This window comes from Amphiprion ocellaris, chromosome 15, assembly GCF_022539595.1.
Source record: "Amphiprion ocellaris isolate individual 3 ecotype Okinawa chromosome 15, ASM2253959v1, whole genome shotgun sequence".
In the NCBI taxonomy this organism is placed as follows: Eukaryota; Metazoa; Chordata; class Actinopteri; family Pomacentridae; genus Amphiprion; species Amphiprion ocellaris.
In genome coordinates this window covers 10,953,343-11,025,015 of record NC_072780.1, presented here as the reverse complement: position 1 = coordinate 11,025,015, position 71,673 = coordinate 10,953,343, and the positions used below count along the sequence as shown (strand labels likewise).

Here is a 71,673-nt window from a genome sequence, read left to right as displayed (position 1 = left end):
TGATTTGATTGATATAATTAGATATTTGTATTTAATGATGTTGTTTTTGCACTGACTTTTAAAAAAAGTTAAGATATAAGAAAAGAGAAGAAAATATCAGACATGAGCACATTTTTTTAGACTTGCGGATCGCTTTTCGGATTATTGTTGTGACCTCTGGCTCCACCTCCAGTACTGATGGGCCATCATGTTATGAAAAGGTGCTCATTAACCTGCAGTGCACACCCTCTGATGTCCCATTGTTCCATCAGGACTTATATGCAGAGCACTGACCACTTCAGGTCCACTTCAGCTCTCACTGAGGTTGTGATTGTGTTACTTCGTGTTGGACTTTGGATAACAAGATGCACAACAGGACAGAGAACTTTGGAGCTCCTCTGATCTCCTTTGACCAGCCTCAGAGAACTTTCTTCAACAAGAGCACCACCTACCTGGCTAAGATCGCTGTTATTCTCCAGGATGCTCCATGCAAGATGCTCACTTTTGCTCAGGTACAAAACAACCCAGGCACTGACTATAATTAACCTTTTATATGCAACATAAATTGTTGCATATAAAATAAAATTAAAACCTCTTCAACTTGATGTTTTGCAGTTGATGGACAAGATGGCGCCACTAATTTGTGAAGACAGACAATCTGTGGAGAACAACATCAGAGTCTGTTTATCAACCAACAAATGCTTTGTCAAGGTGAGCATTTATTCCAAAGGTTTCAATAAACAAATAGAGCAAATAATGTATTGTCAATTGAATCTTAACTTTAATATGTTCATTTTCTAGATTCCAGTGGTCCCAGGTGCACAAGACAGTAAGAGAAACTACTGGAAACTGGACTACAGTCAGATCACAGGCAAGATGGTGCGTCGTCACTTCAAAGGAATCATGCATCTCTTCCCTGAGTTGGCCTCCAAAGTGGAAACAGAGAAGCTGAACAGACAGCCAGAACACCAACCTGCAGCCTGCAGGGCCGTCCAGGTCAGAAGTGAGGTGAAGTTCTCCAGTCCTTTCTCCATCGAATCCCTCCTGAAGAGAGACAGTCCCTCTGCTCAGGCCTCCACAGCTTCTCCTCCATCCAGTGTGACCCTCAGAGCAGAGCAGCAGCAGCTCCGGTCTGCTGGGATCAAGAGGAGCTTCAGCTGGGACTCTGAGGAGCGTCTCCTCCTTCAACCTCCATCTGGAAGTTCCTCCATCTGCTCAGCAGGAGGCAGCACATACCATGGAGCCACTGCTGCTGGAGCTGCTGAGTCCATCAGGAGGATGTCTGAGTGCAGTGAGGCCTCATTCCCCGTCTACACCAGAGCCAGAGCTGCTCCTTATTTCAGCAGCCAGCACAGCAGTTACATCACTTACTCTGTACCAGCATTTACCCATGATGCTCTCCAGTTCTGGCTGTAAAATGTTTGGCATATTTGCACCTTGCACTTTTACATGTTTTATGATTTTGAGAAAAGCATACACTTCACAGAGATTTTCCTTTCAGACCAGACACACACTACACAATCCTCATGTGTATCCAACACCGTCTGGTCTTTCATTTTATTTGTGGCTTCATTTTGTGGCAGTTTATACAAGATGTTAATGTCTCCAGATGGACGTACCTTGGTAGGCTTGTGGGTTGGTTTTTTTTGGCGTGTTCTATACATTTTGTATATATATTTTTATGTTGTACTTAAGGTCAGAGTGGTCTGACCACAAGAGGGCAGTAAAGTACTACAAACTTGAAACTGTCAACATTTGTGTCAAACATGGCAGCACAAATAAAACTGTTTTTTTCCTACATAATCTTCTTATCTGTCTTTGTTTTATTGAGATATACTATATCATTTTGTTCCTATTATTATTGTTGTTATTATTGTGACATCTTGTCTATTTTAGTACCTTCCATATGCTAATGAACAATGAGGTCACAGCGGGACAGAGACACTAATCTCACCTGAAAATGTAGGTCATGCCATGTAAAGGTGTGTAAAGACTCTTATGTTCCATAAAGTTCTCATCTAGAAACATGCAAACATGTGAACTGGTTGCCCTTGTTGAAGGGGCTCAAAATGTACCTTTTGAGCTTTAAACCTTGTTCCCTGAGGCCCCAGTCACCCATGTAGTAGGTGACATAATACTAAGTTGACTGACCACAGTGGCGAGGCTGAGCTGAACAAACATGCCGCTGTTTGCTTTTCTATTTGCAGCATATCTGACTACCTTGTCTGAGGTACACTGACAGCTGATAGTCTACTAATAGCAGGAAACAGACCTTTTGAAGCATGAAAAACAGGTCAGTAAGCTCAAAAAGCACAGAATGAAAGGATGTATTTCTGAACCGCAACACTACATTTGTGCACCTTTCAAACAGGACTATATAGGATGGAGTTGCATTAGTTTAACCGTTCACGTGTCAGACTTAGGCTCCAAAGGCCAAGAGTCAGGGATTATGCAAAAAAAGCACATTATCTTGTGCTTGCACAGTGGACGCTTGAACGTTGTTCTCAAACAGTTTCACATCGAGCAAACACTTAACTGCATACAATTCATGTGAAAGAGGCTGAGCATAAAGAGTGTCCCTCTCTCTCTATCACCACATCCTGCTGTTAGGTCACTGAGAAGTCATAAACACAGACAGGACAGGTGGTAATTTATGACCCGCTCAGTCAACACTAGACAAATGGTGGGAAGTGGTGAGGAGAGACTGAATTGTGTGGAAAATACCAGAGATTATGTAAAAAAAAAAAACAGATTTTAAACCCTAAAAACTCCTCTCTGTGTATTGGAATTATGTATTTAGATGATTTGTTTTCCCCCATTAAACTCATCTTTTCCTGCCTTTAAGTGGCTCATTTGCAACTTTGCCATTAGAAAGTATGGATCTAAAAATTCTTCACCTCTTTCTTCATCGATCCACCCCCATTTGCTGCAGCTGAAGCACACCAGCTTCCCTACAAATCTGCTACAACACTGTACTCTATGCTACACTCTGGCAAATTGTAATATTGTAGTTATTCAGCCATACATGTTCAAACCAGAGACCAATTCTGAAGAAAAATAATGACGCATAAAGCTTCACCCTGCAAATTAACAGGACTGGTTCTTTAGATTTTTTGCATAAAAAACCCCTGAAATTAGTATTTTTTCGTCTGTCTAGAGTGTGGAAATTCACACACAATATGTCTTCTAACATATAGCTATGTTAAATGCCTATAATATGATTAAAAGTTGTATGTTTTACATCTAGCTTCATGTATTTGTTGGAAAAAAAGACATCAAACCACAAGATCAAATCAAAATTTGTCCAAATCCCACTCACATTTGAACCCATCAGCTCAAAAAATGTTGTGAGATTCAGCCTAGAGGCAATAAATTGGATCCATATTTTCCAATTTCCAACCCACATCATGGGGAAAATATATGACTTCGGCTTTGTTTCAGTGGCTTTGCAGCACTTTTTGAGTTACAAAGTGATCAAAATTTAAAAGACGGAGAGATTGGTTGATTAAGAGTTCAAGTCTACATTCTTATACCTCCTACTTAATAGCACTTATCAAAGTCAGGAATGTCTCGCAGATAACATCAGAGCATGTGAGCTGAGGGCAAACTGAGGGAGGTTTGTCATGAGGCAAGAATTTAGCAGATAGAAGGCAAAGGAAGAGGAGTTGGGTGAGCTCAGCATTTGGCACTGCGCACCCACAACATACTTCCACCATGTGGGATTACTGGTGGACGACCTAGATTGCGACACATCCCTCCTGTCCTCCATGTTTTTTTTCCCCCTCCCTCCCTCCCTCTGTTGACTGGGCTACAGAGATTACACTCAGAGAGAGAGAGAGAGAGGCTGGCAGTCAGACTGAGCTGCTGAGCATGTGACTCAGGAGACAAAAAAACATCTCTTTTTCATTTTCTTCACTGCCTCTCAGTTTCTTTCTTCTCCCACTCAATCCTCAGTTTGTGCAATTTACACATTTTGTAAGGCCTGGGACACAATTTGTCTTAGCCAAGGACACAAACAACTTTCTTTTGATTGTTTACAAAAACCCACATTCTACTGCGAGAGGCAAAAACTTTCACACAGGAGTTGAAAAATGATCCCAGGAGATTAGAGTGACAAGATTTCCTTTAATTGCACAATCAGAGGAAACTAAGCTTGTCTGTCTGTGTACTGTTTAGGATTAACTTGCTGGTTTGTATTTACTGATTAAGTAAACTGGTTCAAGCATTAATCCCCTGAACGCTGCATTGTGCTCTAGTATTTGCTGTAAAGGTCTGCACATTGCCATTAGTGTCACAGATTTCCTGACCTCATCCCGTCCACGAGCATTTCTGTACGTATGTGTGTGTGTGTGTTTTTTCCATATCAGTCTACAGTATTTGCACATAAGCCCAGCAAATGCACACTCACCATTAAATATTCTGATTTGTTTTGATGATTTGTTACAGTTGCAGCAGAGTGGCCTTTGCCTCTCAGCGTGACCCGACGTCTGTGGGTGTTTGCGTGCGATTCAAGCTAATCTCTAGACAAGACAGTCATTCTGCAGCTTGTTTACATGTAGGCCAGGAGACAACAGCCTGCTGCACTGGGGACAAACGCGCTAATATTAGCCCCGAAACACCCATTTCCTCCCCCCGGACAGTGAAGTCTCTGGAGCGCAGCACAAATATCCTACTGTCATTGTGAATTAATGTCTCACTTTGTCATCCTTTGCATTGCTATAGCGAATAATAGTAGATGTGCAAGTTAAAATAGATGAGGTTTATCAGCAAAATGCACCATGCAAAAGTTGTTTTTTATAGCTCATCATGCACCCCAGTGACCCTTGTTGCATTGTTTTTTGTTAAATAATGGTTCCTTTTGCAATTTTAATGCATCAGATACCAGCACAATAGAGTTAAATCTGTAAACTGGTTATATGGGTTGTCCATAACGAACAATGCAGCATAAATTTGCACTCTTAAATAAACGCTTCAGCTGCACTGTAACATTTACTTTGCATTTGATCGTACTTTGATCATCTCTGTTTACCTCTTTTTAATGTCTATTTTAAACACTGTTTTACACTTTGTCTTGATACCTTTTTATGTTCTTCTGCAAAGCACTTTGAATTGCCTTGTTCAGTTCTATTCAAAAAAACTTTATTTGTCCCCTGGGATCAATTCAAAAGGCCAGTAGAGCAGCAGTAGCAACAATATAAGAATAGTAGCAGCAGGCATGTTGTAGTTAAAATAGGATCAAATATAATTAAAAATAGAATATCCTGAGATACAGAAAAACAAATAAAAATACTGGACTGACATTAAGAGAGGTGTTGTATATGAATGTAGCAGCATGGTTGAATAAAAGAACAGAATACAGCTGTGAAAATCTGCTTCATAAATAAGTCGATGGGTATAATTAATTAGAAATACTTCAAACTATAGGAAACGTACGCTCTGATTGGAATATTACAGGCCTACAGGTGTGCCCTACAACAGGTAGCGTTAATTCTTCTTAAACGTACAGCGCATTCTAATTAGTCCACCTGAAACCGAGCTCTGACATAAGAGGATTCACTGAACATGCACCACGCAGACATCCGCTCACAACAAACAACAATCGGGCCAGTCACGTCCCACTCGTCTTGCTCGTCCCGGGTCCCGCCCTGCGCCGCCCACAGCTGCTGTCAGCTCAAACTCCTGTGTCATCATTACAGACGTTCATTCAGCCTGGCGAGCGGTGATGCGTTCAGGAGCTGCACGGAAAAGAAACAACTGCTGCACTTTAATATCTGCTGTCTGTAATTCTAGCGAAAGAAATCACGATACGGTGATAACTTATTTAACTACAACCGCGTGGGAATAAATTTCTGACTTTAGTGCACAGATCAGACTTTTACTATCATCAAAATCATCTGTCGACATTTTTAATGAACTGCATCATATTATTTTCAAGGGCTCTAACATATGATTGGAGTGACAGACAAATACTTCCAGTCTCATTGAATTTATGTCTACACGTACAAGCAATATTTCCAACAGCCTCTGAAGGTAGCATTACACAGAATGAATGAATAAGCTGAAACTTTTGGAAGCTCAACTGTAATGCTGAACTTGCTTTTGTTGTAGCTGTTTAAAATGAAAGTTAAAAGAATAGATGATATATATATATATATACTTTGAAATTTCCTTATTTTTGATAGAAAAGGAGTCTTTTTTCCAATGAAGATGACTTTAAATTAATCAGAAATCCAATCTAGACATTGTTAATTCGGTAAATGACTATTCTAGCTGGAAACGGCTGATTTTTAATGGAATATCTCCATAGAGGTACAGAGGAACATTTCCAGCAACCATTACTCCTGTGTTCTAATGCTACATTGTGTTAGCTAATGATGCTGAAAGGCTAATTGATGATTAGAAAACCCTTTGTGCAGTTATGTTAGCACATGAATAAAAGTGTGAGTTTTCATGGAAAACATGAAGTTGCCTGGGTGACCCCAAACTTTTGAACGGTAGTGTACATGGTGTATATATATAAAGTACTTTTACTTTGGTATAGCACATGAGAAGTAATATGTGGTACTTTTCTATTCATTTCACTTTCCATTTTCCTTAACCATTTACCTTTATTGAACTCTGCAGAACATAATAAATTGCAAGAATTGGGGGTATTTATGAGTGGATTTAATTTCAGAGAGAAGCATTATTAGGATTTTGACACACTGGAGGCTTAGTCCAATCCAACAGTCTCTGAGATTAAACTGATTATTGCATAATTCTCAAGGTATTTCAGAGTGAAATGAATATAAAATGTGAACCACTGTGCTCTAGGCAAAATAACGTCATCCTGTTTTCACATTGTGAGCAGGATAGTTAAAACTGTGTGCCTTAATCTTATTTATGATGATTTACACAGCTGGAATCACAATCACAAAATCGCATAACATAAAACTCTAAATATAACTAATAACAGTAATCAGAGCAAATCTGCTGCCTGTATTTCTAGCAAAAGAAATCATGATAGAATGCTAGTTTATTTAACTACAACCATGTGATCCATACAAAAAATAATCAGTAAAATCATTTGCCAACATTTTTTGATCAACTGTATAATATTATTTTCAAGTGCTCTAACGCATGATTGAAGTGACAGATAAATACTTCCAGCCTCACTGAAGTTTCTGTGTCTAAACATAGAAACACTATTTGCAACAGCATTACACAGAATGAATAAACCTGTGTTCTTGCTTGGAAAAAAGTGAGTTGAGCTGAAACTATCTGAAGATATTTTTTCATACATAAACAGGGATTATGACAAAAAGGAAAGCATAGCTGTTAAATAACTGATTTCACACCAGTTTTTAACTTTGATTTATCGTTTTAAGGGCCGCAAAGGATGGGAAATTACAAGGGGCATTCTACACTGTAAAAAATCTTCATAAATCTTACTGTCATACCATGACGGTAAAAGTCTGTAAACTTTAAAACTGTTTGTTCATATGACACTAAATCACCGTAAATAAGGCAATCAGGAGAAAGCTGTATTTTTCACATTTTTTTCTCTTGGAAAAAATACATTTTCCTACTGTTGCCATAGTATGTAAAACATCAAAACTGTAATTTTTGCATTTATTTCTTGAAAAGAAAACTAGTTTTAACAGTTGTACTGATGATGGAAACATGTAATATTTTTCACAAGTAACACAGTGATTTTTGCATTTATTTCATGTAAAAAAAATACAGTTTTTACAAATTAATGTACTTTTGGACATATGCTTTAATATTTATGACAGCTATAACTGCAATTTTTGCATATATATCATGCTAAAGATGCACATATTAAATGTTAAATACACCAACTGTTGTGCTGATCATGGAGCAATGCTGTAACATTTATAAAAGGTCACACAAACTTTATTTTACTTGGCATTTTCATGTAAATTTTCAAGTAAAACTAAAATTTCTAAAGCTTAAAACTTTTTTTTTTACAGTAAAATATGGAATGAAGCACATTTTCAACCATAAAATCAACAGCATCAATACATTTCTTTACCATAAATGAAGAAAATGTTTTACTGTGATTTTACGGTAGTGTTCTATCAATCACAGCCAGAATTTTACCATTTTTGCAGTGTAGTAGGAGAAACTTTAGCCCCTTTTTTGAGAAGGGCTTCCATTCATCATCATACCATCTTTTAAATACATGTTATCATTGGTAGTGAGAAAGGGTTGGTCCTTAGGCAGTGTAGAAGTGACCTTTGGTTTATAGCAATGATAGTGAGATTTTATTACCTGCTTTGGTGGGGTGATGTTTGTTTATCCTCGCCATAAGGTTAATGAGGAATCATTAACAGCTCGGCTATTTGGGTCAGCCGCTCATTCTTAACTATTAACAAAAACTCAGACAGCAGGTAATGATACGGTGCTCCAATTTTGTGTTTATTCTCAAAACAAATTGTCAATCATTGATTTGAAATGATGGTAGAATATCGCTGCTTCTTGCACTGCTGTTTGGTTACTCAGTCCTAAATCTTCTGTGGTCGTGACGGAATTTGTAACTTTGTGGTCCGTCAAAACATCCCTCACACACAGTTTCTTTCATCACCATTTGTCTGTCCTCTGTATCACCTCTCAGATGTCTTTCAAAGTGGGTTGGCATTTTGGGAAATGCATGGATTTGCTCAAATACCAAGCTGTTAGAAGGTAAAAACCAAAAAATCAACCAAGCAGAAAATAAAATTGTAGGTGCCAACCTTAAATACTTAAACAGTACATTTTTGTAATAAATAACATTGTAGGATCTTAAACTTTACATTTAAATATATCAGGTAAAATTATAGAATGAACATTATTGGCTCTTATCTATAATATTTAAACTTGTTTGGTTAATTTTTGACACTAATCTTGTTTCTCTTTTTAAAAGGACCTTGGACGTTGTTTCATATGAGCTACAAAAATAACAATGTTTTGATTTATTTGTTTATTCCTTACAAGAACTATAAAAACACCAGGTTGTAATTTTGCAGTTTATGTGCCAGACTGTTTTCTTAAGTTTCCGTTTGCTGCCCTACAAGACTAGATTACTGAGCCATAAAGGCGCCAGTGGGTGGATTTAGTTACCTTTGAACAGTTTCACCACTTTCACACTCTTTGTGTTGAGCTAATGCTAGCGGTAGGTTCGTACTGATTGAGTTGCATCCATATTTTTATCTCGTTCTTGGAGAGAAAGTGAAAAAAAATAGTTTCTTGTGGCTCAAAGGAGATTTCCAATGTCTGTCTGAGTCTGTGTTTTCCACTTATTCCCATTGTGTTACACTTTGCCTACTGATTTCTGCTCTCACCAACTGCATACACTGCTTCGTCTGACACCCCCTTAACCACAGCTCAGTAATCCAAACAGCTGTGTCCCCTGTTTAAAGTCAGCTAATTTTCCTGCAGAGAGGCCGAGTAAAAACAGAATCCCACCTGTGACTCAGCAGGGGCTGTTATCACAGTCTTCCCTCGGTATGTCACAGGACACACACCACCCCCTTAATGGGTGTTTTTGTCCTGCCATCAGGCTCCGCAGAGGGAAGGAACTGAGTGTGGTGCTGTGGAATGGTCATTACTCCACATCCATGAATCTAACGGGGTGCAGTGTGACCCGCCAGCTAACGTCCTGTCATCCTGACCTCACATTATTTCACTCCGGAATCAAAACAGAGGCTGGTTAGGTGCAGTTTCCACTTTCCTACTTTATCTGACCTGCTGTTGCTGGAATGTGTTCCTGCTGCCAGGCCCGAACGAAGGAAAAACAGCTTTGAAATTAGGTGGGATTTCCACATTCACGAAAGGTACCAAATGTGGAAGGGCAGCGAGGTAACAGACTGGAAGAGTCTCAGAGGGATTATTTGGTCGCACCAGTCCTAAGCTTGTGCTGCTGTGATTCACGTGCACGGTGTACAAACTCGCTGGGAGTGCTACTATGTCTTTGTTTAGCTGTGTCATCGGTACCCACTGTGCCTTGGCATGTTCATACTGTCTAAGCTTCGTGCTGGTGATAAAGATATTAGAGCCGTGATGGGGAACAAGACGAACGGTGGCTGTGGCTCTGAGAGGATTAAAGATTCCCTGAAGTCCACTCAATGTTTGTTTCTTACAATGTGCTCAGCTCAGCTATTTCCTTTTTTTTCTTCCCCTTAATGATTGACTGAAGTTAGGATTGCCCTTAAGAGACCCACATGTAGGATGTAGTGGCATCTCTCAGTGAAGTTCCAGCTATCCCTTTAGCGTTAGGACCCTTTGTTGTACCATTTGAATCCACTGTTTACTTTTCAGAGTCATTTTTAAACTTGCAGGTTATTCTGACAGACCTACAAACATCTGTGAACATCAGAAAACCAGGAGTCCATAGTCTAACGTCGTCTGCTGGTGTCACTCCTTTTAAGGCAGCAAGAAGTTCACCTTGTGACACGGTTTCAGTTATGAAAGAGTGTATTTTAACCCAAACTGTGATCCTTCCTAAGTATTTATGGTGCCTAAACTTAACCAAACACAGAGTGAAAATAAGAATAGCAGTATGACACAGAACACAAACCTCAGTCTCATTGGTGAATGTCCTGTCCTGAACTCACCCCTCCAACTTGCTCTTGAGTCTGTGTTAAACTGGTAAAACATCTATGCATCAGTTGGCATTGAATATTGACATAGCATTGATGCCAAAGGACACCTTGTGAGAGCGGCGTTGGCAATATGGCAGCATGTGATGAGAACGGGTTTCCAAACGAGTGGCAAAAATAACAGAAGCTCTGACTTTATATCAGATCAAATGTATTTATATAGCATGTTTAAAATGGCCTGAGTTGCTTTGGGTCAACTGCTGTGCATCTTACCAGATAGGTAGCCACAAAATGATGTGCAAAACATCAAAACAGGTTAAAGTAAAATTTAAATTTAAAACAAAAGTAAAATAGAATGAAATTAAACATAGCCAAAACTCATCAGAAACATGTACATCTTTGGGTTTTTCTTGAAAATGTCAGTGGAGGAGGAACATTTGATACAAAGAGGAAGGCTCTGATGTAACAGCACCAAAGGGACTCTGTAGGAACATGGTGGGGCTCCATGTGGGACCACCTCCCTATTTAGACAGGAACTGCTCATTCTAAGCTAACAAAAACCCCCCAACAATTTGTAGTTACATATAATTATACAAAAAAGAAAACACAGTAATGAATACCATTTCTGCTAATGAACCCACTTAAATCCTAAACACTGGTTCTTCAAAGAGCACTGTACATAATTTCTACTTAATCAGTCAGGAAGCATGTTACGCAAAGGAGCAAACTTTAATTTGCTACTAGTCTTGTGCTTTTGCCTTTAATAGAAACCGCCACAGGTTGCTGATTCCCTGTTAAGATACAGTCTTTAATAATTACACAGACTTGTTTGTGTAACCCCTTTGAGGACGTGTCAGCTGACTGTCAGTGTGGTTAACATTTCTAGTACATGACTCTGAACTGCATTTATTAAGAAAATGTCAACCGTAGTAACAAGAAAGTCGATTTTGTCATGCACATGCAGAGTTTTTATCTTCTACATCTTCTACAGACATGTAGTGATTAGTAAAAGCTCTTGTAGGTGCCCAGTTAGTTGGATCTTTGGCCCCCAGAGGCTCACAGACCTGCAAACAATGTTATTAAGGCTTTTCTGTGATGACTCTTCCATATCAGTAACATTTACCCAGCATGGTTAGTCACTCAGTAACAAGCTTATCAACATCAAGAGAACAGAGAACAGTCTTATCATAGCAGTTGCTGCACCTTATTGAGACAATCGATATTGAATACAGGTCAGGCTGAAGGGAAATTTCTGAACCGAGACCTGAAACCAGCACTGCTGATAAAGTTACGGCCTAATAAAAGTCTATGGTTTGTTTGTTAACAAATAAGAAGCTTGTAATTATGATGCACCAATTCATAAAACACACTGGTGTCAGTCAAAAGATCCCTCTCTAGGATATTTATCTAATAAGAAATAACGTGTTGGTTTGCATGTTTAGGTGTGGATTTTGGAACCTTTGGACAAAACTAGGCCAGTTATTTCCCCATGTTATCCGTCTTTGCACTAAACCAGAAACCTCATATGTGGTGCATTGACGAGATCTTTTCATTTAACTCTCAGCAAGCATATTTAACGCTGGACTATTTCCTCTAATGATTTACCTGGAGATCGCTGGTAACTTCAGAAAGTTAACTTTTCAACTTTTTTTTGTTAATTTTACTGAAAGTTTGTAAAGATTTACCACTGGAGTCCGCAGACCCTCAGAATATCACAACTGAACCGATGTGCTGCTCCTCACCGGAAACATCGTGTAGATATATTCTGCGCTGAACACAAATTTACATCCCATTACAAACCCTTTACTACGTGACCTACAGCCACATTCCCTGTCATGTGTGTCTGAATCACCCATTCCTGTTACAACTCTATTGCATCATTGCGGCTCTCGGTTACGGCCGACACAAAGAACCTGGGAAGGGCGTGTGTTTTGACTAAACCTGAGGATGAAACGTGTCAGGAAACACACTGCAGTCATGTTATTTTTAATAATGATGTCAGGATGAGCTTTGACTTTCAGCGCGACATATTCTCTCTTCGCTGTTTTGTTTTCGGCTCTGTTTGACCTGCTGACCCCTTATGATACAACAGATAGAAGATCCAGAGGGCATGAGACGACTTTATCTTGTCGTGCTACTGGTTGTATATTATTGGCCTCCTGCATTATACAAGGAGAACTAACAAGAGGAAAGAAGGGAATGAGAAATAAGGATATAATGTGCTCTGTGTTCCTAGAAAATGTCAATGTCACATGCAAGATATGCCTGTTTTAGCCACTCTATTTATGCCTTACATGCTGTGTCCTTATACTGTATTTATTCCTCTTTGCTTAACACGCTACACTGTAAATCATGTTGAGCTCAAGCATAAGTTCCCTCGCTGCCACAACCATCTGATTAACTGCACTTTAGTTGAATTATTAGTGTAAGTTCATCTAATGAGCTGTAAAAGTGTAAAACTGACCGAGTTGGATCAAGTAGTCACATCGTCAGACAAACTTGTTTGGTGAAACTTAAATGTTTTAGGTTCAATTGACTAGAAGTGAGCAAAAGTCACATATTTATTTATAAGAAACCTAGAAAAGATAAGTTGATTTGACACAATTCCTTTATATTTTACAGAATACAAAATGAAACCCGCACACTAAGACTGACAAAATAATAGCATACAATCAGATTAATACATAATCAGTGTTCGATTAAGATGGTGAGAGGAGCGAAAATACAACTATAACAAGTATTTCTTTCATATTCTTCTTATAAACCCCCAGTTTATGACAAGTCTAAAGCCTGCAGATATATGAGACGCTGCAGCCGACACCTGAGAAGCTCTACTCCTGTTTTACATGCTTTGTAGAGGCTGCCAGCTGCCCCCACTGACACCGTGAACGGCCAGGTGAAAGTCCACTGGTGTTATCAAGTATTGAGACACTCCACGACCCACATATGCTGCACTAAATCTCTTGCAACTGGCAGACTTGCGAATGTTGCCATTGTTTCGTAGAGATAGTTGGACATGAAGTAAAAAAGAAAGCCACGCACGCACAAATAGAAAGAGAGATGCTCACCATATATACAGAAATAATGTAATGCATATTTTGTTTGACTTGTGTCCACCCGTATTGCTCACATCTTTGCAATCTAAGTAACTGACCTGAAATTAGCATAGTGGTTATATTTTTCCCTTCCAATGCGGCTATTGTCTGTGGGTTCTTATTGAGGGCCTCACATTACAAGACCACAGTGCAGCTATTGTATCCTGACAAGGACCTTTCACACACTCATTGCCAATACTAGCACTTATTGGCAGATTCACAGTGTAACAGTCACACTCTTGCAGGTGTGGAAAATTTCCATGAGGACCCCTGCACTGTAGGGACAGGCTTAAGAAGAGTTTGCTCATTTACACAAGCACTGACGGCATGCAATATTTGCTGGTAAAAAGGAGTTCAACCAACAGAACCACCCAGGAGAGCACTCAGCACGTACTTCAGATTAGACATTGGTTTGAAGTTTCTGTCAGATAAGAGGCCTTTCATGCTTCCCCTTCAAGAACATCTGTACAGCTGCTCCCACAGAAACAAACTGCCTCTCCTGTGGTATTGATTACTGCCTCTGCGGGACCAGCTAGCTTTGATTAGACAATAGAATTGTGCTATCAAGGAAAGGCGGCCAGTGTGATCCAAGGAGAGGGAAGGGCTTCCCTTTGTACAGACTTATCTCCTCTTGGCCTCAAATCAAGGTTGGAGGCCTGGCCGCATTCCTAGTCCTCAGCCTCGTACAGCCACAGTTTAAACACATCTTCAAACTGTAAGCTGATATCAAGATTGTGCAAATGCTCGATGTTATAGTCCACAGAGTGGAGTGGCGTGTAAAAGACAACAGCATGCCAGGATCCTTGTCCACACCCTGTTTGACAAACATGAAAGTGTCTAATGTGACTCCAGAAAGTGTAATGATGACACTGTGACCATGCACACAAAGGGAAGTTACAGAAAAATTAAATCTAATAGGCTATACATTCAGTTAAGTAGTTTTTTCAGTGCCCTTTTGGCAAAACAACTCCATATTTTAAAAAATCAGAAATGCAAAAATGTATGTTACCAGAGATAAAAAAAATTGGGAGTTGAGTTTTAGAGATTTTTAGCCACGAGAGTCAGCTTCCTCATCATGCAACCGCTGGAAAGAGTAAAGGAGGGGAAAAAAGCTGCGTTATCAAGCCCACAGCTGCTGTTGCCCAATCGAGACAAAGTGGGCTGGGCTGCGCGCCCCCAGGCTTTATAAAGTTCCCTCATACATCCGCCTTTGCGCTACACGTTATAAACAAAGCAACGCCGCAGCAACAGTTTGCGCAGTTTGAAAGAAAAAGAAGTTTTGTGGACTTGTTTTTGGGAAGTGTTCGTCTCGGGACAATCAGCAGTTAAACCAACAGGTAGGTTTCTGCTCCATATAGCAAACTTTCCCCCAAAATTTTAATTATTTTATAGGGAACTGCGCGCTTACTTCCTAGTCAGTTTCTCAGCAGGTGTGAATACGTTATTCTTGCTGTTTGGCACTGAAAACGGCTCAGTGTTGACAGAAATGTTACTCCACTGCAACATTAAGAAGTGCATTGCTTTTACGCTTTGCGCGTTTAGGAAGCAGATGCAGACTGTGCGTAATTTCGTGCGTAAAATGCGTTTTGGAGACTCCTTTTCTCACACTTTGAACCATATTTCTGGAAATCTGCGTGCATTTGATAGCAAGGAGTGGCACTTATCTGTGCAGGAAGCAGGCAGACAGGTAGCTGGAGCTTCTCGGTCGTAGATCGACATGCTTTTCACACGTGACACCGAAAGCACGCACACACGCAGAAAACATGGAGCTTTAATGTCTAAATGTCGCAAATATTATTAGGGAAGTAGTTGCATAACAAATCCTCTTTGCTTTCTAGCCCTAATATTAAGAAAACAAACACAAACATGAGGGGTGGGAGGAGGGGAGTGGGGTGGTGCTTCAACAGGACGAATCAAAATATGGAAAAATGTTGCTTTAACAAAAAAACAACAATGTTTTAATGGAAGCCTGCCAAAATATAAATCACATCCAGCCATCAAAACAAAACTCCACACTGACCTGCGTTGTCTTTGTTTAGATTCCCAGCTAATTCAAATATTAACAGATATAGTCAAATCCAGTCTTGTGTAAGGATTATCTCAGTAGATGTGTTACTTTGTGGTGTTAGACTAGGACACATCTCGCACTAAACCGCAGCAGCTGCTTGAACCAGATCTTGTGGTGTTTTTCCTTGCCGGTGATCCCTTCAGACCCCCATCATGACCTCCCCTCACCAGCTGACGGTAGCCACGAAGAAACCCACATTTTGATATCTCTTTCAGTCTGAAAATGTAGGTCTGGAAGAGCTTAAGTCCAGCAGGCCTGCTGCCGCTGATGCTGCTGTGCTGATATTTCAGAACCAGGGATTTGACAGATTAAGCGAGTTCCCAAAGATTAGGGAAGCAATCATTGTTTCTGCAGATGGATGCATCAGGCTCGTGGATTTAAAAACTATATGGAGGCAATGGTGGAAGGATGGCCTGGCCTTGATTCTGACTCTTTAAAATTGAGACTTAATGTCCAATTCTAATCAGTACATATGCTTCCCTCTCACCTCTCTCTCAACAATGAGAAAGTTTGAACTCATGCTGTTTTGTAACTTGGATGTTCTGGCTTAATGCAGTGTGTCGTATCTCTGGATTTACTGTGGTAAACAAGCACTAATATGTTCTGTAGTCCTGCACCAGCACTGTTGTTGTTGTTTTCCTCTGAAGTTCAAACCACATTATCTTGCTGTTAAGTGAAACTTTTTTCCCCCAAAAACCTGCTTTTCAGGAATCCGTACATAATCAGGAGAAGTGTGCTTTTTGTAAAAGCTTTAAAAAGCGACACATCTAGTCAAGTAGAGGCCTTAAATACAGTGTTTGTTTACTCCCAAATCTGGATTTAGTGACAATGAAGCCTAGCAGCCACATTTCACAGAGCAAGTATAGAGTTAGTGTTCTTTGGTATGCGTCTGATTTCGGCCTGCATATTTTGGATCATCCCGAACGTATATCCTCCCACAGTTTCCTGTCCACGGTTGCATAACGCAGTCTCGCTTCTGCCAGGCCGAAGCTGTTTCACTGAATAGTTTTGTTTTTCTTTTCCTGCAGCTCGACATCTTTCAAAAAAAAAAAGTTTGAATAGAGAAACTGCATGCAAGAACTGGCTCGACTTGGTTATAAAGACAATGTGTGGCTGTTGCCAATGACACCAGTGTGCAGACCCCCCCCCCCCCCCCCCCCCCGCTACAGCAGTGACACAAAATCCCTGTGAGAAAAAACACACCTTTTTAGTGTGTTTGTTCATGCATTTGGAAGCGAACTAAACTTTCAGATATTTCTTTTATGCTTTTGGCTTTCATTGTATTTATCTAGATTTCTCTAATTTTCCATGATGGTCTGTTGACATCTGTGAAATCATTACGTAAGAAACGTCATGGCAGCAGCACTCCTATCTTGTTGCTTGGGATTTGGACCTGTGGGGCTGAACTAAAACATCTCCCTCTGTGTGCTGCCCTCGGTCAAGTGAAACATTACCTCCTTGATGCGAACAGTCTGCCACGCACCACAGGTATAAACAGCTGGTGATCTAGTTGTCTCAGCCTTCTGCCCAGACGGACTCTCTGCTGCCAACATGCTAACAGGTGTTGATGGTAGTCGAGCACAGAGGTATTTAGTTAGTTTAGTTACTGAACTCTGGTCTGGTTTTAGTTCAAATAGGCCTAGAGGATTGCCTCATGTTGACATGTGGACTTATTTTTCAGATTTTATGAGCTAAAATGGCCTTCTTTCAGTGCTGTGATGATCACAAACATGCCTTCTCTCACATGGCTGTGGAATCTCAGCGGGGGCTGACCTCTTGCCCTCCTCAACAAAGATCCTGCAGTGCACTGGTGGCCATGTTTCAGAAGGCCGCAGCAGACAAATGAATCTGTTGTTTGATACTCCTCTTCCTCTGCACTATTGTGAGATCTGGCTGGCACTGGTCTCCCAGTCAGAAGAGCGTGTTTGTGCGGGAGTGTGTGTGTGTCTAGGGTGTATTCTGCTGGGCAGCCATATTTGAAACAGAATGAATCACTGTCTCTACATTACCACCCAGCTCTGACCGCCTCTGAAGGTTGATTAATTTTCTGTATACAAAGACAAACAGGAAAGACAGGGAGCACAAAACACATTGTGGGAGCCTGGAAAAGAGCAAACATAGCGACTGCATCCAAGCAGAAATCAAGACAAACTGAGAGAAGTGGCAGAATGCACAGAGCTAGGAAGCCAGCGGGGAGCTGAAAAGAAGCTGGGATGTTTTGATGGGAACCAGGGTGTCAGTTGCTTCCTGTATGTGGATGCGTGTCTTGGTCGGTCGTGCCCCCCTTCAGCTGTGGGAGAGAAGAGGGCAAACCCCTGACACTCAGGAGCCACCAGGCCATTTGGACAAAGAGGCCTCTTTAACTGGCTAATTTCATTTGCATGCAGAGTCGCAGCCTGCCTGCTCCACTCCAACACAGCATCATGATCCACACAGCTTGGCCTCTCTTCACCCTCCCTCTTCTTCCCCTTTTCCCTCTGCCTTTCCAGTCTCTTTGTCTGTACATCTCTTCTGCTTTCTGTTCTGTCTGAACAGGACTTTAGTGTTCCTTTTTTGAAATGCGTACCCATTCTTGAGACTAATATCAGGGAGGGACTGCTTCAGCTTTGTTAATAATCCGCTCCCTTCAAAGTAAATGTGGAGCTGATGTATTAGTATTTTTCTGCATGTTTCAGCAGCACGCAAATTACTCAGAAATCATGATTCCTCTTTTTCTCTCTGTCAGACCTCCCTTTTGTGCGTTAGCTGCCTGCATACCCTGTTTGTCAAGTTGTGTGTCCTTGTCAGACAGCGTATTGGTCTCCGATATGGGCTGTTCTCGGGTGTGGCCTTATATGTGATGCGCATGTTGGTGCAAATCACAGCTGCAAGCCTATTCATGTACACCTTTGTGTGTGTGCCGGGATATAGTAATCCACATAAAATAATAGTCTCCTTGACTTTGTGCCGATAAGAAACACACCCACCAAGCAGTCTATCATTTTATGGTCTCAGCGTCTCAAAGTCTGCCAATTTATAAAGAGGTGTGGGACCAGTGAGAAAGTAAATGTAACGAACACACTCACTGCTTTACTGCAGTTTGACAAGCCAAGTGTTCACCCAGACCTTCTTTTCAAGACATTATCTTAACAGGCCTTTACTTACTTTTGCACGCTCATCATGCAATTGAAAAGCTTTGAACATCCCAGTCTTGTGTTTAAACAGCTGCTCACTAATTATTCTGATCTCTCTTTGATACTCAGCCTCTGCACCTCTTTGAAATGGACGACATCCAGGTTGTTGAGTCCAAGCCCCTGCTGGTTGACAGGGAACTGCCGGTATGTATGCTGACACGCCCCAAGTCAAATAGTGTTTCCAAATAATTGTCCAAAATTGTGTTTTGACTTGTTCAAGTGCCAGTACTATTTTGTCATTTGTGCCTGTGGTTTACTTTAGATTGTTGCTAATCAGAATCGGTGCAGATTCCAGCATTACCCATTCAGTATTAATTCTGCTCATTTCTTATAAATCTGTGTCCAAAAACTTCAGGGTTTCAAGTGCAATCAAAGTGACATTTTCTGATGAAAATACAAAGTACAGTTAAATCAATCTGAGTAACAATATCATTTTAGGAATCATAAGTCTTTTAAGCTAGAAGGCACACAGTAAGCTGTTTCTGAATCAGAATCATCAAAATAGACAGTTATGTGAATTAAGTACCTTAAATAATTCACTAACACAGCGCTTCTAAAATTCTGTAGCTACTACAAAGAATATTCTTCAATTATTGATTCTTTGTCTACAGTTATGGAGTTGTGTAGCTGAAATTGTGCTCATGTTGATGCAAAAAAGAAGCATTCTACAGGATGATGGTGCCCTCAGGATATTTGATTATGGCGTCTTGCACTGTAACTGCATTAGTTTTATGTTTTCATTGCTCTGTTCTCTCCTTTCAGGGCTTGCGAGAGGCTGTACAGCAGCTTGTAATCAAGGTATGTTTGCAGACACAAGATCTACATCCTGCCTTTTTTTTATTCCCGTCATGTTGTAAACTCTGCATAATCACCTGGCGTTAACAAATGATTCCAAATATTGACTGTATCCACACACACTTTTACAGTGTTTGCTATTATTTGGCCTTGTCTACTACCATCTAGTGGCCGACAAAGAGATGTACTCAGGCACTGGCCAACAGAGCTGCTGCAGCGTCTCATGCATCTTGGTGATGATCTTTCATCTGCTGTGATTTTATTAGGACAAAAATCTAATCAGGGCTCCGCTAATTCAGTCAGGTACTCACAGTGATGAAACACATGTTGGACTGGGTTTGTAAGATAACACAGTATCAGCAGTTTCACTTTTACTCTGTAGAACATGCACACAAAAGGTGTAGTTTATTAGTACCCACTGATTCACATCGGTTTTACTTTACTACAACATAAATTCTACTAAGTAATCTTAAGGCACTTCACGTAGTAAAGGTGTAGACCGTACAACATAACAGTATGACAGGAAAATATCCATCGAGCAAGCTCTTTAATGACATTTGGATGAAAAAACTTCTCTTTAGAGATCCCGCCAGCAGAACCAGGCTCAGGTAGAGCAGTCATTGGGTTGAGGCCATTAAGAAGTACATGTTCTTTGGCTCATAAAAATGTAATGAATCTAGCGTGTGAGGGCACAGGTGTTCTGCTCTGGCAATTACTGGGAAGGGATGTTTTATCAAGGTGTTCGTATCCATCAAAGAGCTTTTTTTGTGGTGAGACACTGGCCTGAGGTACACAAGTCAAGCGTTCAGTAGCTGTGTAGCAGCTAAGCCTTCAAAAACTGATGACAACAGATTAGTCTAGGGTGACAATAGCGAGGTTTTATGGTTAAACACTGGCACGCAGATGCCGTGTTTTCCTCCAGTGAGTTTCACGGATGCATACAAATGGAAGTGCACTTACACACACACACACACACACACGTGCTACGCTGTAGGATTATCCTGCCTGTGTAGCCTACGTGCCCCACGGTGCCCTGCAACAGTGGAGGGAGGGAGGGAGGGAGGGAGGGAGGGAGGGAGGGAGGAGTGACGTGTAGTGAGTCCCGTACAGTTCGCCAAGTAAACAGGTTGGATGCCTCCTTGGATGTTCCTCCAAAGTAGATCCCATGCAGTCAGAACTGGTTTGGCAACCGAACCACCTAATAGGTCAGTTTGTACTCTGCACCTCCAGGTCAGGTCACCGTCGGGCAGCTTCTGTTTTTTTAGTAAAATCTTCACAAAAAAAATATATTTTGATGAAAATATAGACATTTCTGACTGTGTTAATGCATTTTCTTCCATAACAATACCGCTGACATAATATTTAGGGGCAACATTTTTAGCTGGGAAATTGCATTCTAGGGCAAAAAGATTAATTGAACTTTTTTCAATTTTGGGCAAAATTGTAACTGCAGACATATTTTTAAAATCTTGAACATCAAGAATTTAAAGTGTTGAAGCTCATATACTGTAACGCAGCTCTTTTGTTGCCTCAATTTACAAAGCCTATTAAATCCTTCAATGACTACATAGGGACTGTTCTGTCAAACACAATTTTTTTCGTGATTTCCAGCCTGGAGAGACATTGTATATTTCTTATTTCATCAAATGTTTTCTCCAAATATTGCTAAATAATGGCTGCCATCTTGCCCTCACTCATTCATTCAGCATGTTTTCCTGCTGATCGCACATGCCTACTTTACTCATCACGTCAATTCAGTAGCTCATGCCCCTGTATCTGACACTGGCTGATCCAATTTAGGGATATCCTTATCTAGAATTAGCTTGTTTTGACCAGCCTGCAAGGCACCATGGGAGCCTGGCAGCTTAGGCCAAGTGGTAAGCAGCGGGGGTATAAATGAAGCTTGCGGTGCAGGGCTCAGCAACTTCAGAGGCTTGCCAGCCGTTGGATCTATAGCTCATAGAGCCACCACTGACTGCAGTTTTCGGCAGCAAACGACATTCAACACGTCTTCTGCAAACATGGTTTTGGAGGATCCTGATGTGGAAATGATTGTGGATGAGATTGAAGTCTCTGTGAGTTGACTGGAAGCTTTATTGAAATGTTTCTGCTGAGTAGTTTCCAGTGGATTTGCAGGGTTTTGCTGCCTGCTGGACGGCAGTTTCTGCGGCTTGTTGCTTCTGCTGGTGGAGTTGTTGAATAGGTGCAACAATGGAGAGAGAGAGAGAGAGGGAGAGTTTAATGTTGTTTATGTTTTGTGGCTCATTGGGGAGAAGGGATTAGATTTTAATGAGGGGGCAATCTTCGAAATGCAGCTTTAAAGTTGGTTTAAAAATTAAGCCAACCGGCTTAGAATTTTGATGACAAAAAGAAAATGTCAACTGGACGAGGCAATGATGAAGCATCGTGTGAAGGAGTTGTTGCTGAGTGCATGAAAGAAGATGCTCTAATTTTGTAATTTTATACAATTTGTGTTTAGTTGTGATGATAAATGTATTATTTTTGATGTCTGCAGTATAGGGTGCACCATAAGTCATCTTTTAGAAATTAAAAAATGTGTTCCTCAATGTATTTTAACAGCCTTTTCACATCGCTTCGATCCATATATTTCTTTTATAAGCTTGGACATTGTTTTGCATCTATAGGAGCACGATGTGGAGACTCCTCATGGAAGACTTCACTGTACGATGAAGGGGGTTCCCAAGGGTGACAGGCCAGTCATCCTCACCTTCCATGACATTGGACTGAACCGTAAGCTCGGCTCCTTGTTCAGCTCAATCAGGGCGAAACATCTGTTGTTGTTGTGCTTCAAGCCTGGGGTGTTTTGAATTACCGTACAACATGGGATCAGATTAAGTTCATCAAGCTAACTTTATACTGTTAAGTCCCTTACATTACACTATCTAAACTCCTCAGCCACTCAAAAGCAGATTTTTATGAGGGAGATGAACCTTTCATAGGGAGGGAACAGCTGCATTTTCTAGAAAAACAAACCCTCCAAGTCTTGTGCATATTTTCAGGTTTTTCAGGTTATCTTTTCTTCCCCTCATTCGACTATCACTCATCCACCTCCTCCTCCTTCTTTTTTCCCCCATTTTTCTTCTCCTTCCTGTTATCCAGACAAAACCTGCTGGGACACGCTCTTCAACCATGAGGACATGTCAGAAATCATGCACCACTTTGCTGTGTGTCATGTCGACGCCCTGGGACAGCATGAGGGAGCTAACACTTTTTCCACTGGGTGAGCCAAGCCCACTGTCCCAAACGCACATTAGACACCTAATGTATGTCAAGTAGTCTGCAACCTTTGACTTAACAGGTAGATCACTGTGCATGTACTTAAGGCGACCTAATTTGAAGAGTGTGTAGTGAGGACAAGTGTTTATCTTGTTCCCTAATCTCTGCTTTGATGGTGGGACTTTGCCTTACTTCAGCGCTACCTGAACACAGTGTGAAAACTATTAGATGCTGATGGCAATAAGGAGCAATGTCAATGTGATTAGATAGCGGATTTTATTGAGTTGGTTTGTAACGATAGGTTGTTTGTTTCCCAGGTATGAGTACCCATCTATGGACCAGCTGGCTGAGACTCTTCCACTGGTGCTGAAGCACTTTGGGTAAATTGAGCTGCAGTTTTCACCCCAACAGTTCACTTTCACATTTAAGACCTTTTCTCACCGGTTGTTCTAACAGTATTCTTGTATCTTCGTGCACACCAGCCTGAAGAGCGTTATCGGAATGGGCATCGGAGCCGGGGCCTACGTTCTGACCAGGTTTGCTGTAAGTTCACCCCCTTGCCTCATAATCACACCTCGTAATTTGAGTTTTAATCAATCTGGGATTAGCAGAGCCGGCTAATGTGTTGCTGCTTATTTCGCTGATTTTGGCAATATAGCACTATTATTGCTTGAGCCTGCTGAGCCATAAAAGCCTCAGGAATGTACTAGATCAGCTCAGCACTAACACTGTGCTCAATAGGAAGTCTCACTGTGTTGACACAAGGCTGACAGAGACACAAATTTTAACTCCTTGCAGCAGCCTTCTCTGCAGCTAAGACTACATTATTGTACATTGTGGCACAGTACATTTTATTTAACATTCATTTAACAGGGAATACCTCTTTCAAGTTGAGGATATTTAGATTTAACATCTATCCTGACCAAGAATTGCACCAAATGCAAGTATAAAATCCATCAGTCACAAGCAAACAGACAACGTCATGTGCCAAATTTCATCCAGCAACATAAATGTCACCTTGAAATGATCTGAGACCAGTGAAGACTCCAAAATACCCAAAACAGTGATGATCACAATTAAGAGCACCTATTTTTTGACATTAATTTACCCATTTGCAGCATTTTATAGTGTTTTACAGTAAGAAACAATAAAACAACAAAAATAATTGCCATGTTTCGTGTGTTTTAGCTGGACTATCCAAACATGATGGAGGGCCTGTTGCTCATCAACATCAACCCATGTGCTGAGGGATGGATGGACTGGGCAGCGCACAAGGTAACAAGTCCACATTCACAGCTCATAAATGCACGTGTGTGCATATATGCATGCCTGCTACTGGCTAAAACGTCCCCAGAAGCCTAACTAATAACTTTGTATGCTGCATTAAAGTTTCAATCAGATTTTTTTTTGTCTAATTTTAGATCAGTGGCTTGACCCACGCCATGCCTGACATGATCATCACCCACCTCTTTGGAAAGGTACAGATTTAAATCTAAACTTATTAACTGTAAATTGGAGCTAAGTTTCTAGTATTTTTCAGGTCCTGTTGAGCTAAAGACATTTTTTGTTTTGGTCACTGCAGGAGGAGATCCATCACAACCAGGACTTAATTGCAACGTATCGCCACCATATCATCAATGACATGAACCAGTTTAACCTGCATCTCTTTGTCAAGTCCTATGAAAGGTAACCACAACAAAGGCTAATATACTTATAAAGTAAAAGTGATATTTATTTCAGATTTCTGACGCGCTAACAGTAGTGTCTCTTTACAGTCGAAGGGATTTGGAAATTGAGAGACCGGTCCCTGGAAGCAACGTCAGAACCCTCAAGTAAGTTGTGATCGAGGCGCATCACTTTTATTCAAATGATAATATAATTTCTAATACTTGATAAACATTGAATGTATGCCTTTCTTTTCTCCAGGTGCCCTTCTCTGCTGGTGGTTGGTGACAGTTCTCCTGCTGTGGAGGCTGTGGTGAGTTGAGCCTTTAAAATGAGTCTCTAATGCTAATGAATAGACTTCCCACCGCCGTTAACACAGTTAACTTGCCCCGGACGTGTTTTCCATTCGCTTCAGTCGTCTGTTTAAGCCCAAGAGATATGCAAGATTAAACCCACAAGGACAACATGTCTTATGCAAGGACAGTGTTGGGAACAAAAATCTAGTAATGCAGAGGGGTTTTAATCTGTTAAAGTTGAGAGATTTGAGTGACTGTTGACCCAAATCTCCCAAAGAGCTTTACTGGTTTGTATTTATTACCCTTTCAGTTGAATGCCTTATGATCACACATCATAAAAGGTTTTACTTAATAGATCTCTTTGATTTGTACCTACAGGTTGAGTGCAACACCAAGCTGGACCCAACAAAGACTACACTGCTCAAGGTAAGCGAACTGTTTCTGCCCCTGTCCCATATTCTCATTCAGATTGTAATAGCCTTGATGGAAACGCGTCAGTTGATAAGATTCCAGTGGCTCAGCATTTACCTGGTGACTTATTAACTGGCTGTATGACAGCTGAATGCGTCCTCACAGGCGACCTGCTGCGACTGACCTACTTACGTTGGCCTATGGCAACCTTTTATGATCCACAACCGAAAACAAATGGCCGTTGAACTCAAAATGGGTGCCATTTATTGGGGTTAAGTGTTCGGGGTCTAGAGGAACACTGACTGGAGGCAGCAGGGACAAGGTGTTCACTGTGATCAAATGGGGCATGCTGAACATAATAGGGGGGCAATGGCTTGTGTCCGCTGCTGTGCAAATGTACAACATGCTAAACTCTAATGGCTTCTTTTGTGTTTTCCCTCCTCTCTCCAGATGGCTGACTGCGGTGGCATGCCCCAGGTTGACCAGGTGTGTATATCTGTTTGTGTGTAAGAGAAGTGGGGAAAGAAAAGCTCTGGGAGGCATTAATGTAATAGAGCAGGCTGGACAGGGCTGGATAATCTGCACAGAGGATCAGGTGGAGGGGTAGATAGCGTAAGAAGGTGGCACATAAGAGCATTAACAAGTACCAGACATGGACCACACTTGTCAGGTTGTAATCCTCTGTGTTGCACAGCACCTGCTCGTAGCAGCTGTCATATCTCAGATCCAGGGCAGAGAGCTGCTGGATGAGAGAGAGGCCGAGTTTCTCAGTGTTATGTAAACAAGTGTGATAATTAATGATAAGAGGACTGATTATCTGTATCTTTGTGTTGTTTCTCTGCAGCCTGCCAAACTGACGGAAGCGTTCAAGTACTTCATTCAGGGCATGGGATACAGTAAGCATTCAAGACGCTCAGTTTCATTGCTTTGTGTGCAGCACTGTGCTTGAATATGTTAAGGTTAAATTTTCCTCTGACAACTGATAATTTTCTTTTAAAAAACTAACCTTGCACTGCAGAAATGCATGGTACTGTAAGCGCTTTTGGACTTCACACCGTTAGAGATGAGTTTTCTGCCACCTTGTGGTGAGATGAGGGTTTTGAGTTGGCGTTAGAAGATGCAGAAAATGGCTCATGTATTGATTTTTCATGCAACTTGTACTCAGTCTAGTGATGGTTTAAATGTTTAATGTTATACAGAGTGCACATAGAATGTTATAGGAAGAAGTATTTTGATTCTTTACTGATAATTATTACTGATGCATTCATATATAAATTTTAATACTTTGGCCCTCATAATGGGTTTTATAAAACATTTATCAACACAGTGACTAATAACTAAAGCTATTGGATTATTATAGTGACTGACAGTGCAACATTCCCTTCTTTAAAATTGCAATTTAAAGGAAATGAATAGAGTTGCGTGAAATGAAAATACTCAGAACTGTTCTTCCTCCTCTTCCCTCAGTGCCCTCTGCCAGCATGACCCGTCTGGTCCGCTCCCGCACTGCCTCCGGCTCCAGCGTCACCTCCTTCGACGGCAACCGCTCGCGCTCCCACACCAGCGAGGGAAACCGCTCCCGCTCGCACACCAACGAGGGCAGCCGCAGCCGCAGTCACACGGCCGACGCCCAGCACGCCCAGCACGCCCAGCACGCCCAGCACGCCCAGCACGCCCAGCACGCCCAGCACGCCCGCTCCCACACGGACGCCTCCACGGACGGCACGGCCAACAACAGCGTGGACCAAGCTGTTCCCAAGTCCACCGAAGTGTCCTGCTAAGTGACCCTCCGTTTGCCAGACACCTCCCCCAGCCCCTCAAAAAACCACTCAAAGTCCCTTCGGTTTGTGCTGCGCTGTCTCTAATTCATTCATAGAGAAAGATACTAAAGATTGCAGACCTGGAGTTGTAAAAACGCACAATGGACACTCGCCTGCACACTATTCAGTGCAGCTGAGATGCCCCCAGTTTGAAAATATGTCTTACTGAGTAGGAGGTGAAGGTCAACTGTATGTGTGATTTGTCATCTTGAGGGATTCAGACTATATCTGAACTTCCGAACAGAAAATGTTTCAGTTATTCAGGTGAGAGTGTAATTAGAGACAGTGCAGCACTTGGGGACACCGAAGCAGAGAATGTCAGAGAAAGCTGTGGCCACGAGTACACCAGCTTGTAATGTATCTCTTGTAATTTCTCATACATTATAACAAATTAATTTCCACCTCAGCATTCCCTCATCCTGTTTTTGTCCATTTTTACCATATTGACACAGCTTTCTCAAATATACCTGACTGTAAATGTCTGTTTTCTGTTCTTACTGTAATTGTCTGATCATTTATTCTTATTTTTTTTTCTTTCTCCATGTCTGAAGTGTTGTCGTTTGTACGTAGGAGCAGATTTGTAGACGTGGAAAGAGGACCGGGAGGCACTAGGATAAATTTTTAAAAAATGGCTGTTTGCCTCAAATTGCATATGTAACTTTGAAAATTAAGGGACAAACTTCAAGTATATCATATATATACACAGCTGATAATATTGCTTCATCCTGCATCTTGCATCCAATTTCCTCAAGTTTGTCTGTTAGTGAAATGATTTTCGGTATCAGCTCACAGATGAAATCTGATTTTAATATATCATTTCAGGAATAATGTGATCAGTGTTAGCAGATTCCATTGAGATGATGGTTCATCAGTAATCAAGACACTCTGAAATACAAATTTGAAAGCTTTTACGTTATATGCTTTATTAATGGATCATGGCTTCAGACAAAAAAAAGTTTCCTCTTTTTTTATGATGATTTCTATGCAATCAAGCACAAAGGAACAAAGATGTGCCATGGAATTGTTCACTTTATAGAAGCGATGCTCCTATGTGGTTGTGGATTTTTTTTTTTCTGGGTGAGTGAAGAGATAGAGGTCCACATGTTAACATGAGGATAGCCATAGAACTTACCCGACACCGACTACTCCTGTATTTTACTTTGTAGAACACATACACAGCTTTGTAAAGATGCGATGCACAACCGTCTAATGCTGTAGAAAAGCATTAAAATGACATAACAGTTTGTATTTATTAAGAAAAATGACAATAAAAAACTTGTAACAGAGCTTCCCTGATTGTGTCATTGTTGCATATTTGACAATGGAGTCTTAAAAATAAGGTTTCATCTTTGGCATCTCAGTCCATCTCCACTTTAAAAAAAAAATGCATAAGAAAATATTCACAAGTATTATCTAGTTAGACTTGTGAGTTCAAAGACAGGCATCCCAGGAACGACACATTATTACATATGAAAAAAGCCGCATAAATAAATTAAACCTTCAATATTTCACATGCTCTGTTGAATATTTTCATTTACAAGAGTTCTTTTGAAAGTCCCCCATGCTTTATGAATCCATTCTGGAGACACATACATATTTCATATTTACAGATTTTTCCAATAGGAAAAAAGACCGTAAGAGAATCCCTTGATCACACTCATTACAAATACAAAACACTGCGTAAGAAAAAGAAGTCAGGAAAAAGTGAGGTTGCTCCTCCAAGCAGAGAGCAAAACCGACATGTCACTTCTTAGTTCATGACCTCAGGGTAACCATAGTAACTCTCCAACTCGGCAAAGATGTCATTAGGGTTTTTGCAGCTGAGGTTGCAGAAGCAGGCCTGAACCCACATCATCTTCCAGGTGAATCCCGTCCCGTTAGGGCACTCGAACTCCACGTCGATGGTCTTGGACTTGTATGGGATGCAGCAGCGCTCGTCAGTGCAGACTCCACAGTATTTGGGCCTGTACTGCTTCTTGCTGGTGCAGCCAGAGATGGTGAGGTTGGAGGGCTGATCTTCCCTGTAGATGTTCAGACATTTCTTTCCAGGCTGAGGAAGGAAAAGAAGTTTTGAAGTCTGGGAACACTGAGTTATTATCAGTTCTGTTATTGTTTTACTGATCGTTACCTTGATGTGTTTGGTGATGTCGACCTCACACGGCCGCAGGTTGCAGAGACGAGACTCTTTGACCAGCTCACATTGCTCGTTGGCGTTGGAGATCCTCATGGACAGGCCGCGGCCACACGTCTTAGAGCAGGGGCTCCATGAGGTAGTCTGGGTAATGCAGTTTTTGTGCCAGCTCCTGGTCTCAGCTGGGTAGGCTGCATCAGCAGAGACAGAAAAGTGAGATAAATACATCATGTCATGTGTAAAAACACTATTTATGGCTTTTAAAAGCTTGAATCCCTGTTGCTCTCCATTACTGTGCTTTGTCTAGTGAACAAATGTGAACAAGAAATAATGAAATAATGTGTTAAATATAGCTGTCATTACAGTTTTTAATAAGAAACTTCTATTCCAAATAGTTCCTCAGTTAATTTTTTGGTCAAGAGACTAAACTGGAGCCATGTTTTTTGGACCAGGAATGTAAAACCCAAAAACATTTGGAATGTCAGAAGCTGGAACCAGAGAACTGTTTGTGCTTTTGCTGGAAAAATCACATAAACAATTATTAGATTATCACAATACAGCAGATGCACATCAGTTCCCAGTGCTAACAGGTTGCATTCTAAACAAAATGAACATCACTGACAAAGAGAATTCCGTGTACTGTCTCGCTTCCATTTTGATTTAGTTGTTTCCTTATTTGTGATGTTTGAGAACAAGAGATGCAAAGTAACACTGCCTCCCTTTTGCACTGCATCTGTTTTTAATCTAAATTGTTAAACAGTGTCTGCCCAGTCATCTGGATCTAATTTGTTTCCTTATGCAACACAAAGAGATCTTCTTCGTTCACATTCTTGCCTCCGCAGCACTGCTGCACCAAATGACTGGAAACTGAACATGACCCAAAAAACAGTGTGAGGGCTTCCACAGGAAAGGATCAGTCTGTCACTGCGTGCACACACACACACACACACGCACGCACGCACGCACGCACGCACGCACGCACGCACGCACGCACGCACGCACGCACGCACACACACACAGACAACAGCACACCCAAACCTCGTGCTCCTCCTGGACCGCATGTACTCAAATAACCACTTTGTGAGAGCCAGTTTCTAACCCAGCTGCCTCTATTTTACCTCACAAGATCATTTGTTTTTATGTGAAAGATATGTCCATTACTGCTGTACCACTAATCTCTTAGCAGAAACATTCAACATTTTGTGATTATGTGAAGTCAATAAGAGCCTTTGTATGTACGTTTGCATTCCCTGACCCCTTAGAGCCACATTCTTATTTTTACACAGTGCTATCCAGACTATCCTGACTTTCAAGCTCAACTTCATTGAGCTGGAGGGACATTAGGGGGTTTTTCAGTGCAAAAACAAAAACAACCAGATACACTGCATTCCACCACTAGTGCCTGTATCCAAAGTACATCCTACCCTCTACTGCATGTCGCGGCGCTGTCTTGCGCCCTCTCTTGGGTTCGTCACAGATCCACTGCTCGCAGCACATTCCCCGGACTTTCACCCGCCGTGGGGTTTGGCACCACACTCGGGGAGGCTGGGACTCGGTGCACAGCGCCACACAGCCGATGGCACCGTTCACACACACACACTGGTATTTACAGCTGGGCTTGAAGCTCTGCCCGTTACGGTAGATGACACCGTCGTGCTCACAGCCGGTTCCCACCATGTCTGACAGAGAGGGACGACAAGCAGCCACATATTATAAAGACATGGAGGCGAAACTGCAAACACATGGAGGCTTGGAAGTCTGTGGTGCTGTTAGGCTGAGTTGTGTTATACAGGGAGATGTTTCTTAAATTAGGCTTTCCTTGTTGATATATAGAACATGACAAAACAGTAGAAACATCTGTCAATATAATGCAAAGCAGTTCAACAGCAAAACAAACTGGGGCTTCCTAAATGATCATACAGTCAAATCAACACTTTTCTCAAACAGTTCTGATGAAAAGTGTACATTTTGACGTGTGCAGACCATATGCAGCAACGGTCACCATGAATGAACTAAAGAAAAGAATCCACTGCATTTACAAAGTAGGCTTAATGGGTGACAAAATAAATGATCAATAACTAAATCAGAAATATATGAAATTAAAAATGAAACTGGCAACTTCTCAGTTTAAAGATGATGTACCATGATCACATGATTCTTTACATTGCAAGTGTTGGCTTTGTTTTTACAAGTCACTCTTTAGTACTGTGTAGGTCACAGAAGTTTAAAAAGTGAAAGGCGGCACTGGTCTTAATGTTAAGCAGAGATTAGTTGTGAATGTACACAGTCAGCAAAGATGTGGTAAATAGGCCCTTATAATACTAATAAACGTTTGTTTGTTTGTGCTGAGACTCGGATAGAATTTCCATCAGGCAAACACTATCACAACACCTAGAATTCTGGTTTTGGGGGTCAAAAAGTCACTTCTATATGTGGTTTGTAACTTTTGCCATTGTATTTAGAGTAGTATTTATTTATCTGCTTGTTTATTTATTAGATTTAGATTCATCAGGTGTCATGGCAGCATTAATATCCTTATGCAACTACACACTAGCAGCATAGAAGAAATCACAATGATGACGCAAGAGGCTGCATTAAAAAGTAACATTCTGACAAAAATCGCCTGTATCGTTACCATGACAACCCGAGTTTGTATAGCAGCAGACACCTGATCTAGTCCAGTCCAGTGTGGTCACTTGCATTGTGCGCTGAAGTTTGAACAATGAGCCTGACTTGCAACATCACAAACTAAACAGAGATTTTCTTGCTGTGTTTGTTTCTGTGAGTGACACTTACATGCACACACTCCTTTTTCGTACCTAGGCTTGTCCGAGCTGTAGTCGCAGTACAGTCCCTTGTGGTAGTCGCAGGTGTCCGCCTCGTTGCACACCTCGCCCACCTGCCGGGCGCAGGTCTTGCAGCAGTCGCAGCCGTCCATGAGGAGGCTCACACCCGGCGGACACTTGGGTACGACCTCGGGACACTCGCAGGGCCACTTGCAGTACTGCGTGCGGTTGTACGAGTCTGCAGTCGGGGACACGGCGGCGGTGGCGGGCGGCATGGCAGTGGAATTCAGGGAGTAGGCCTGTAGGGACGAAAGTGGACAGAATATAAGCAAAAGAAGCCTTTAATTATCTGAGGTCAACAGGTTGAACACCAGCTTCCTGTAAAACAGACAATATGCAGTTCAGGAAAGATGTGCAGCTCATTTTTTGCGTCACTTTAATATGAAATATAGTCATAAATTGGCTAGTGGCACTATGCATGAATGAATGAGTGAAAATTGTGGCTTCTGTAGCTGGTTCACTGTGTTTGTGCAGAACCAAAATGCCAGTTTTTATGGCATGAAAGGTATTTGAACCCTTGTGGAGAGGCAATAATCCTAATATCCTTAATCCCAAATTCCTTCATATCTAACTCTCTTTGTTAACCCCATCTCAGTAGGAAACTCATCTGACAGGTCTCAGATCCATCATTTATTCACTTCTGCTTTACTGGCTGCTAAAATTCAATTCAGTTACATTTATATAGCTCCAATTCACAGCATTAATCATCCTCACATAATAAGGTCAAGACCTTAGAATATTATAGAGAAACCCAATGATTTCCTTTGAGCAAGCACTTGGCGACAGTAGGGAGAGAAAACTCCCTCGTGGTCATGCTGTGCAATAAATTAAATAAGGCTATAAAAATGAATTAAACACCCAGCAGAGGTAATCTTATTAATCAATGTCGGGGTCCAGCTTTGCATGTACTTAACACTGGTGTTCTATCACCATATTTAAAATTTACAACTGTGCTGAATAGTTGCAAAATCCTGCCAATGAAACTTAATTTCTCCCCCCTCAGTGTGTTTTGACTCCTACAAGCTGCTCTGTGTCGCCAAGATCACACAGTAAAGAGCTTTGCAGCTCTTAAAAGCAGATGTTCTCCCTGCAACAGGCCACATGAGGCACATTAGCAGCCCACTGCCTGGAGATTACAGTTGGACAGTGGAGTCTCAGCTGAAGAAACTTTTTGATTGAAGATGTATCTTTCAGCAACAAGCACTGCACGCAAGAGTCTAAATTAAATTCTTCTTGTTTTGGGAACAGGGTGTGGTGGAGAAAATGCCAAAAAATGATCTCTGGGTTCTCGTTTCGTGAGGGAGACACTGTAGCTTCCTTTTAATGGGAAAAGCCACATTACATTTCTGCTCGCACAAAGCTTTGTATTGTTGAAGTGTGAATTGCATTTTTCATCAACAATCCTCTAAATGTCATCCCATTTTGCAGTAATAAAAAGATCATGAAGCATCTTTATGAATGAGACACATTGAAAGCTGTTGCAAAAACCACGTCCATCACAATTACCACAGAGTGACCAGGTCAAATAAGAAGCGACTGCAGGTCCCCTATTGCCTGCATGCTCATAAATCATAACTAACCCATATTCTGAAAGCAGCAGAGCACTTAAGTGAGGAGCTTGGGATCCATAAAAGACACACATGGATGCACACTTAATCCACAATTAATTGTGAGGCGTACCCTGTATGTCATTTTCCTGAGCTTGTTCTCAGCACTTCAGTGGAATTTATGCTCATATTAATAACTGCTCTGTGTGGTGCTGAAAGCTAATGCAGATAAATGAGCTTTAATCGCCGCTGCGCCACTAAGCCATTCCTCAGAAGAGTTAATCTAGCCTGCAGCCATCGGGTTAATTTGCAGAGGAAAAACAAATATCAAAACAGGCCCAGGGGCTCTAATGTAGATCACAGAGAGGTAGCTGCTTCACAGGGTAATTATGAAAACTTGGGCTTAATGTCATTATGTTCTACAGAATGGGCTGGCTAAGCAACACTAGGCCTAATGCAATCATCAGACTTGAAATCGTCTATCTTTGCAGACTAAATTCTGCATTATTTCATTAAAGAAATATTTAATCACTGTCAGAAAAAAGTGCGCTAATGACTCAGAGAAAGAGATCATTGAAGAAAGAAAGATAGTTTGTTGATCTGTAGATATTTGTGACACAAGGAAGCAATAGCATTCTCTTTTTTTTGGTGTGATCTCAAATAATTGTCCCATTTTGCTGATAGCCGGTTAATAAAGGTGGTGTTTTCTCAGTAGCGAGAGGTGACAAGTACTTTGCTTCCTGTCAGCCTTTGGCCACGTCAGATGATCTGTGGGAGCTTCCACTGATTCACCCGTCCTCAGGGGAGAGGAAAATGTTTGAAAAAGAAGTCTTATCCAAATAATGCAAGGAGAAATGGTCACTCAGGCACTGCTGTTTTAAAGTTCTGACTAAAAGTTACTCAAATGTAAAATGTTTAACTACACGAGTGGAAAAAAACTACATTAACGGCACTCTTTAGGGAAAAATGCATCACAAATATTAAACACCTTTTGGAGAGAAAGTATAATTTGATATTTGTTACAGTTGTTATGCAAGGCTACCACTTGCTAAATATCATTAGAACTGGCAAAATGAATAGCAACATAATGTTTAAAGAAATAATAGAATAATCCTTCATACACATGCTGAAATCACATCACTGCTTTTACTTCTTCTTTTAATCCAACTGGTTTCCAAAAGCTGGCCCACAGACTGATATATACATTTATGAACTGAGAAATAGATGATAGGTCCGAAATAAAAGAAAACAGCTGAAGCCAATGTTGAAGCAGTTCCGCAAATAACCACAAAGTGGCAGTAAAATATAACAAACTGGGGAAAATGAACCCACAGGGTGACAACTGCCAGCATCTCACAGCGCAACTTTTAACTAAAGGATAGACGACAATAATGACTAGTCCCAAAGAATATTAGAGAGATTTATTGGGGATAATCAGATCAGTAAGTACATTCAATTAAATAAAAAAGAAAAAAGAAGGAAAACTTGACTGCTTTTTGGGATAACATCTACAGATGCCATTATGAAGAACAACTGTGGAAGAATGTGTAAAAAGGAGGAAAAATGCAAACACAAGTCAATAAATGTGGATTCATAAATAAAAATGAGATCATGCATCCATACAAGAAAAACTTAAATATGATTATATTGAATTATATTAATTTAACACGTATGTGGATGCTATAAATTCTACATTGAGCACATTCCAATAGGAAAATCTAAACATTCTGTAGTCATTATAGGAAAAAAAAACCCTCACTATAATCTACTGTAAAGCACCACAAACAAACAGACTACAAGTCTCCATAGGAAGTTGGCAGATTTTTTTAAATGATGCTTTATGATTTCTTTTATTGGAGTGCATATTTTCAGACTAATCCACCTGGCTGACCTCCTGCATCCCATACATGAGCCAAATATCGCACCTTAAAAATGAAAAGAACGTGAGAAATGTCTCCTCCATCCCACCTGTTGAATCCCAGCTGCTGTTAGAATCCACAACAGGAGCCAACTCATCACTGGTGAGGAACTGCACATGCATTGAATCCAGAACTGAGCTCGGGTCTTTAAACGCACCACACGCAGCAGTCTGCAGGTGAGCTACATCCTCGTCTCCTCCACGACATCTCGGCGCACCTCGAGTCTGCGTCCGGAGCTGCGCTGACAGCCTGTTAAAGAGTCCGGGCTGACGTAAGGTCTGAAGGGACGCATTCTTCTGACAGGGGACGGTTTCCTCTCCTTCCCTCCGCTCCACTTTCACCCGATCCTCCTCTTCAGAGCATTGGAAGCCTCGGTGCTTTGGGCGTGTCTGGAGGATCCTGTGGAGGGACTCTGTGACTCTCCTCTGCTGCTCCGCTTCAGATTAAAGGACACATCCGTATGTTTTCTACTACTTATACTAAAACGTTCCACTTCTACATATTGGGATCACTTCTAGATTTAATTCTAAGTAGTAGGAGACACAAGCCAAGAACCTCATTCTGTGCAAGAATAGATCAAGCCAGAGGCGAAATGAGATATTCAAAATCCCTCTTCCTTCTCCCTTTATTACCAGTAACAGCACAAATAGACACGTGACTCCTATTTTAGGACACATCTGCACGTTTAATACACCCTCATTTAGATCACATTGTCACAGTGGCTCTCATTGTGCACTGATGGTCTGCACGTTTTGTGTGCCAGAAACTGAGTTTGAATCATATAATTTGAAAGACTCAACTTAAACTATTGTTTATTGTTCTCTTATGTGTTGTTTGTCTGTTTTCTTCTCTCCTCTCTTGTGATTTTTTTTTCTTTCCACTGTTGTCAAGTGTTTTCTTGAAGTAAATCCAAGGGAATCTTTGGATTTGTTGGGTTCCTTGTTAGAATTTTGTAAGGTCTTCACCTGACTGTTTGTAGTGCTCTATATGATGACGTACACTGCGGGTCAAAAGTTTTAGAACACCCTAATTCTTTCAGTTTTTTATTGGAAATTATGCATGTTAATGTCTCATTATACTCTGAAATAAAAGCATAGAACAAATGAACAAATGAAGTTAAAAAAAATCTATGTAGAATCTAAAATGTATTCTAAACTTTTGGTTCATCAAAGTAGCCACCTTTGGCAGATATAACAGCTGAACACACTCGTGGCATTCTTTAAACAGTGGAAATCAAACAGTCTTCGGAAAGTTCTTCCCAACTCTTTTGCAGAAGTTCCCATAAATGTGTGGCACTTATAGGTTGTTTTGCTTTCACTCTTCTGACCAGTTCATCCCAAACCTGCTCCATGGGGTTTAAGTCTGGAGACTGTGCTGCCACTCCATGTTTTCAAGCTCACCATCTTGTTCTTTTTCCTGAGGTAGTTCTGGCTTGATCTTACGTTTCGGGTCATGATCTTGCTGTAGGATGAACCCCTGACCAACTAGGTGCACACCAGAGAGTGCTGTGGTAGCCATTTTGGTTCAGAGTTCCTCTCACTCTGTACAAGTCACCGACCGTGGATCCAGCAAAAAAGCCCCAGACCATGACACTTCCTCCTCCATGTCTGACAGTTGATGTCACACACTGAGGAACCATCCTTTCACCTAAACGGCGTACAAAAATCCTGCGTGATAAACCAAAGATTTGAAATTTTGATTCATCAGTCCATAATACCTTCTTCCAGTCCTCAGTAGTCCACTGGCGGTGTTTCATGGCCCAGGCAAGCCTCTTTTTCTTATTCTGACGTCTTAGCAATGGCTTTCTTGCTGCAACTTGACCTGTCAAACCTGCAATTCCAAGTCTTCTCTTCACAGTTGAAACTGAGACTTCTTACTGCGACCATTATTAAGCTGTGTTTGAAGCTGTTGTCCTGTGACCTATTACCAGCAGTTGACTCTCAGAAACTTGTCTTCTGATTCCGTTGTGGCTTTGGGTCTTCCAGACCTCTTCCTGTCAGAGTTTCCTCCAATTTCTGAGCCTTTTGATGGTGAAGAAAGCTATACTCACTGACACATTGACTTTCTTCGAAATTTCTCTGTAGGAAAGACCTACATTTTTAAGTCGTATGATGGTCTGTCTGTCTACTGTTGTTAATTGCCTTTTCCTCACCATTTTTATAGCAACACTACATTCTGCAGTACAATACTGTTCAAATAATGCTCTGGAGGATATGGTACCATGGTGTGTTCCAACACTACTTTTATGCAGACAGAGGGGGTTGTAAGTAATCAAGAAAATTTGGAACACTTGTAGGATTTTGTAGCACCAGCTTTCAAGGTTTGAACAACCTCCATTGCTGCAGAACAGCTTTAAGTTGTTAACCCATTTCTTGTTCTCAGAAAAAGGCGTTTTTGTATAATTGTGAAATGTACATTATTTTTCAGTTTGGGGTAACCAGACCTTTTTTTTAACCTCTGGTAGTTCCCCACATACCTTTTCAAGCTATTCATTGGACTTGAACTACTTGAATTTCAATTTTTTAAAAAATGGAAAAATTGAGACGTTCTAAACCTTTTGACCGGTAGTGTAGTTTGTGAATCGGCGCTATATGAATAAAACTGAACTACATTAAATGTGTTAAAAACAGAACTTGAACCACATCATTTGAAATTGAACTTACTAGACTGAACTTGAATTCAGTTTCCTATTCAGTTTTAAAAATTCAAATTCAATGCTTGAAATTCAGGTAAATTCAAATGAAGTGATTCAAATACAGATGTAGGAGTGTAAATGGTCCGTGTACGGATCTGGTAATTGGATTTTCCGTTCTGAAGCGGGTATTGAAAAACAAAAAACGAGTGATTATTTGATTTTCGTTTTAAAATACAAAAATTTAAATTGAAATACAAGGCGTTTTTCCTTTTCATGATCAAAAAGGGACATACGAAATTTTAAAAATGCTTTGATTTTCATTTTATATTTAGAATAACAAAAAAATAAAATCAGTAAGAGACAGAAACGAAAAAAGGTCCGTTTTTTAATTTGTGGGACCGGAAGTGGTCATCAGCAAGTGTGGAGCCAAACGACAGCAAGATTCCCAGAGGGCGGAGCCAGAGAGCAGCGATTGGTCAGACCATAGAAGACAGCGCGCGAGCGTATCGAGTATTCTATGTATCTATGGTCGCCACGTCTGGTAGCATATCTGGCTGCTGTTGATCTTGTTCATGGAGTGAAACACGGTAAGAAGATAAATACTTATAACCTGTAGCGTTGTTTTGTTGTACGTTAAGTCAGCGACTTGTGAAGCGTTGTGTTTTGTCGTGTTTGAGCAGTTGGTCCGGACGCGTTAGCTAGCTAAGCGGCTAAGTTAGCTAGCTAAGCGGCTAAGTTAGCTAGCGGGCTAATTAACACAGGTGGCTAACTTACCGCTGAACACCTGTTAGTTGCTGCCGCAGCTGTCATTAGTAGAATGACCTTCTCAACCTGTGTTTCTCTGCTGTGTATTTTAGTTTTTAAAAAAGTTATTTTACTTTAACTGAAACCTCTTGAGCTGCACTGAAGTTTAACATTCAGCTGGTTTGAATTAAACTGCCCTTAACTTATCATTGCGCAACATTACCTCTCTGAATCTCCATAATTTCATTAAATTCCTTCTCTCTTCCACTGCTCAAGTTCAATCCAGTATATAAAGTGACATTAATAGTGAATAAACTAACAACCAGCCATTGTATTTATTTATTACTGCATGTATTTGTAGTAAAACATGAGCTGAATCATCCTACTTTTGGATCTCGAACTGCACAAGCCGTTCATTTTCAGTCACCTGACGAGTTAAACTCCCCTTTTTATGTGAGGTTGAAGCAGAAAGTCTGAGTTAATAAAGAAAGTTGTTTATAATTTGCGATACCTGTTATCTCTGACTGAGGCTTTAGTTTTTGTTGAGCCGATTTACACGTAGAAACTTTGTTCAGTCAATGCTTTCAGCAGAATTTAGAAACATAACACTTCCTAAACAGATATTTTGAGGCTGAGGTTGAACGTTTGAGAGTATATCAGTGTGTTTGTTTGTGGTCTTTCTGTTTCTAGGTGGAAGCTGAATTAGTGAGGATGACTCCTGCTCCTGTCATCTCTAAGCTCCTCACACATCTTTACCTGCACATGAGGAAAATCACTCCTGTAGAATGCAGGTATGTTTGTCATTATTATAAATAGATGTTCACTGGTGACCTGTCAGAAACCCATTATACAGAGTCAGCCAAAATAATGTTTACACACATCAGGAAAAGAAAAACTTCCATAAATATTTCAATACCAAATTTATTCAGACACCACGAGATTAATAGAAGTTATCTTTGGCCTCTACAATTACAAGAGGTGCTCAAAGTGGTGGCCACTGGCTTCCAGACATTTCTGTTGTGTTGTAGACGTCACTTGTTGATGCTCCATTCATGAGGGTAATGCCATCTGTTGGGAAAACATCGTACAACAGGACACAGAGTTATCGTGATTTGATCAAACTTAGAAAGAGGAATCTATGTGTATAGAAGTACTCATACAAATGAAATATTTATAAAAGTTTTTATTTTCCTGATGTGTGTATACATTATTTTGGCTGACTCTGAACTTAATGAGAACAAAACTGTCATTTAATTGTTGCTTTGAAAGCTTCTTTAGTGAAAACCAGCTGGTGTTCTGCTTTGAAACAAACTGCTGTTGAGGTCTGTGTTTTTAGGTTTAACCCCACAGTTTCCTGATCAATGTGGACGTTATAATTGATGGGAACATTTACTGATCATATAATCAGCATGACAATATAACAGTATAACATTCTGACCACCTGACTAATACTGTGTTGGTCCCTTTATGCTGCTAAAAGTCCTCTGACCCAGTGGTTCATCAGAACCTCTGGGGATGTCCTGTGGATTCTGTGGATCCTGTGGGTTGCAGGGTGGGTCCTACCTAGACCAGGCTGATCCTGGACCATCCCACAGATGCTCAATCAGATCTGGATGTGGGGAGTGTGGAACCCAGGTGAACAGCTTAGCTCTGTCGTGTTCCTCGGACCACTCCTGAGAAGTTTTAGTTTGTCCTGCTGAGGGAGGCAGCTGGCATCAAGGACTGCTGTTGCCATGGAGACTAGGGGGTTGTTTGTCCTGCAGTGTTTAGGTGGTGATTCATGTCAAACATCCACATGAATGTCAAGGTTTCCCAGCAGAACATTGCATTAGAACAAGATGATGGATGTTGTTCTCTTCAGCTGTCAGTGGTCAGAATGTTGTGGCTGATCGGTGTGTCTGTCTGCCTTTACTCTGACATCCAGAATTATACAAAAGTGTAGTATGTGTGCAGTGCAGAAGAGGTTTACTTTATTGGATGCAGTTTTAGTGGTCCCATCAGAGAAAATCATATCCATATACAGATTTTTATTAATTCCAGGGCTGGTTCAGTAAAGATTATAATAATAACTACATCAGATAATTCTTGGTCGCAGTTGGAATTTTGCAGCCTGAGAGATGGTTGAGAAGGTTTGCAATTCTTGTTTTAGCAAAATATGTTATAATAGAAGATCTTTTTTGTCATTGTACATGAAATTATCTGCAAACCAGCAAAGTGCATCAGTCTGAGGTATCTAAAAATAAATAAGTAAAGAAAAATGCTTCTAAAGCCAATAATAAACAGAATATTTTGAGGGAATATTCTAAAAAGGAAAGAAAAGCTCCATTCTCACTCCTCTCAGGATAAACTGTTATTAAAATTGACTTTAAATTTAGCTTCAACACAAGATAAAAACATTTACTTTCATTACTGATATTGTCAAGTTTTAATAAAGTTCATGCTACTTTTATAAAATGATGAAAGTGACTAAATTGTATTTCTGTGATCTGTGTTTGATTTCTGTCTTTTCTCCTTCCATCCAGATGTTCAGAGGGAGATGATGCCACATCTGGTCCAGCTGATGGAAGGTCTTGAAGTTCTCTGACTGGCCTCGACTGAAGATGGTCGTCTCACTGGATTTAAGGTTCAGATGCTCAGTACCAAACTCCACCAATAAGCCAACAGGGAAGCTTTAGGTTTATTAGTTGCTATGAAGGTATCGCTGTTTTTCTTTGTGGATGCAATGTGCTCCAACTGAAACTTGAATTAGAACTTAGAAGTAAATCCTTCCATCTGAAAGGATTTAGTTACATTAATAACCTCATAACATTCTAATTTTTATTCCAGTCTTGGTTGGAAATAGAATCTCTGTATTGATTCAGGTAAAAACTGAACTTCACAGCATGTTGGAGCAAAACAACCAGATGAAAACTGTGATGGTGTTGGATTGTCAGACCGTAATGTTGCAGCTCAAAGCAGCTTTTCTATCTTAGTTCATTCTGACATTCAGCTATGAATCAACACAGCAGATGGTGATCCATGCTGTGGAAGTCTCACATCTCCTGATTTAATGGAGCTGCTTTACACTTTTTACACTGTTTATTCACCAACACTTTATTTAATAAAAGTCCCATCTAGTTTTTATGAGGAATGTGATGTTTTAATTTCTCTGTGAATAACTGCAGTCTAATGTAACAGCTGGAGTTGTAACATCTGTCCTGATATTGATCATGAAGTATTGATCAGAATACTTATGGTCAGCAGTCATCCCTGAAGTTTTACATTAAAATCTTTACTTGTGGGCTGCACAGTGGCGTAGTGGTTAGCACTTTCGCCTTGCAGCGAGAAGGTCCCTGGTTCGCGTCCCGGCTTTCCCGGGATCTTTCTGCATGGAGTTTGCATGTTCTCCCTGTGCATGCGTGGGTTTTCTCCGGGTACTCCGGCTTCCTCCCACAGTCCAAAAATATGCTGAGGTTAATTGATTACTCTAAATTGCCCGTAGGTGTGAATGTGAGAGTGCTTGTTTGTCTATATATGTAGCCCTGCGACAGACTGGCGACCTGTCCAGGGTGTCCCCTGCCTTCGCCCGAGTCAGCTGGGATAGGCTCCAGCCCCCCCCGCGACCCTAGTGAGGAATAAGCGGTGTATAGATAATGGATGGATGGATCTTTACTTGTGTTGTGAACTTTGGCAAGAAGCAGAAACTTTTGCGTTGCCATGGATACATGAGTGTTAAATTCTGTCCATGTTTCCATTTTGGGAAATTCAGTCCAGTTCCAGAATGTGGAGGAATTTAGTCTCACAATCACAGACAACAAATATTATCTGAAAGTTGGGTTATTGTTGTTTATCAGCACAATACAAAAAGATTAATGTTAGAAATATTCCAGTTAAGACTCTAGAATATCAGGATTTATGTAAATTTACCTCAATAATATGAATGTTCAGGTTAAGATTGTACAGTGATATTTATTATGCAAGTTTAGCTGATTAAAGTTTATGACTCTGCACTAAAATATTATTATTTACATTTACATCATTATAATATTTAGGGTCAGACCCTACAGTATTGAGATTAAGAAATCAAATATTCTATAAAATGTAAATACACTGAACTCATTTAGATATATTTAAGTGAGAATCTACAATATTATTTGACACAAATCTATCTAAATCAAAATTTTAATCATTTTTACTCCAAACATTTACTGGACTGATTTAAATATTAAAATCACTCCTTTCTAATCCTCTGCTGTACGTTCAAACCTGAGGCCTTAAATAGAAACACACAAGTATCTGATTGAAGGAACTTCTGCAGAGTCCTGGTTCCAGAACATGATGATAGAATTATAGACAAACTTTAACAAAAGCTGCCTGAGAGTTTACAGGTTTTTATGTTGGATTTCTTCAGTAATTTAATGAGCGTTATCAGCAAAAATCAAGTGTTCATTTGATGAACTTCATTTCCTAAAACATCCAGAATTGGAGCTCATATCTTTGTCAGCTGTAAAGTTTCTGCTCCTTCAAAGTTCACAACACAATGAATGAATTCCTAAAACACTCTCAATGCTGGAGAGCGTTTGATGCTGAAGCAGTGACCAGTTTTTCTGTTTCTTCTCTGGAGATGCACAATGAGGGACGTCTGCAGAGACTGAGAAAGAGTCTCACCACATCCTGACATGAGGAAAAAGACTTTATTGAAGACTACAATGAGAAAAACTATCAGACAGCAGACAGCTGCATTCAAGGTGAGCTCTGAACATTTGATCTAGCCTCTAAGCTGATTTGTTTTCTAAAATAAATCTAGTTTGAGTCCTAATCTATGCCTGTGTGTTTGCTTCTTTACACCGCTGTTAACAGTTTAGGCTGTTAGATTGTTCCAGACAAGACAAGTAAAAGATTCTTCAGAGCCGTTATACCATGAGCCTGACAGGAAGAACTCCAACAGCTACTGAATGTTCCTGTGGTTCCCTCAAGGCTACAGGAGGAGTCCTACGAGGACGAGCCGGTCCACCTGATGGCGGCCAGTCGCTGCAGTTCAAAGCCAACACTGACTACGTGGACTTCTACTGGACCACACGGAGGCCTTCAAACCGGACCAACAAGTTCATCGACTCCCCGACTCGTGGGTCTGAGGACGCCACCGAGCCTCGGTCCAGCCGGCTGCCTGTCTGTGGGTGTTTGAGTGCTGAGAGGTTTGTGGATGCATGTGAACGTTCTGTGTTGAAACAGCAGCTTTGGACTCAGTAACGCCAGGAAAAACCAAGAGGTCCTTTATTTGTGACTTTAACTGAAAAAAATGATGAAAATGTTTGCCAGGGTTCTGACTGATAACAGATTATTAAATAATGAAAATAATCATTTAAATATTTCTTTAAACAATCCTTTTAGATCTACATTTCCTTTACACTGACTTCTTGGTATATGTACAAGTATTTTGGGTGGAATATACCATTAAGCCTGATGTTCAAGGGTTCTTCTGGGAATATACCATTAAACCAACCTTTTAGGTAAATGTTCCAGGATGTTGGGTAGAATATACCATCAGATAAACCTTTTAGGTCTACATTGGAAGATTTTAGAGTAGAATATTACTTCAAACCATCCTTTAGGTCTACATTTAAGGTGGAATACTCCTTTACACCAAGAGTTTTTGGTCAACATTGAAGGATTTTAGTTGGAATATTCCTTTGAACGAACTTTTTAAGTTTATGTTCAAGGATGTTGGGTGGAATATACCATCAGACCAACCTCCAAGGTCTACAGTAGTGAATTTTAGGTGGAATATACCATTAAACTCACCTTATAGGTCTACATTGGAGGATTTTAGGTGGAATTTTCTTCCAAACGGTCTTTTAGTCTACATTTCAGGATGTTTAGGATGGTATATTCTTCCAAACCAACTTCTCAGGTCTACATTTCAGGTGGAATATTCCTCCATACTAACTTTTTTGGTCTACATTGAAGGATTTTTTCTAAACCACCCTTTCGGGTCTATATTTGAGGTTTTAAGTGGAATATTCCTTTTACCCAGCCCCTCGGGTCTCTTTGAGGATTTTGGATGGAATACTCTGTTAAACCAACATTTTAGGTGCATGTCCAAGGATTTTTGGTGGAATGTTCCTTTAAGGTGGATGTTTGAGGACCTTGTAGGTGGAATACTTCCTGAAACCAACCTTTTAGGTCAACATTCAATTCAATTCAATTCAATTTTATTTATATAGCGCCAATTACAGTCAAATTGTCTCGAGACGCTTTACAGAACCCATATGCCTGATCCTCAGAACAAGCCAAAAGGCGACAGTGGCAAGGAAAACACCCTTCTAACAGGGAAAAAAACCTCGAGCAGAACCTGGCTCTAATGTGGGGGGACCCATCTACCTGCTGGCCGGGCGGGTTGAGAGGGACAGAAGAGGTAGAGGCAGAGGGATAGAGGTAGAGGGGTAGGGGGAGACACAAGGCCCATAAAACACACAGTTTAATACATGCATGATAAGGCAGATGATGCATGCAAAGTACAACAGACATGGAAACTAATTATAGTTTACTGCTATGGTGTACGGCTCTGACATTAAATATACTACATATATATCTGGTGGTAAATTCAAAAATATGTAGATGAGCAAATCAAGTATAGTAAGGGCAATGCAGAGTAGATCGGTGGAAATGGGCAGCTGGAAGCAGTGGGCTGGAGGAAGGTCAGCAGCAGCATCCCATAGGTGGAGATTAGGCCAGTTGGTGGGAGAACAACCTCACATCCAGCTCTGGGACCAGGGACACTCAGAGAAAGGACACAGAAAGAAACAGAGTGAATGTAATGCAATAATGGTATATGTAGTAAATACATAGGTAGTTAGAGAAGGGCTCAGTGCATCAAGAGAGGTTCCCCAGCAGTCTAGGCCTATAGCAGCATAACTAGGGGCAAACTAAAGGATGTCAAAAGGGGAAGTCAGTTTTGCAAATGAAAACACCAGCTCACCCCGTCAGGGTCCCCCAGTCAGCCCTAACTACAAGCTTTGTCAAAAAGGATGGTTTTAAGCCTGGTCTTAAAAATAGAGAGGGTGTCCGCCTCCCGAATCCAAACTGGGAGCTGGTTCCACAGGAGAGGCGCCTGATAACTGAAGGCCCTGCCTCCCATTCTACTTTTAGAGATTCTAGGAACAACAAGTAAGCCTGCAGTCTGAGAGCAAAGAGTTCTGCTAGGATAATATGGTACTATCAGGTCTTTAAGATATGATGGAGATTGGTTGTTAAGAGCTTTATATGTCAGAAGAAGGATTTTGAATTCTATTCTAGATTTAACAGGAACAGATGTAAGATTTAAGGTGGACTATTCCTTTAAACCAACCTAAATTTCATGTTTTGATCATTATCAAGTGAGAAACCTCAATCCAGACTCCTCATAATGACATTTGAGATTTATGCTGCTGTTATTTGTTTAGTCCAGACGAAATGACAGAAATCCACAACTGTAATTTTATTTTAGGACTCAGTTATTAAATGTTAACACAATCCATGTGACTCTAAAAACTCAACAGCTTTACAAACTCTAAGATTAAACTCTCCACAAGGATCCAAAATAAATTGGACTTCTACATGAGAGCTTGAATTATTCTTCATCTACTTCTTGAAAAGTTTGGTCAATAAAAAAGACAAAAACTAATATTTTCAGCTGAACTAAAGACAGACTGTGATTTTTCTGCTCACATGTTGTGTTGTTGTAAACTTACTCTTTCAAATAAATAGCCGCCTAACCCCCTGGAAACCAGCGTTTGTCCTGTTTTTGTGTTGCTCCTCGGCGACCCTAGACATCCGGGTCCTAATGTTTTTTGAGCAACACACCATACTATGACGTTTTTACAATGATGGTTCTACTATGAAGCTAGTTTAACATGTTCAGGTGTTCTTTGTGTGAAAACTCAGAGATTTCAGGTATCAGAAGGTGGTTTTCAACTTTCTTTGTTAACTTTCTGCCTCAACTTTAAACTAAATTTCCTTCATTAACCCAGCCCTCTGGACTTCCAGTAAGCTGTGTTCCTATTGGCTGTCCAGGTGGCTGCTTGGTGTTATCAGGAACACCTGAGGAGCTCAGTGTCTTCCTGCTTTATTTAGCTGCAGACAAACATTTCCTCTGCTTCTCTTCACCACTGAACTGGGTTTGGCTCCATTGCTTTAGTTGGTTCTTCAGGCGTTGGCTTGCAGCTTCCAGCAGTAAAATAGACTTTAATGTGTTTCTTGGTGTGTTTTAGGGCTTTGTACTGGATAGTTGTCTTGGTAAATGTGGTTCTTTAGCCACAGTTAGCACATGGTGCTAATCAATGTTCCCTCTAATTTTTCATGAGTCTGAGCAAACACAAACTCCCTGAGCGTCCCTTGGACCACTGTGAGCAACATCAGATGTGTGCACTGTGGTCACACCAGCATCACATCCATTCAAGTTACATGGTTCATTAAAAGAATCAAATTACAGCATTTACATTTCTGTTAAAACACTTTGTCAACAGGAGCCAGTTGAAGGCTGCAGTGATTTTAGTGACACTACAATGTATCAGAGTGAAGTTATTGAATATTTGTCTCTCTTTACTGTTGCAGCAGTTTTGTAAATTGCAGACGGACCCTGTTCACTCCATAGACACCAATGTTATTCCTGTAGCTTGAAAGACAGCTACTTTTGATAAAACTGGGCTTGTAGCACATTGTCTGCCTTGCAACAATGGGAAAGAGGCACCGTTTATGTTTTGACAACCTATATCTAACGAGTTATTGATGCTGGAAGTGTGAATCTGTGAATATCTTTCCAGCTTTACTGAACTTGGGGCCACTACCACCTAAGGAGTGATATATTTAATTCTGAAAAAAGCATTTAGCCATACTTAAAGCTTTAAGTGCTTTATTAACACGGAACTAAAAATTTTGTATTGTTTTATTATCACAGGTTCTGTCTGAAAAGAGGTGGCATCATTTTAAACAGTGAAATCAAACTAGCAAAATGTAATGACCAACCAGTGTGCAATACTGGATTCTGCAAAAACATAAACAACTTTTATAAAATCTAAATCTTATCTTAACACAGTTAATGTATTAACTTATTTATGTGTGTATGCATGTATTTATTGATTTATTTAGTACTGTTAACATATCAGAGTTCTGAGTGAATTTTTCTTAAGATAGGCAAAGGCCATTTATTGATTACATATAGGCTCTTAAATGTTTATTAAAAACTAAAAAGCATTTAAAAAAAAACAACTTAGGCATTTATTGAGTCACTAAAATACTGTAGAGTACAGACCACATCAGCATGATTATAAGCATCCTCTGGTAAATGAACAACCAGATACTGATGTCTCTCACCATATGGACTTCAGGAGATGACTGGGGGATGATAAACTGTGACCTACTGGTTGGGTTCTCTCTGTTCTCATGTTTCTTACATGTTTGTCCCCTGACAGCTGGGTCCTAATGTTTTTTGAACAACACACCATACTATGACATTTTTACAATGATGGTTCTACTATGGAACCAGTTTGACATGTTCAGGTGTTCTTTGTGTGAAAACTCAGAGATTTCAGGTATCAGAAGGTGGTTTTCAACTTTCTTTGTTAACTTTCTGCTTCAACTTTAAACTAAATTTCCTTCATTAACCCAGCCCTCTGGACTTCCAGTAAGCTGTGTTCCTATTGGCTGTCCAGGTGGCAGCTTGGTGTTACCAGGAACACCTGAGCAGCTTGGTGTTATCAGGAACACCTGAGCAGCTCAGTGTCTTCCTGCTTTATTTAGCTGCAGACAAACATTTCCTCTGCTTCTCTTCACCACTGAAGGGTTTGGCTCTGTTGCTTATTTTGTTCTTTAGGTGTTGGCTTGCAGCTTCCAGCAGTAAAATAGACTTTAATGTGTTTCTTGGTGTGTTTTAGGGCTTTGTACTGGATAGTTGTCTTGGTAAATGTGATTCTTTAGCTACAGTTAGCACATGGTGCTAATGTGTGCAGTGATTAGTGGATTTGGTGCAGCTGAGTTGTGTCTTTATCTTGGCTGTAGTGAGTCTTTAGAGGTTTTTGGTCAGACACATTCTGTATTCTTGTTTGTGAACCAAGGTTGGTTGTCCAGAAGGTAAGAGTTCCTGTCCTGATTCTCTGTTCTCAGAGGTTCTCTGGTAGGCTGCAGGAGACTTTAGTGTTTGGGTTGTGCTAGTTTGGTTTTTGTATGGTTTCATTTGGACGACTATCTTGAGGCCCCTCCATGTGGTTTAGTGAGGTTTTCTGGAACAGTTCTACAAAGCAACCTGCAGCAGAAGAGACTTTGAGAGTTTTTAGGAAGTTCTGGAGACCAGACTTTAGAGCAGCAGAAACATTTGTCAGCAGTTTGAGCAGGAGAAGGTGAGCTTCAGAGTAGAAATGAGAAGGAAACCTTCTTGACCCGTGTGGTGAGGTCCTGTACCAAGAGTTTGAGCAGGTTGTGAAGAGTCTGTAGTTCTTTGGTCTGAAAGCACAAGAAGAGTCGACTCATTAAAGGAGAAAACAGGAGATATTGTTGGTTCTTCTGTCGCTCTGCGGTTTCCTTAGACTGAATATCAAGTTTATATTTTAAATGATTTACCATGTGAGCCCAAGAAGACTTCAATAAACTCTCTCCATCCCCTGGACACAACATATTTTATTACCATGTAAAATTTTTTTTTTTTTTTAATGTTTTTGAGTTTTAATCATAGTTTTAGCATTTTTTTTTCTCTTTGCTTGTTGTGTCATCTGTGTGAAAGGTGCTAAACAAATAAAGCTTGATAAAGTTAATAATTGACTAACTCATGATTGTGACAACAGAAGTATTTTCATTGTGATTTAAGGGTTTGTTTCATTTTTAAGGTTGGGGTTAAAATCTTGACAGAAAAAAAGATTAAAGAAATAAACTACAGTAAAAAAGCAATTAAATCAAAGGAAAAAAACATTTAATATAATAAAACTTTTAAAAAGAAAATTAAACATTAAATACAATTAAATTATATTAGACAAAATATTTAATTAGATAATTAAACAGAAGATACAAAACATGTAATTATGAAATTAAACAAAATTTTTTTAACAAAAATATTAAACATTAAAGATGAAATATTTTAGATAATTAAACATTTAAAAAATACAATTAAACAAGAATATTACACATTTAGAAAAATATAAAACATTTAATTAGATTATTAAACCTTTAAAAGTCAAAACATTTAATTAAAAAATTTAATGTTTAATTAGAAAATTAAATCTTAAAGACAATAAAACTTTAAATAGGAATTAAACAGAAAATACAATGAAGCATTAAAAAAGAAAATTAAACATTAAATGGTGGTAAAACATTTAAAAAGAAAAACCTTAACAAAGATTTAATCAAAAAAATAAACATTGGGAAAGAAAAGGAAATTTTTCAAACAAGCCAATAAAACATTTGAAAAAACAACAATTAAACATTAAAAAGACAAAACATTTCGAAATCAGATCAGACATTAGAACAGAATAAAAGGTGAGAAAAGAGCAAAACTAAACATTTAAGAAGAATCAAACTAAAGATAAAACCTTTGAAAAGTTGTTTCTTCAAACATTTCCTCTTTCTATGTTCTTGGTTTGATTGTGGACAGATTTACTAAGAACTCATTTCAGAAAACTGCTTTCCAGATAAAGTCTACTAATAGTTGAAGGCATTGATCAAACTAATGTTACCTTCTGATCTCCACAAACTTTACTGTTCAGTGAAAAGAATCAAAGTTTGTTCAGGATTTCTAAAAAACCCACAGGTGAAGGTCTGAGAAGAACTCAGATGGATGGTCTAAATGTGAAATCAAGACTCATGGTCACAAGTTTTAAGGCTTCTGTTAACCAGAAAGTTCAAACTAACAGAGAAGTACTGAGAAACTTTTAAAATTTCAGTCCTCAGACTGTCTGAAGGTTCAAACTAACAGGGAAGTACTCAGGAACTTAGAAGATATCAGCCCTCAGACTGTCGAAAGGTTCAAACTAACAGAGAACTACTCAGGAACTTAGAAGATATCAGTCCTTGGACTGTCTGAAAGTTCAATCTAACAGAGAACTACTGTGGGACTTAGAAAATTTCAGCCCTCAGACTGTGTGAAAGCTCAGGTCCTGAGGACTCGGGAGGTCTGGAGGCTTTGGAAAGTCTTGGAATTGAGGGTTCCACCCTCCAGCACAAAGGCTGAAGTCCAACCTCCTGAGAAAAACGGTCGAGTCGAGACTCAAGTAAAAAAAAAACTCGAACACGCCAAAAAATAGATGATAAATGCGCAAAAAAAAGAAGAATTAGTATCTGAGCAAATAGCTCAGGGGATAAGAAGACAGACTCCCAAGCGGAGGGTCGCAGGTTCAAGACCCACCACCGGCCTTTTTCTTTGTTTGTCTTTGTCAGAATTTTGAGAAAATTTAAGAAGTGTCTGGTCTTGAACCAGCGACCTGCAGCTCCATAGGCAAATCCTTAACTCACTGAGCTACAGATCAGATAAAAAAGACATAATTTCGTCGTCCCTTTGTCATCGTAGTTTCCAAGTGACCACACAGGCGGAGCCAAGGCGGAGTCTGGGTGGAGTCAGGGCGGAGAGTAGGCGGGGAGGTGGGTGGCGGCCTTCCCCCCTCTACTCCCCCACCTCCCCCCACCGCCCACCACACCTTCCCCCGCCTCACGAGTTCTTCGAGTCTCCACGAGTTCTGCGAGTCTCGACAGGTTTTCCCGAGTTTCTGGAGTTTCCACCAGGTCGGAGGCAGAACAAGTTGTCATGAAGAGGTGTTGAAGTCGGCCAGGATGGACTGACTTTTTACAGCGACTAGAAGGAAGACCACTAGAAGAGCAGGTCTTTAACCACCATCCATGAAATCCATGGAGTCACTCCAGAGAAATGAAGGGAGGTCAACTTTTATCAACCTCCATCCAGATGTTCAACTTGATATCTTTACTTTGACATTTTTAGCACCACAAACCTTTAGTATCACACTTTATTATCATTTATTAGGATTTTAATGGAATCCACCAGCAGATTTTGTTTTTGTTGAGAAACTTTATTCTTGCCGTCGTGGGACTGCAGTATTTAAAACTCTTCCTTCTATTTGACCTCATGTTTATTAGTTTTAGTGGAGAAAGTTTTGTCAATTAGTCTCTAAAAAACTAAATAATAAATTGGATTAGTCAAGAGGTTTAAATTTCTTACTTTGTCATATTTTAAATATAACAAAAAATATAAAAATAAAGCATCTTGAGACAATTTGACCTGTAATTGGTGTTATATAAATAAAATTGAATTAAAATTGTATGTATCTTGTAATGTTGGAGTAATTCAGGCATATATGTTGGAAAACACATTTTCTTTGACCATTAATCTGTTGATCGTTTTCTCCAGTAATTCATTTCTTGTTTTGGTTTATAAAATGTCAAGCCCAAACATATTCAGTTTACTGTCATAAAAACCAAAAAGATTTCATTTCATGATGCAGGAATCAGACAGTTTTTCACTTTTTATCTTAGTTTAGTCAGAAAGATAGTTGATAATGTGTGAATTGTTGCAGCTTGTGAGCCGTAGAAGGTTTTAATCTTTGGGGCCGAGTGTCAGAAAACATTTAGAAACCAACATCAACAAAACATTCAACAAAGATTTGAACATCATTAAAGGGAAATCCAACTTTTGCATGACAATGTCTTATTAAAGGACATTTATTTCCAACGTAAATGTGTGATATTCATCCTCTGGAGCTTTCTCTTCACATCGTCTTCCACCTGAACTGGTTTGGTCGGGAGCATGTGCAACAAACATTTGAAAAACTGCACTTTAACATCAATGAATGACACTGAAGTTTAATCGCTACATAAATGAGACTGAGTCTGGATGTGCTGCTCTGTCATTAAGTCCTAAGTTTAGGGAAAGTTAAAACAAAAGAGGACAGTTCAGATAAGACTTGAGAATGAGCTTATTCTGAACAAACATCTCAGACTTTCTGAGCTTCAGGAAATCTAGCAAGATATTTTAACAACAAGCAACTCAAGAGATCCAGAAGTTGGAGAGAGTTAGCTTTAGCTGAGCCAAAGAACATGTGGGACGCTAACCTAGCAAACATTTCAGACTTTTCTCTGTGAATTCTGAGGAATAATTTACTATTTAATGACAGCTACACATCTTAACTCAGTCTCATGAAAACAGACTCTAATTCAGTATCATCCATCCATATTAAAGTGCAGTTACCCAAAATGTTTGTTGCATGAGCTCCAACAAAACCTTGTCCAGGTAGAAGGCCACTTTGACAAACAGGAAGTGGAAGATTCCAAGCAGATTTATAGAAGGGGGAACCAGACTGTACTAAGTGTGGTCGAGTATAGAGGGGTGTTTTGTGGGTTTTTAAGGCTGATAATGATTATTAGTGAGACATTTGGAGTCGATATTCATTTGCAGTAAATGAAAGTATTTAAAATCTTGGAGTTAAACTTAGAAGAACACAAACTCTAACAGGAAACTTTGTTGATACGTTCTTGTTTTGTTTACAGATGTTAAGTTAAAGGAGTTTTATTTGTGACGTACAACCAATCAAATCACTCCGGAAGACAGAGCGACCACAGGTAGATTAAGGTTCAGAGCCAAAGTAGTGCCATTTTTAAATGTATTTATTACCGTAAATCAGTAAAAAATAAAATACTGATAATCAGTAAATCAGTCAGCCCACAATTACTACAATTCTACAATGTATGTCTCTTTCCTTTGACTTATTTGTACAATCTATGATGTAAATGATGGCATTTTTTCATACCAAAGGCTATACTAAGATGTTTTCTAAGAGACATACCATGCTACTCTGTTCTGGCCCTGCACTCCTCCTCTGTTGTTTTCTGGATTGTACTCAGCTGCATGCCTTCGTCCACCCGGCCTCCGTTGACTCGTCCCGCCTGCCGTCTCTGGAGCTGAAGCTGGATTGGAACAGACCAAAGTACAGTCCAATCATGATGCCAGCTGACTCTCAAAAGGCTCCTTCATCTGGCAGGTGGTGGAACTTCTTCTGAGGGGAAGCTGAGCTGGACCGGCAGAACTTTGGAGATGTGTTCCAGTGGTTGGTGGATGTCTGGGGAGATAGAGAGGGACCTTTGAATTGTTCAGAAAGGAAAACAGGGAACCCATTGGTAGTTTTAGTTTAGGGTGCTACCGTGGTGTGTTTTTGGGCTTGAAGAGGTGAACAGGAAGAGGTTTGTTTTCGTATTGATTATCTTTTACTTTGTTCCTGGTTGGAATGCCCATCAATGTCAACATGAAGTTCACATTTACTTCTGTTTATTTATTTTTATTTTACTAACACCCATTTGTTTTTAACCCCTCACATGTTGTGTTGTTGTAAACTTCCTCTTTCAAATAAATACTCGTCTAACCCTCTGGAAACCAGCGTTTGGACTGTTTTGGTGTTGCTCCTCACCTACTTCAGACAGCCAGGACAAAACAACGTTTTGTGGACCAAAGGCTATACTATGACGTTTATAGAGAGACATGCTATACAATGATGTTTTTAGAGCCACATGCTATACTATGACATTCTTAGAGTGACATGCTATACTATGACGTTTTTTGGACAACATGCTATACAATGACGTTTTTAGAGCGACATGCTCTAATTGCTGCTACATTATTTCATCATATGGCACGTTTTCGCAACATGTTGAAAAATTGCATCTTTTCTTCGACATAGTATACTATGGGGTTTTCTTGCACCAAAATTCATGATTTATTTATTTTTTTAAAAACCTTACCATAGTGTTTTTCACAGCCTCCTTTACATTATTTCATCATATGGCACGTTTTTACAACATGTTGAAAAATCGCATTTTTTTTCGACATAGTATACTATGGCGTTTTTTTGTGCCAAAATTCATGATGAATTTTTTTTTTCAAAGAAAACCTTTCTGAGTGTTTTTCACGGCCTCCTTTACATTATTTCATTGTATGGCACGTTTTTACATGTTGAAAATCGCATTTTTTTTCGACATAGTATACTATGGCATTTTTTTGTGCCAAAATTCATGATGATTATTTTTTCAAAGAAAACCTTTCTGGAGTGTTTTTCACGGCCTGCTTTACATTATTTCATCATATGGCACGTTTTTACAACACGTTGAAAAATCACATTTTTTTTTCGACATAGTTTACTATGGCGTTTTTTTGCGCCAAAATTCATGATGATTTTTTTTTCAAAGGAAACTTTACCATAGTGTTTTTCACGGCCTCCTTTACATTATTTCATCATATGGCACGTTTTTACAACATGTTGAAAAATTGCATTTTTTTTCTACATGACATTTGTAGAGTGACATGCTATACTATCATGTTTTTAGAGCGACATGCTATACTATGACGTTCTTAGAGCGACATGCTATACTATCATGTTTTTAGAGCAACATGCTATACTATGACGTTTTAAGAACGACATGCTATATTACGATGTTCTTTGGACAGCATGCTATACTATGACGTTTTTTTGGACTAAAGGCTACACTATGACGTTTTTAGAGCGACATGCTATACTATGACGTTTTTAGAGCGACATGCTATACTATGACGTTTTTTAGAACGACATGCTATACTATGACATTTTTAGAGCGACATGCTATACTGTGACGTTTTTAGAGCGACATGCTATACTATGACGTTTTTAGAGCGACATGCTATACTGTGACGTTTCAAGAGTGACATGCTATACGATAACTTTTTTTGGACGACATGCTATACTATGACGTTTTTTGAGTGATATGCTATACTATGACGTTTTTAGAGCGACATGCTATACCATGATGTTTTTTGGACCAAAGGATATACTGTTTTTAGAGCGACATGCTATACTATGACGTTTTTAGTGTGACATGCTGTACTGACGTTTTTAGAGCGACATGCTGTACTATGACGTTTTTAGAGCGACATGCTATACCATGATCATTTTTGGACGACATGCTATACTATGACGTTTGTTGGCCGACACTCTATACTAAAGGCTTTTTAAATTTACATATTACTATGACGTTTTTTTTTGTTTTAGTTTTTTTTGTTTTTTGCGACATATAAGAATTTGAACAGTTTTAAGAATTACTATAATTTTACCTGTGCAATGAAATATTATTCTATGGCATTTTTTAGATGACATATACTCTGATGTTTTCTTGAAAAACATATTTATTTTGAATATACTGCACTATGACATTTTTTAAACCACATATCATACATGACAATTTTAGGCAACATCCTATCATTTTGCACTTTTTGAACCACATAATAATCAGTTGGGTTTTTTTGCTGACATGCTATACTATGAACTACAGGCCATAGTATGTTATTCTTGAAAAGTATACTATACTCATACTGACATTTTCTGAACTACATCCTATACTATAGCGTTATACACAGAGTGCTTTGGTTACATGTTGATTTATAATCTAGATTTTTTTCTGTTTTGTTTTTTGACGGGATTACCACAGACCTGACCTTGAACACCATTGACACCCACCTGAGGGAGACGCTGCCTAAGATCTAGAGGCTGCTTGGTCGTGGTCTTTCTGGTCCTGCTCCAGAACGCCTTCATCAACTACGTCTTCTTTTGAAGAGGCCCTCAGATGCTGCAATCTCTGACCTTAAGGAGGAACTGCTACTTTCACTCTGTAACGAGACGGCGGTTATTTTAAAGACCCAGCTCCTGGCGGCTTTGAGTGAAAGTTTAACACCCATCAAAACGGAACTACAGACAGTTAAATCTGAGCTGTCGGTCAGTATTTCAAACATCAAGTTCGACCTGGCTGCCCTAAAGCACGCTGTGGGTGAAACGGAAATTTCACTCTCCACATCACCGACGACATCGTCACACTCCAAAGCAGAGCACCTGTCTGCTGAGCTTTTAAAAGTGGACTATAAATGTGAAGAATGTGAGCAGCAGCAGACTGTAAGCAGCGGAACAGATGTGATCAGAAAGAAGTCATTCTCTTTTTTCTTTTCTTTCTGGTTGACTTGATGCTGTCAGATGCAGATGTTGGAGCTGATTCTGATCTTTCAGGATAAAAAGCTGCTTTTCCTTCACAGACTTTTCAGGAAATTATTCTCTCAGGTTTTCTCTGCTATTTATATTTTTATTATCTGTGATTATTTCATTATTTCTTTATTGTAAAAATAAAGTTTGAGGCATAAAGACTCATTTAGTTATTTTACTCCTGAAATGTTTGATGTAGAAGAACTAAACTTCCATTTTCCTTCTTGTACTTCTGATACTAGAACTAAACGTATCTTCAACACGGATCATCTGGTTTTAATGAATCAGCAGCAACATCACAACAACAAATGAGACAATTTTCAACAAATTAATGAAACTGATGTCATTTAAAACTATCAGAGTCTGTTTTAGTGTCAAATTAAAGCTGATTACTGACAACTAGAACATTAACGTTACTGTTTTAATCACATTTAAGTTTCCTGAACGTTACATTAATGTCAACCAGCCACAGTTTTATGAAGTTAATGAACCACATTACAGGAACACAACACACTTAAGCTGTTTACAGGAAACGACTGAGCAGCTAACTCGGTTAGCATCGCTAACATTAAAGCTAATATTTACTATGCTAACTTTCTTCTCTGGTCAACACACACTGAAACAAACTCCACCAACATCTGGAGTGCATGGCACACATTATATCAGACAGTAAAGCTGCATATAAAGTGCATTAAAAGCGGCACCGATACGAAAATAAGCAATTACTTACCGAACTATCAGAGTCCTTTCAGTGTCTGCTGGTAGAATCAGCCGAAGGAAGAAAACTGGTTAAAACAAGCCAACGGGCAGGAAAACTGTCTGTGGAAAATGTTCTGCTGCTCCACCGATAAATAAACCAACAGTTATTATATCAGAATTAATCCAAACGAGGAGAAGAGAGTCTCTGCTTCCTCCTCCATAGGACCTGTCAATCATTCCAGACCAGACTGTCAATCAAGTAGTCCCGCCCCCTGGCTTCCCAAAACTTTAACGCTCTATAAAAAAAATCAGTATTGATTTATTTTAAGATCGGCCACCTGATCTCTCATTTTGACCACGAAAACTCACACAAAAAAAAATGTATGTACAGTCTATGCACCGTACTCTGTTTGGCTCCACACTTGCTGATGACCACTTCCGGTCTCAGAAAATGAAAAAACGGACCTTTTTTCGTTTCTGTCTCTTACTGATTATAGTTTCTTGTTATTCTAAATATAAAACGAAAATCAAAGCATTTTTTAAAAAATCGTATATCCCTTTTTGATCATGAAAAGGACAAACGCCTTGTATTTCAATTTTAATTTTTGTATTTTAAAACGAAAATAAAATAACCACTCGTTTTTTGTTTTTCAATACCCGTTTCAGAACGGAAAATCCAATTACCAGATCCGTACATGGACCGTAAATGCATTCAAGTTAGTGTTTAACAATTAGAATACAATAATTTAAGTTCATAGTAAAACAATAGTAATCTGAATTATTTTACACAGTCTATATAGTTAATTATTATGGTGATACAGTAATTTAATACTTATGTCTTGCATTTAAGGCTTGTGGATGACTTGAAATGTTTAGAAAATACATATATTACATAATTTCGCAATATGTGAGAATCTTTAAGGCAAAGTTTAATTGCATTTTGATCCAGGTGGATAAAAGGTGTGGCCAATTAGCAAACAGAGAGTAGAACCACACAGTTTTTTTCTGACTTGTGTTTTTCTCTTATTTTGGAAAGTTTGGAAAATGACAATAGTTTCTGTACAGAATTTTTTTGTTCTTGTTGTTGCTATGTGTGAGTTTAAGTAAACAGTTTGACTTAACTGAGTGGTCCTGTGGATTTTCTTTGATGTGCAGTACCAAAAGAGGAATTGTCAGAGTGTCAAGCTGAGGCAGTTTACTATATTGTATTTATAGTTTGCATTTCAATATCTATTTGTTGCTTTAATGAGTTTCATTGCTCTTCATTTGGGATACTTTCCAATCAAGCCCCAAAGAGCTGCACACACGGATCCTGTCTCATCTGCTCTTAATTCATTTTTGAGCAGTCAAACTGCTGCTCCCTCAAACAGTAGGTTTCAAGAAAAAGAGCAAATGTAGAAATGACCAGTGGTAAATAAATACAGTCCTCAGGTTGCCTACCTACTGTAACTATTTTCAGGCAGGGACCGACTGTGTCTGGACTCCAGATGTTCCACCTAAATCAATGATGTCATTTATCTAACAGCTTGCTACTTTGCTTTCCTTCCATTTTCCTCTATATTTCAATGTTTCTCTTTGAGATGATGCAGATGAGGACCGAAAGAATTCCACTTATGCTGCTATTCAGCCGTATGGAAAATGTCTTTTTGTGCTGCGCCTCTAATACTAACACATTGCTACTGGTCTGCTGATGAAAACATCAGTCAGAATGAGCGGTGAGAATTTGGCCCTGAAGGCAACAGAGAGAAGGAAAGAGTGATGGATGAGAAATGAGCACTTTGTCAAAGAGTAAGGTGCCCCAGGTCTGAACCCCTATTATTTACAGGCAGCCCTCTAATCCCTGTCAGAGAGCTGACAGCCAGCGAGCTGATCTGAGCAGCACTTCCCTCTCTGCTCTGACCGGGACGACCCGACTCCTCCACAACACAATGTGCTCACTCTCTCTCTCTTCTATCGCTTTCTTTCTCTCAAGCTCAATTTCTCTCCCTCTTGACTTTTCCATCTCTGTCTCTTTGTTTGGCTCTTCTCCTGTTTTCCCCATATTTCAGCCCATTTCCATTCAGCTGCAGTTCATTGCAATAGTTCTCAAGTTTGTGTTCCCTATAACCTACTGTATTCTATGTCATCTAAGATTCAGCATCGTTTCTTTGCTTTTGCTTCCTTCGTGTTAACTTCCATTGGTACTTTATCTGTGAATTTTTTTATGCTTTTACGTTTTTGTTATACAAACTAGAACTCCACTCTGGGACTAAATCTCATTTGAAATGCAACCTTTTTCTGTTTCAATCACCTTCTTCAGTTCCTTTGGTCTTTGTACAATACTCATCTGTATGGAGCTTCCACTGCAAAATAAATTAGACTCAGACTTAAATGTGTACTGCAACTGGATAAGTCGCACAGTTCGGTTAAAATACTCAGTTTGAGTCATTTATACATGACAAAGAGCCAGTTTTGGCTCAAAACCTCTTTGAAGGAATTATGGGAGCAGTATTGTCAGTCCAGTAAATAATTTTAGCAGAATTAATATCCATTTTGATACATGTGAAAGAAAGACAAGTAAATCAGTGTGTGTGCATCTTTAATAGATGTGCATTAACAAACAAGCTAACATTGGTAAGATGTAATTTATGCTCTATGTTATTTAGAAGTGACTAAAATGACAGAGAGTAAGAAAGACAGACATATTTAAAAATGAGATGATCGGTAACAAATCAGTTCAATAGACAAGAAATGAAAAATACATTGAAAGCAAGTTTTTGTGTCATTCATTCAAGGATTTTGTTTTGAAATATTTTTAAGCAGTGCAAATTTCCTGTGTATTACTCACTTTCTCAGTCTGTCTCTTTCCTTCTCCTTTTAATTCTCTAACTTTTCCCCATCTGTTAGTCACAAATGGGCTCCTTTTCTCACGCCCTAAAAGCTCGGCCATCCTCCGCTGAAACAATACAGTGGAAGGAAAGAAAAGTTTCAAACCACACATCATTCACGCTCTCATGTCTGCATCTGTCCTCCATTTTCTGGGCCGATGAAATAGCAGTAGTTAATGTTAACTGCAAGGCCTTACGTGGATGCAAAGCGTGCACCATTAGGTGATGTTAGGTAAACATGTGGTCCGTGCCAGCAGTCTGTGTTCTTTTGTCTGTTGTGGTGCATTTAACAGAGATGTGTCATAATGAAAGCCAGGCGTTAGGCGAAGCTGCTCTGCTTTCACACAGAGAGGATATGAGGCTAATTTTGTCAGCTGACTTGAATTCAGTGTTTAATGAGACGGTTGAAGTCTAAAGTGGTCGCTTAAGACAAAGGCTTAACCCAGAGATTGATGACAGAAATAAAGACTTTAGCAACTTAGATATCTGATAAGTAACAACTCTGGCTTAGCTTTTTATTGCTTCCTCTTCTGCGATCCAAACACAAATCAAACATTTGCAAATATATACAGTATGTTTACGTTTTGCATAATATGAATACTAACTTTTTTCTGAGAGTTACATGAGAAAATTGGCACCACTCTCTCATCTTTAAAGTGAAAAGGTGATTAGTTTATTTAATATAAAGATGGAAAACAGGGGAAACGACTACCCTGATTCTGTTCAAAGTTCAGCTGTGTCATCAAATTAAACAAATAAAGAAGTAGTAACATTTAGAAGTAGTAGTAGGTGAAGCAGTGGTAATGCTAAGCTAAGGTGGTTGTAGTATTCGTGAAAACTATGCAGGCATGTTTCAGTCACTCATTTCAATAGTGCATTAAAGTCTCTCTCCAGTCATTCATTAAACTGTTTAAAACTTATTTATGTGTGTCAAAGGGGTACATTTATTTATTTGTTTTTTTACCATGAAGGTAATACTTTTTCCTTAATGTCAATTCATACTTTCCACACACTGATGTAACCGTTAACACAGTACTGCAGCCCAGTCTGTCAATAGCTGCTGCATCCTGTAAAAATCACTGAATTCATCGTGGCTTTTTCTGTGTTGAGTTTGTGCATACTGATGGCTCTATTGTAGAATGAACAGAGCTCTGTATCTGTGTGCTGTCTGCTTATCAGCCTGCGCTCACAGAGGCGTAAAGCATGAATTGGTACTTAAAATAAATTAGATATACCTCTACATCATTGCTTCCTCTAGGATATGGAGATCTATGAAGTCCCTACATCTCTGTCCTCCAGCCTCTCCCTGTTCGCTGCAGCTCCAGCTCTCCAGCTCACCTACACTACCAGTCAAAGGTTTGGACACACCTTCTCATTCAGTGCTTTTTATTGATTGGTATTATTTTTTACATTGTAAATGAATACTGAAGATTAACACTTTTTTGTTTACAACATAATTCCATATGTATTCTTCTACAATTTTAATGTCTTCAGTATTAATCTAAAATGTATAAAATAATTAAATAAAAACCATTAAATGAGAAGGTGTGTCTAAACTTTTGACTGGATTGTGTACAAATCTGCTCAAACACTGTGCACAAAAGCTAACAGATGCAATGTTGGAGTAATTCAGCCATACATGTTTGAACTGGAAACCAATTCAGGAGAAGTTATGTGTGAATCCTGGTGAGTCTGAATCTGCATTTTCGAGACAATCATCACCACACTGCCGTTTCATGGTGGAAATGCTGTGCCATAGCACTGACTGCTTCTGTCTTTAAAAAAAATACCATATGGACACGTTAGCAAGGACAAAAACTTTGCTTTCACCAGAGGGAGTCTTAAAGTCTCCATTTGCAAACCCTAATGTGCATCACATCTCTGCACATGTGCAAGACTAAATCACAGCACCCCCTCAGCACTGTGCAGTATGTGTCCCAGGAGAAAGAGGCGGACAGCAGGTATGAAAAGTGTGACAGACGGCCTGAACAGGAGCTGACCATCTACGACTCGAGTCTTGCATAGCTGGTCAAACTGAAAATCCCCTCATTAAAATCCCCTCAACTCACAGAGAAGCCTTGAAGTCAAACCGTGTTTTGGAAATTTCAGAGCTTCAAAGTCAAGTGGAGTCGGTAATCCTCCTTAGAATGGGAGAATGAGTTTACAACACCTTGAGGCGACCAAAAACTGCTGAGGTGATGCATAAAAAAATGTTCCTCCATAGCAGACTCCTAGTGTGGGAACATTTTCCGAATATCACATCAGTCCTTTTGCAGCTTGTGGCCTTATAATAGACTGCAAACTGCTGTATAAACATTCTGACTGCATTTACAGGAAAATGAAAGTTAAAGTGCAATGATTAGAGTAACTTCAAAATAAGCAAGAATATAATTGCAATGAAAACATTAGCAAAATATATAAATCATACAATAACTGTGTCCCACACGTTTTAAAGAAAGAAAATTGTAAAGCTCCCACCCACAGATGCTAAATTTGGCTTTGCATAAAACTGGAAAAGGGGCAAACAGTTAGCTTTGCTTGTTCCAGTTTGTGTACTATTTACCGTACAGACAACCAAAATCTCTATAAGCTAATCCTTTAAACTTTGTAAACGGCAAGTTTTTGAGCCATATGTGGGTCTTTGCTTAAACTATGAGTGGCTTGCTTGTGTGCACGTGTGTGTGCGACAGAGAAAAGTCATGGCGGTCTGTGCACAGACTGGTCCAGTAATTATGTCGTCTTTATATAGCTGTGGTCTGAGACTCCTGGACTGAGCGAAAAACATCTGCTGGCCCCCACAGATGCAGAAATCCCTCATGAAGTCAAAACAGTTTAATAGTCAACAATTCCTCATGATGGAAGCAGTTGTGAACACTGTTTACCGTGTAATGCAGAATAATTCCTAGCTATCCACCTGTGATACTGCCAGCTGAGTAAAGTCAACAGCACACGTGTTCAGTTTAAATAGAAAGCAAGCTCAACATAATGCCCTTCAAAGTCAGGTATTTAAACTTTTGATCTATGAGGCGAGATGCTGTCATCATGTTTTATATCAGTAAGGTTGGCTGTACAATACGTACCAGACGAAAACATGTATTTTGCCTCTGTCAGACTGCACAACCTTGTAAATGACACTAGGTTTTGTAACTGAGGGTTCTTGAAGACAGATATTTATAGAAAAGTCGAGTTTCCATTCATGTCTCTGTTTGTTGTCTAGTGGAAAAGTCTAACACATTTATATTTAGTAAACCATGGCACTCCCAAAAACAACTTTTAGTTTAGTTTTAGGTGTATAATTAACTTTACATGTGCAAATGCATGAGGGCATTTCCACTGACATAGCAGAGGTTGCAAGATAGTTTGCTTAAGATTAAGATATTTTAAAGGCTTTTAATATTAATCACCCAAGCAGCTAATCATCTGACCAGAAAAGACAAAATTTATAACTCGACTAAAACCTCTTTGTCTCTCTATCAGAGATGGGCTTTAAAGGTCCCATATTGTGCCTCTTTTCCGCAAATTAATTGAAATGTCTCCACAGTGTGTATTTCAGTGCAAAGATACTTGTATTTTACACTTCCACGTTAATAAAAAAAACCACCATGCCATGGAATTTATTTATTTATTTATTTCTAAGTTAAAAACATGAACTTTCTGTCAATTTTTTTTTCTTGCTCATGATCTGGTGAACCTTCCAAAATATAAATGAGAGCAATAAGAGAGTCAACAAATCAGACAGAAGCCTTTAAAATGAGGTTTGCCAACAGGATGCAGCTTGAAGAAATATTTCAATGCCGCGCTTGAGCTTCACGGTTAGAAAAATTCAACATGTGTGTAAATACAGGTAACTAAAGCTGACATTCCGCACATCACATCAGCCTCGTCGCTCGAATTAAGCCCAGGCTCAGACATGTCTTCTGTTAATGTATTTCACATGCTGGCACTGTGGCAGTCTACAGACAGACATTATACAGGGTATCTTTGCATGTGACTGCGTTCGCTTAATGACTTTCTGAGTGCACACGTGCAGTTGGGCGTCTGTGTGTATGAACACGTGTGTTAAGAATCATCAAAACAACCCACTTGTCCACAGGTTTAGATTTATATTTCATCTAAGAATAAAGGGCCAGCTGTGGAGCTTCTTCTAAGCTTGTGAAACAATGTGCCTACACCGAGCTTTCTCAGTGCTTTATTTGGCTTTCAGCAGGCGAGAAATGACATGTAGTCACAGAGAGGGATTTGGGATGCCGCAAGGTCCTGGATGCTCTCAAGATCATGGCTTTTAACAAAAGCTGTCTTTTAGAGTATCTGCATGTACATCAACAATAAGCAGCCCAGTGAGGCGTATACATTTCAGCTCAGTATGGCTTTGGCTGTAATTCAAACCAAGCACTGGCTCCGTTTTCTCTTAGCTGTATGTGGACATTGACTGTGAGTTAGAAAAACATAAACATGTTTCTGTTTTGGAGTATGTCTTGGTTGTCGATGGCTTTTCTTGATTGAAAGAGCCCAGCCCTCTGTAGGAATGTTTTGTCTCTGAGCATTAATCCTGGCTGACCTCATGTCTCAAAAGACCTAGCCTTAGGATATGCATTTTGAAGACCTTCCATGTGCAGCCAACAAGTGGCTCAAGGTGCAAGCTGAGTTACAGATGAGTACACAGAACAGAGATTGGATCTCTGCTGAGACTTTTCACCAGCTGTTTATCACAATCCCTTCTAGATCCTGTGCATATCCAAAAGATTGACAAGGCTAAATGACTCGGAGGTATTCACAACCCTTAATGCCAGATCTCTTACATGAGCAACTAATCCCCTCAACAGTCATGGATTGAGTCGCTGACATTTTTACAGGTATTTACTCCTCATTCTGATACTATCAAGACAAAGTTGGAGAATCACAAATTTTCAAAAGTTTGAATGGCTTTAAATGTGAAGCCACCATGTAATTATTGAAATGGTTCCTCTTAGAGGTGATTTTCTAACTAAGAAAAGTAGAGCAGGAAAAAAGACTAGAATCAGTCTAATAGTCCAAGTACCCTTATATGCTTCAGGGGATTCTTGGAGACATCGTGGCTGAATGGATTTTCTCAAAGTGAAGTGAAGTCGTAAACAGGATTTAGAGCTGAGCACATCCCCGGAGAACCCGCCACAGCTAAAACCACACTGTAAACGTCTGTCTGCTTTACGCAATCACAACTGAAAACCTGCAGGGAGCAGTTTAAATTAAGTCGATATGACGGGGCATCCCTTATTTGCCTTGCAATCTTCATATACTAGTAAATATAAGAAGACTACAAAGCTGTAAGAAATCCTCCAGACAGCTGCAGTATTTTTCTGCAACCTGTCTTGCTCTGTAAAGTTGGTATAATGAGACAGCCAATTACACAGTGGGTGAAATACATCTTGCACAATGTCTCTTTGCTATTGTTTGCATTCAACCATGAAGTATGTTCGTAAACAGCAGTCAGTGGCTGGACACAAAGTTCATATATAGTCTGACCCGGGGTCAGATTCTCCTCCTCCTACATGAGGCCACCAGCAACTGAAGTACAACCTCAAGTGTTTTTCTTTTATCAATGCAAATAATTCCATTCATTTACAAAGTCTTCTAGCAATACCTTCTACTAGTTTAATTTTTAACTCTAGCAAATAAAATGACTGAATGACTTCAGGATACATTATCCCAGAGACAGATTAAATGCATAACGTGTAAAAAAAATTAGGGTAAAGCTGAAGAATGCACAAAAAAAATCACATAAAATCAACTCTTCCAGGACAAATTGCTGAGCAAATTTCTCATCCTGGAACGTGACTGAGCTCTGGTCGGTTCTGGCTTGATACCTTGAACACTGATGACAAAGTGAATTCCAAAGTTAAAAACATCAGGCAGGAATGCCAGGAATGAAGGAAATGACAGGAATCACCTTACATGTATTCAGTGACGATGACATTAGTGGAATGAACACCACGAAGCATTTGCACCCTCCCAGAAATTTATAAAATGGAGTGCTGTTCTGCTTTGCTGTCATTAGTCAGGCGTTCAAACCATGAAACTTGAGTACCGTTTTAGCGATACATGACGTACATAACGACCCAGTTTCTGGTGATGTAAAGCTTTTAAAGTTGTGAGTGTCAGCACAGAGAGCCAAAGGTCATTCAGAGGAAAACATCAGTACTCAGAATAAAGTACAATCCATTACGGGCTTTAATGCAGCTGCATTGAGAACTAGTAGATCTGTGGCAGTAACTTATGATCTTTTAAAGGTGGACTCTGTCATTTTTAAGAAAACTAATTGATATCAAGCAAGTTCGCATGACTATACAGTTAGCATGTGCCAGGTTTATCAGCTTTCACACTCCAACTGCCTCCTTTCCCCCCATCTCCCTCCCTTTCCTTCTGTCCTGTGCATGAACACAAACGTTCTCAGGACATGTTGGAATTGTGTTGCGTGACTCAGTATGAGTCACTTTGTTCGTCTTCTATTTACAGAGTCGGGACTGTGTACACACACCAAATGGACAGCCAGCAGTGAGGAGGTATTTGCTGAGTTTGACGACAAGTGTGTTGATTTAGAATGACATGCTCCATCCTTAAGGAGCTACAGCTATCCTATGTGCATTTTGCTGACCAGCAGTCACAAGTGGCAGTTACATTCATCCATGTGTTGGCTTTTCCCACTTAATCCTGCAGAAGGTTGCAGTTGAAATTGCGCAAGAGGTAGGGTGTGCCCTGGACACATGCATGCTCACACTCACACCTACAGCCAGTTTAGGGTTGCCAATTAGCCTACCACACGTCTTTTGGACATGAAATATACAAGAAAACCCATGCAAGTACAAGGAAAAAATGCAAACGTCACACAAAAAGCAGGTTTGAACCTAGAATGTTCTGGGAAGAGAAAATTCCGAGCCTGTGGAAAAGTAGTGTAATAGTAGCATGAGTAAAGAAAAGTCATAAAGTCAACAGACTGACACAGTATTGTCAATTCTACAGCAATATTTACGGGAAGTCGGCTAATATTAGCCAATAGAAACTACTGGTCAAGTCCAAGTAAGGCTGGGAATGTACTTAATTGAATAAAAGTGCATTTTATGAATTCCACATGAAAGAATTTTTACTGTTAAGCTAAGCCTACAGGAGCTTAAATTTACACTTAAAAAATAAATAACTTCATCCATACTGTGCAGGACCTTCCAGTCTGCTGTATGCCCAGTATCACACACTGCATTTCAATCTGTTCTGTCTCATGTTAAACACACCATTATGTGTGACGTTGGAGCTTTTCTCCACAGACGTCCTGAGTCCACGGTGCACAGTAAATGGATCATAAATTTAAGAGTAGTTGGCAATGTATTTTCATTGCTCCATTGTGGATTGTTTCTCAGAAAAGTAATAAAGCAAATAATGTGCCGGGAGCACCAGCAGAACCTGTATGATTCTGAAAACCAGCCCATGGAAAAATACATTTTGAGGGTTTCCTTTATTATGTAACACTTGTTTGAGTTACGTTTTCCTAAGAAGGTACAGACACCCACTCTTCAACGGTCACCTGATATCCCCGTCTGTTTGTGCTCACTTAGTACCTTTTAACTGAAAAAGATTACTGGAGACTTCATGAATATGTTGTGCATTTTTATAAAGAGCTCCCCCCAAAGATAAATCCTTCTGTCAAGATAGTTTGACACCTACATGACACAATGTGCTCAGGAGGACTGTGAATTATCACATTCCACACAGCTATACATCACTCATTGCATGGTTCCAGTTTGCAAACACATGCTTACCTGAAAGCTGACTACAGCATTAAAGTCTTTATCAGATCTGGCTCCGAGGCATTTCTGGGGGATTTGCATGTCTTAAAAACAGCAGTGTGCCTGTATGTTTGTAAGGGGGTGGACATACTTTCACAGGTGCACAGCGAATCTATGCATGAAAACAGCTCGCTGGCCTGTAATGAGTGGGTAACAGATGATGATGCTGCGATAAACGGTCAACTCCCATCTGGATTGTTGAAGGGAGCGAGGGAGTCCGCTGATGCAGACTCTCATTATGGGCTTGACGGGGCTGGCTGGCAGGGTAACCGATAGTTACCCTGCCCTGGATGTGAAGGCTGGCATTATCCTTGATGTGTGCATGTGCGAGTGTGCATGTGAGGGTGGAGGGTGGGGCTGCCAGAATACACAGGTGGCCCTCATGGAATCACTGATTACAGAGCTCGAATGACGCTCTGACATCAGGAACACTTTCACTCTTCGCACAGCACACCTTCGGGGATTAGATTGCAGCAAGACTTGTTAGTTTAATGGCAGAGTTAATGCAAAATTGCACCTCGTACTTGTTTGCAGAGTGTCAAATCTAACCTTAGGTAACCCTACTGACTTTCAGAATTACTACACAGATTTCACAAGTCAGTTTACTTGTCATGGAGAAAACTATTCGACTATGCGTAGGTTTTTAGTCGCTCTGGAGGAACTCTGAGAAAATCAGCTTGATGAAGTCATCAGAGTTCTCTATTTGAGCCAAGAGAGGACAAATTCATAGCAGAAAGCCTGGAGCTGGAAAGGCTCAGGGACTTACCAGGTGATTACCTAACAAAAGATGCTATTGAATTGCAATACGGGAAGGTTGCTGTGTTTTTGGACCCACACTCAAGACTAAAAGACAGACTATTTACAAAGTGTAGTATACTTTGTAAATCCAAGTCTTACTGATATTTACACCAGTGGTTACATTTGCTGCCTGTCAAGCAGCAAGTGCAGTTTTTATCTCACAACAAACACTTGCTGAGCAGTTTTTTGTCAAAAAATACAACAAAAAGTAACTGCTAAATCTGCTTTATCTGCACAATCTTATGTAGGTGTAATATTATTACCCTATATGAGCTTTAGCACTAATCACAGCATCAAATACACTCAACAAACATATTAATGCAGCATGCAAAGAGTCTTCTTTTCTGACTTAGAAAAAAGTTGAAACAATCTGTTTAAAATTCAATCTAAATTTCTATTGTTATTGTTGGAAAAGGGTTCAATTTAGTCGATTGTGTTTCAACAGTTTTTGAGCTGTTCAAGTGGTGATAAATTCTCAAGTACTGAGTTAATTCTCAAGTACTGAGATAGAGTGACCAATAGACAGACACTTTGACAAGTGACTAAAAAGGGCACCTTAAAATGCAGCTTTATTGAAATGATGAGATGAGAAACGGATGCTGGAATGTCGGTTAGGGTTGTAGTTAAGCTCTCGTCTGTCCACAACCCCATCATTTGTCGTCTAAGAATTTATTTCAGTAAAACGTGAGCATGACAAACAATCTGTCACGTGACGCTCTAGATGGACATGTGTATGAATGAGTGACATTACATCATCTTGTCTACTAAAAGTAGAATGGGAGGCAGAGCCTTCAGTCATCAGGCGTCTCTCCTGCGGAACCAGCTTCCAATTTGGGTTCAGGAGGCAGACACCCTCTCTATTTTTAAGACCAGGCTTAAAACCTTCCTTTTTGACAAAACTTATAGTTAGGACTGGGTGAACCTGAGGGGGTCAGTTGGAGTCCGCATGTACAGGGTACAACTGACTTCTTCAACGTCTCTTAGTTATGCTCCTAGTTATGCTGCTATAGGCGTAGGCTGCTGAGGGACCTCTCTGGATGCACTGAGCCCTTCTCTCATTATCTATGTATTTACTATATATACCATTCTCGCATGGCATTCTCTTTGTGTCCCCTGTGTCCTTCTCCGAGTGTAAAAATAAAGTAAAAATAAGTACTTATCTGTTTAATGATGTCTATTCTGTTGTAGAGATACCATGTGTAGGAATAACAAACACATTCTCCTCTGTTAAACAGAATGCATAGAATTTAATAAAATATTATATGCTACATTGCTATTTTGGTCCAGCACAATGCATACATTTTGGTCAGTTGTATGCTGATGCTAAGGCTAATATGGCACTACTGGATTACATGTGCATGCATAGGCTGCACTGTGAGTCCCTCAGGCATAAGAAGGCAATTAAAAGCCAGTGAAGGAACGTTGGACTCCATCACAAACAATTAAAATTATTTGGCAGTGCGTTAATTATCAACGCTTAGCTTACATGCAAACTGTGTTTGTTTGGTTTCAGGGCAGTATCTAAATGAGATAAAGTTGCATCACAAAACCAGTTATCCCAATTCATTACTGAAGCTTTTCTTCATGTTTTGCCAAAACAATCCAGCCACACATATTTTAACTGCCCTTGCTTAACTAAGTGCCATCACATGGCTCAGCGTTGGATTTTTTTAAATGGTGGTTGGAATTCACAATAATGCCAATGATGTAATGCTCATGAGTAATACTTTCCGGAGCCATTAAGTCAGGGCTCATTTAATGTGGCAGACTGGAATTAATGTTTTTAGGCCTGGAATGGTTTTCAGGTCTGCAAGTTGTTGTTGATTCACTGTGGAACTCTGCTCATGCTACACTGCCAGGAAGGATTAAACAGAGAACAACTTTGCAGTTCAGTGCTCCCTCGTCACAAACTCTGTGATAATGATGCAGTGGTTTGCAAACACAGGCTCAGATTTCTTAATGCAAGTTTATTTAATTATGCTACGATTAAAATCACCAAAACGATCCTGTTGAAGTGGGCTCTGGGACGAGTTACTCTGTAATTCTAAATCACTAAATAAGAAAATAGGAAGAACACGCTTGCCAAAATTCATCATAGGATTATTCCAAGGAATATTTATGAAAGCATAATGGATGTGAGAAGCAGGGAGAACCGATTGCTTGTGCAGATGGTTTTGTGAATAAGATGCTCCAGATGCCTGAATGACCCACATACAGTACAGTGACCACATTATATTAATGATTACAGGCTAACTGGTGAAGGATTTTAGCTCCTTTGCACAATTATTTTTGGCTCTAAGTGTTTAAAGCCTATAAAGTCTGTGGATAAAACTGTGGATAAAAAAAGCTGCAGATACATTCAGATTCACATTCTATAACCGACACACGCCCGTTCCTGCCAGCCCTGTGGGTTTGGGTCCAGTGGGGTCAGACTTGCTTCTGAATTTAGATACTGCTTATTACAGTGGGAGAATACAACAACCACATAAGAGCTAACTCCCCTGTCCGAGCATGTGGAATGTGTATTGTTTTTAGAAAAAGAGGAACTGTGGAGA

At 39.8% G+C, this 71,673-nt stretch overlaps 3 protein-coding genes and 2 long non-coding RNA genes across 9 annotated transcripts; 3 read left to right on the top strand and 2 right to left on the bottom strand.

The window, feature by feature from the left end:
* Positions 1 to 344: 344 nt before the first annotated feature.
* si:rp71-45k5.2 (uncharacterized protein LOC560783 homolog) lies at positions 345 to 1,395 on the top strand. The gene is made up of 3 exons (XM_035951821.2): positions 345 to 491; positions 595 to 690; positions 781 to 1,395. The coding sequence occupies exons 1-3, from the start codon at positions 345 to 347 to the stop codon at positions 1,393 to 1,395; spliced, it is 858 nt and encodes a 285-aa protein (XP_035807714.2).
* Positions 1,396 to 14,833: 13,438 nt separating this feature from the next.
* ndrg1a (N-myc downstream regulated 1a) lies at positions 14,834 to 28,405 on the top strand. 4 transcript variants are annotated; one of them, XM_055017846.1, is made up of 17 exons: positions 14,834 to 14,991; positions 18,965 to 19,039; positions 19,658 to 19,693; positions 22,336 to 22,441; positions 22,811 to 22,931; positions 23,245 to 23,307; positions 23,410 to 23,470; positions 24,116 to 24,202; positions 24,349 to 24,405; positions 24,510 to 24,613; positions 24,703 to 24,759; positions 24,854 to 24,905; positions 25,267 to 25,314; positions 25,750 to 25,785; positions 26,144 to 26,195; positions 26,767 to 26,949; positions 26,995 to 28,405. In XM_055017846.1, exons 2-17 carry the CDS (start codon positions 18,983 to 18,985, stop codon positions 27,078 to 27,080), a joined length of 1,206 nt encoding a protein of 401 aa, XP_054873821.1. In that variant the 5' UTR covers positions 14,834 to 14,991; positions 18,965 to 18,982; the 3' UTR covers positions 27,081 to 28,405. The 4 variants fall into 4 exon arrangements, with proteins under 4 accessions (XP_054873821.1, XP_054873820.1, XP_023133836.2 ...); XM_055017845.1 differs by having other exon boundaries at positions 26,767 to 26,958; XM_023278068.3 differs by having other exon boundaries at positions 26,767 to 28,405.
* ccn4a (cellular communication network factor 4a) lies at positions 28,351 to 35,896 on the bottom strand. The gene is made up of 5 exons (XM_023278069.3): positions 35,612 to 35,896; positions 32,047 to 32,335; positions 30,675 to 30,929; positions 29,248 to 29,441; positions 28,351 to 29,169 (listed from the first exon to the last, which is right to left on the bottom strand). Exons 1-5 carry the CDS (start codon positions 35,678 to 35,680, stop codon positions 28,870 to 28,872), a joined length of 1,107 nt encoding a protein of 368 aa, XP_023133837.1. The 5' UTR covers positions 35,681 to 35,896; the 3' UTR covers positions 28,351 to 28,869.
* Positions 35,897 to 42,234: 6,338 nt separating this feature from the next.
* LOC129350666 (uncharacterized) lies at positions 42,235 to 44,304 on the top strand. The gene is made up of 2 exons (XR_008604140.1): positions 42,235 to 43,668; positions 43,781 to 44,304. It is a non-coding gene; the product is annotated as an uncharacterized LOC129350666 (long non-coding RNA).
* A 2,499-nt stretch (positions 44,305 to 46,803) lies between these two features.
* LOC129350667 (uncharacterized) lies at positions 46,804 to 61,229 on the bottom strand. 2 transcript variants are annotated; one of them, XR_008604142.1, is made up of 4 exons: positions 57,671 to 61,229; positions 56,428 to 56,576; positions 53,734 to 54,006; positions 46,804 to 49,396 (listed from the first exon to the last, which is right to left on the bottom strand). It is a non-coding gene; the product is annotated as an uncharacterized LOC129350667 (long non-coding RNA). The 2 variants fall into 2 exon arrangements; XR_008604141.1 differs by lacking the exon at positions 46,804 to 49,396 and having other exon boundaries at positions 53,534 to 54,006; positions 57,671 to 61,211.
* Between the last annotated feature and the right edge of the window lie 10,444 nt (positions 61,230 to 71,673).

Bases quoted from the DNA above. Each gene is read 5' to 3' on its own strand.
- ndrg1a (XM_023278068.3), top strand. From the start codon at position 18,983: ATGGACGACATCCAGGTTGTTGAGTCCAAGCCCCTGCTGGTTGACAGG. The intron at 23,471-24,115 runs GTAAGTTCACCC...CGTGTGTTTTAG, and splicing joins ACGTTCTGACCAGGTTTGCT to CTGGACTATCCAAACATGAT. The intron at 24,406-24,509 runs GTACAGATTTAA...TGGTCACTGCAG, and splicing joins TCACCCACCTCTTTGGAAAG to GAGGAGATCCATCACAACCA.
- si:rp71-45k5.2 (XM_035951821.2), top strand. From the start codon at position 345: ATGCACAACAGGACAGAGAACTTTGGAGCTCCTCTGATCTCCTTTGAC. The intron at 492-594 runs GTACAAAACAAC...GATGTTTTGCAG, and splicing joins AGATGCTCACTTTTGCTCAG to TTGATGGACAAGATGGCGCC. The intron at 691-780 runs GTGAGCATTTAT...TTCATTTTCTAG, and splicing joins CCAACAAATGCTTTGTCAAG to ATTCCAGTGGTCCCAGGTGC.
- ccn4a (XM_023278069.3), bottom strand. From the start codon at position 35,680: ATGTGCAGTTCCTCACCAGTGATGAGTTGGCTCCTGTTGTGGATTCTA. The intron at 32,336-35,611 runs GTGGGATGGAGG...TCGTCCCTACAG, and splicing joins CAGCAGCTGGGATTCAACAG to GCCTACTCCCTGAATTCCAC. The intron at 29,170-29,247 runs GTAACGATCAGT...TTCCTTCCTCAG, and splicing joins ACATCACCAAACACATCAAG to CCTGGAAAGAAATGTCTGAA.